The sequence below is a fragment of the Beta vulgaris genome, chromosome 3 (assembly GCF_026745355.1).
Source record: "Beta vulgaris subsp. vulgaris cultivar EL10 chromosome 3, EL10.2, whole genome shotgun sequence".
NCBI classification, from domain to species: domain Eukaryota; kingdom Viridiplantae; phylum Streptophyta; class Magnoliopsida; order Caryophyllales; family Amaranthaceae; genus Beta; species Beta vulgaris.
Genome location: NC_079204.1, coordinates 54,567,960 through 54,632,516, shown reverse-complemented (window position 1 = coordinate 54,632,516; position 64,557 = coordinate 54,567,960). Strand labels below are relative to the sequence as shown.

The following is a 64,557-nucleotide window of genomic DNA, read 5'->3' as shown; positions in this document are numbered from 1 at the left end:
ATGGACGCCTCCACCGGTGGTGGAGCGTCCATGGTGGACGCCTACCTATTTTTTTTAAAAAAAAAAATCAGAAAAGGAATAAAACAGAGGAGAAGAGGGTGTGGGGCTACGGCGTAGTGTTGGTGGTGGTGGGGGTGGTGGAAGGGGCATGAAGGTGATTGGTATAATGAAACAACAACTTTAAATGGTGGTCGACCAGTCGATTTTGATGGTTACATGAGGGTTGAGGTGGATACAGAGGTTTGTTTCAGGGCAAAAACACCGGTGGAGACATTCTACAATTTGACCAGCGACTGCAAGGATGGCATCAATTCATGTTGATCAGGTCTGGACAACATTCACTAAGTGACGATTGTGATATTGCCTTTGGATACAACATGTGTATTTCTATGTTCTGTTTGTACCATATTATTCCATCTTGTGCAGTTCTTGATGATTATTGTTTTTGTACTGAAAAATAGATAATACCTTAGCACATTATGAAAGGTGGTAGTGTTGGTGGTGGTGGTGGAGGGGGCATGAAGGTGATGGTGGTGTGTGGAAGAAGAAGGAGAAGGAGAAGTGAGGAAAGAGGAGAAAATGAAAAATACAAAAATACAGTATTTTATACAAATACAGGGCGTTACCAATAAATTTTAGGGCGTGATTTAGCAAATGAGTTTTTTTATTGGCTTTGGGACGCGTTTAAAAAATAGGACATTGTCGGAAACTATTTTATAAAGATTAGAACACTTTTTATATAAGCAAGTCGGAAAGCAACAATTTATCTCCCTCCGCCCTTTATAGAAGTAACACATCAACTTTGGATATTTTTCATCCAACTTTTTCTTTTTTTTTATCATTGATCGATATTTATATATAAGGAAAAAAATATTGTCATATAGGATCTTGTTGGATTTGCCTTGAAATACACTTTCCAAATATATTTTTCTCATAATTTTTAAATTTATAATATTAGAGATATTATAGGTTGAAGTTGTGTCTCAATAAGTCTGAAAAGTCAAATGTTGTATCTATTAAAAAAAACGGATGGAGTATTAAAGACGTTGTGGAAGCCTATCTTTTGAATAAAGAATGTTTTTAGAAGCTATGTTTAGCGGAATTATGGCCCAGTTTGGCACTAACATTTTAGGTGGCGAGTAGCGGTTGGACAACAATAAAACGGTAACGTACAAAGTTTATTAGTGTATGATAAGGTAGTGGTTGTAGTAGCGGGTAGCGGTTGGAGTAAATTATTGAAAGCGGTTGTAAGTTTGAGAGTTAATTTATAGGTAGCGCTCTAGCAAATAAAAATTATATAACAACATAAGGTAGAATTATTAACCAATGTTTTAATTTTTTTTTCTTTTTTGTTTATTAATTGCTTTAGTTTACGCGATTCATTGTTTTTCCTTTACAATAGCAAGATTTGATTCAAATATTTATTTTAAGATAAAGATACAACTAATTATTTCACATTATGTTATAGTCCAAATTCGACAAGCATTTTAGTTAAAACATGTAATAATTTTTTTTCGGAGGTTGAAATTTATCTTAAATTTATACATTTCTTTGAGTAGTTAAAAAGTTGTATACTCCTTTTGTGCGTAATACTTTGAAAAATAAATATTGAATTTAACTATTGAACTAACTAATGAAATTGTTGTGTTCAATTTATATTTGAATAAATGTCACTAGCTACTTTTGCCAAACAATTAATTAAATAACTAATTTAAACACTAATTGTTAACAACTACTAGTAGACAGCTAGCAGCTACCCCCAACATTTCCAACTATAATTACCGTGACAATTAACAGGTACAACTATTACAACAACTGACAGTTACTAAAACAACTAATTTTGCCAAATAGACCCTATGACGGTTGGCAATCTTTTTTAGATGTTGATCTTATCTTTTTTACCTTCACCTTTTTCCCTTTTTACTTTCATTTTTATTGAAATTTGCCAAACAACAACCACATTTTAATACCAATTTTCAACAATAATGAAAATTTAAAGTGAGAATCGCATTTCTCCATATAAGTACCACATTTGTTCATAAGAGGAAACTAATTAGTAATTTTCTTTTGTTATGAAAGTAACCCCATTTGTTTATAAGTTAATAGTAACCTCATCCGTCATGAATAGCCAAATTTAATCATATGAATAACCCACTTAATTATATATACGATAATCCCATTTGATCATATAAGTAACCCCAATAATAATAGAATAGTCACCTCACTTAATTTATTTATACGAGTTACCTCCATCACTCATTCATAAGAGTAAATTAATTAATATTCATTTTCCTATAGAAGTAACCCCATTCTTTTATAAGAGTATTGTCTTTTTATTGTTATGAGTGATCTCATTCATCAGTATAACCACATATATTCGTAGAAGTAACTTTATTGGTTCATAAAAATAACCCGTTTTTCATAGTATTTTAGCTATTTTTATTAACTTAGTAAATGCACCGTTTTGTGTTTTTATGTATTAGGTGTTGCCACCAAAGTCATCATCTCACACACCGGGCATAGGAGGGTTTATCGGGGTAAAATAAGATGTTCTGGAATAGTTTGTGCACAAGGAAAAGGTTTTTATACAAGGTTCAACTTCATATATATGGAGATCTATCATAATACCCTCAACATGCACTTTGGAAATATTTAAGTTGGAGATAAAAATTTGGCTCGGAACCTTTCTAATATATTGTCAAAAGCTCACTTTCTATGAAAAAAAATAGTGGGATATATGACCTTATGAAATGAGCTAACAAAGTTGATGAGCGCACGAGCAGGTGTGGCCGACTACATAGAAACGTTGCTTAGTCATTTGCTTGGCCAAGATGGTCTTGGCCAACACTTTACCCAACATTAAGGCTCTATTCTTTCGAGTCCTATTTCACTTCAGACGATCAGCTCAACTACCTTGAGTTTAGTTTAGTTAAACTCACTTGATTTCAGTTTGATTTAGTTCAGCTCACTTAAATTCAATTCCGTCTAGTTTAACTCAGTATTATTAGTGGAATTATTTCAGTTGATCCTAACATTATTCAGTTTTATTTTGGTGAGATTTGTCATTTCTTCTGCCTCTGTTCTAAACATCAGAATCATTTAGCGGGTTGTTTTTGTTTGTGATTGGTTTTTAAGTTACAAAGTGATGGATTGAATAACATGCGCGAGAGGATGAAGAACAATAGAAATAAGATAGATAACATGAGATAACACGGGGTTTCTTTTAAAAAATTTCAAGAATATCATTATCATTTTGAAAATGTTAGATACTTAAAGTCGCACAATTCTGTTCAAGTTTACTGATGTTTTACAAGTTTCAAGTTACGAGAGACAAGCATGGAGCCATGAGGGTCATCTCGAAAAAAAAGTCAAAACATCATGGTCATATGAGATTGTTGTTGCTTGCTACAGCTAATACTACTAGTAGTGTTGTTCTTTTTTTTTAAAAAAAGTAAAATTCCATTAATTGAAATCCAAATGACATGTACAATAGATATTAAAGAAAAATGAGATACAATTAAACAAGGTCAAATCAAATTCGTCTTTGAAGAAACTACAATGAACCAGATCGAGCAATACAATGCAGCTTCCTTGTAATTTTTGAATCAAGCAGCTATTAATGAGGAAGTATATATCATTCTGACATAGTTTTGGAAGAGCATTTTTGATCGAGCTATGTAACCGCATCCGAGATTCCAATACCTTTATGTTGAGTCTCAAACTTCAACCAATGAGAATAATTTCTCATACCTAAAAAAAAAAATAATAATAATAATAATAACAATAATAATAAACTACTCACAACTCTCATAGGGGAGAAGGAGATCTCCACAACAGAGACTAAAAATCCCATAACAGGATTTGAATAAATTTCATAAAAATATACTAATTTATTCAACAAAACAAGGAAAGGAACTAAAAACTGAAAAAAAAAGGAAAAAGGGGCTTTAGATCTCTAAATATATCAAGCCGGACAAAAAAGTGCTTAGGACCTCAAAAACTAGGTGTGTGGAAAAACAGACTCTGTCGACCGCTCTTATATGTTCGGAATCACGAGAATTCAATCGAAACAAGTACTCCATCCGTCTTTTTTTATTTGCTACATTTTGTCATTTAGGGGTGTTTCAATTTATTTGCTACATTTGCAAATGTTTCCATATATAGTACATAGGTCCCACACTTTATTTACAAATTTGCCATCACTCCCTTCTTGATTTTGTAAATGTTTCCATATATAATACATAGGTCCCACAATTTACCTATTTGTTTTTATGTTAATTCCATTTATGTCAATGATCCCCACTCCCTCCTTGGTCTTTGTGAAAAAGTGCTTGTAGCAAATAAAAAAAGACGGAGGGAGTATCAATATGCCAACCAAAGCATGGATGGTGGCACCTATCACAAGATTTCGTTAGAAACAAGTACCAATATGTCAGCTTCCACAGTAAGCTTCCCGAGCCGAATGCTTTTGACCTTGAAAACAATGGTTTTTTTTTTTAAAAAAAAAGGGACTCAGCATAAAAAATTTATTTTAATCTTTTTATATTTTAATTTTAATTTTTCTTTATCTTAGTTTTAATTTTTAATTTTTGTTCTTTTTGAAAGGAACCCATTATTCATTATGTGTATCAATTTACTTTTTTTTTTCAACTTGTACATGGATGGAGGTCCTAGAGAAATCCGTATCTCGAGGAGATAACACTAGGAACAATAACTACTGGAATCCCTAATCCCTATATCAAGGAGAAACCACTAAGAAATAAAAGTATGAGAAACAGAAAATAAAAATAAGTAGAACCTAGATCTAGCTTCACTAGCTAGGAAGCAATACAATAAGCTTTTAGGATAAGCTAACTACATAACACAAGATCTAAATCCTAAAGAAGCAACATGGCAGTTAGATCGCCCCACCAACGTAGAGAGAGGAAAATTTTCAGATCTGAGAGAGTCGAGTGGAGCAGCGGTGGAAAAGGCGAAGGAAGAGGCGTCGGGAGAGTCATTGGGAGGGTTTTTGAGAGAATGGGTGGGAGGGTCTTTAAGGGAGGCGGTGAGAGGGGACTTGGAGAATCCTAGAGAGAAGGAATAGCCCTTCCCTCGAGAATTCTCCCTCTTCTCTTCCAACGAAGACTAGGTTGAATATGAGTGGAAGGCAAGTCCGAAGACTAAAATTTTGGCTCAAAATCTTATCCTATGTCATGTGTACCAATTTACTTGTTTCTCAAGTGCATTCGATTTTTACTTACTCTAGTAAAAGTAGGTCTAAAAGTTCGTTTACTTTGGGAGAACCACCGAAAGGTTGTATAATTCTAGTTAAATTTTCCACTGCTTTTGGTGATGAAAAGACAAGTTTTGGCCACAAACAATCATGGTCTGGGATATTCTGGACATTCTCCTCTCTTTCGTATGTATCTTCGCCAATAACGAAATTCACTCTACTCTTTAGGAGTAAAAGAAAAATTAATTATTCCTTACTAGGCAGCAAGCCACAACTTGAAATGACTCATTGATCACCTTGATATGTGACCATTCACATGTCAACTTGTCAAGTAGTCATTTTGCAATAAACTCAAACAAATGTAATATCCCATTGATTAAATGTATTAACGTACTACCTCAGTTTTTAATCGACATACTTTACTATTAGGTCATTTCTTTTTAATGTGCACATCTTGAGTCTCGGTATCTAAAAATTGTAATTTTTCCCCACCTTTCCAACATATTTGCAGAACGATTATATTCGAATACTCTCTCTCCTCCAACATTCTTTTATAGCTTTCCAACTTACAATAAGCTTTTAGACACTCTATATATCTCATACTTTTGCAACTTGGTTCTCCTCCAAAAAAATCATGTAGATCTTTTGAAAACGGTGGAGATAGTATAATTCAGTATTTTGTCTTTTTGAAAAAAAAAGTCTTTTTTCAAAGCAGGATCAGCTAATAGCATGTGCAGTTTGTGCGGCCGCACAGGGCCTTTGTATTTTGGGACCTAAATACAGGAAAAGATTGGTCATATACTAAATTAAGAACAATGTAAATGTATTTCTGTTGTAGCCTTGTGGTCAAAGGCGTGAGTGGGAAAGTATTCCTCTGACGACGCGAGTTCGACTTTAGTCGTGCTTTCTTTATCTGCATGTTATTTATCCCTTTATTTTTCATTCTCTATTTTTTTTACTTGCTTATGTTTCCCTTTCTAAGTTTCTATGTAAATTGAAGTAGTTGCTACTTACTAGTTCTTTCCTTTGTTTCCATTCTTCTTTTAATCTTTTTTTTTTTTTGCTTTGGCTTGCAATGACTTTGTTGGTTTCTTTTCTTCTCCCCATCTTGGTCCAATATAACTTATTGATTATCATGGTCTTTTTTTATATCCTTTATTAATCACATTGTTTCCATTATGAAATTTTCTAAAACAAATTAACATAAACCAATTTCTCTTAGTAATAAAATCATACTCCCTCTACCTCAACAAGTAGTCCCCATTTTATTAAAATACAAATACTATATACTAATTTGAAAATGGAGTTATCAGAACATGTTGAGACAAAATACGAGTAACATATTGTATATTTTTCTCAACAAGCGTAGGTATCCATTCTTTCATACACTCTTTATAACTTCTCGCTTCGAAAACAAAGTCTTCTATTTTGAAATATTTTGACATATTAGAATTGTAAAAAAAAAATCTTCCAACCATAAAAATATGAATATTGTTTTCACCATTTATTTTTTAAAAAAAAAACCAAGGGCCTCATCTAGAATTGTGTATAGGACCTCAAAAATGTGCAAGACGACCCTGTTTCAAAGTATTAGATTATGATTAATCAATACAATAGTATCTTTAATAGTATTACTAGATATGTGAAGAGTCACATATTTCCGAGATGAAGAATTAAAGTTGGCCTAGACACTTAGGGGTCATTTGGTTCATTATTTTTGGGTTTCAAGAAACGGAATCGATTATCAATTCCCTTTCTTCTTGTTTGGTTCAACCCCACATCAATCCCTTACCATTACTTGATGGTAATGGATTCCCCTAATTTGTTAACTTCCCCTCCCCTCAAGTAACAAAATCCATTACTTGAAGGTAATGGTTATCCTTCATTTTCATTACTTGGCTTGAACCAAACACTTAATAAAGGTAACCATTTTTGTTACCATTCTCCTCCTCTATTTGTATCCATTCCCTTTCCATTTTATATATTGAACCAAATGACCCCATAGTTGGTTAGAGACTATCATTGCACCTTCGTGACAAAGGTTTGATTCTTTCCCCTAGTAAAACGGGATTTCCAATTCCCTCTATTTGTGCAAATGAAATTATTCTTACCTTAAAAAAATGTTTTCGAGATGAGTAAGTAACATTTCAAGCCACCACATTTTCTATTTCTTATTAGCAATACATTTTTTTTGACAAAGTATTATGATCTTAACAAACAGAAAGAAATACTTCATCTGTTTTGTTAGATGTAATATCAGAGAGAGAGAAAGAGAGAGAGAAAGAGGGGCAAAATCACATGAGAATGCTATTTAGATGAGAAATGAGAACGAGTCTACACCGTTAGATTAGATAGAATGGGCGGACAAGATGTCAATATATGAGTACTTCAACTCTTTTCTTCTTCTTGTTTTCTCGCACAATATTATACAGAAACGATTTGATCAAAGCAAGAATTCGATCTTCATCCTGAATGCTAATGCAATAAAGTTGAAATCATGCCATGAAAGAAATAATTCGATCTTCATCCTAACAAAATAAAATTCATACGACTTTTGCTGCTATTATGTGTTCAATTTTTACAATTTAGGGGTCGTTTGGTTCAAGATATGAGATGGAAAGGGAATGGAAACAAATAAAGAAGGGAAATGGTAATAAAAATGATACATTTGTTGATCAAGTGTTTGGTTCAAGCCATGAAATGGAAATGGAATGGTAACCATTAATTACCACCAACTAATGGATTTTGTTATTTGAGGAGGAGGAGAGGTAACAAATTGGGAGAGTTCATTACCACCAAGTAATGGTTTGGATTGGATAGGGGTTGAACCAAACATGAAGAAAGGGAGTCGGTAATTGATTCCGTTTCTTGGATCCTAAAAATAGTGAACCAAACGAGCTCTTAGACAATTTCCTCATCAGTATGAAAGTAGCAAAGTATAACACATTTGTTTAGAGTTATGACTTATGAAGGTCCTAATTAGAGTTATAGCAAAGCTCATTTAAAGTTATACGAAATACTAATTAGAGTTACATTAATACTTATTTACAGTTATACCAAGTACAAGTTCAAGCTATAATAACATTTATCTAGAGTTATAGCAACAATTGTTTAGTGTTGTAGGGATGAGTAGTCAAGAGTTGTACAAATGCTAAAGTACTAATTAGAGCTCTACAAATACTTGTTTAGAGTTATAGGAACTAGTAATTTACGTTATAGGAATATTTGTCTACAGTCTCTCACATGAACTCATTCTTTTATATATATCTCTATTATACAAGGGAAGGGGGGAGCTATGGTGTCCTCCAATAAATTTACTTAATTACTCCTTAGTAAATCAACTACTCTACCAAAAAAAGATGAAAGAAAATCAAACTCAAATATAGCATAAAAAAATTAACAAAGAAAATTATATCAATCAAATATTTGATCAATCAATACACATTCAAGTAGTAAATCAAAAAGGAAAATACAATTAATTAACAAAGTAAAATGATTTAATTAAAACAAAATTCTTTGTTGATAAAAATATAAGAAATTCTTAATAAATCTGTGTAGCATTCTTTTATCGCTCATCAGTTTTAATTTTAAAAATCTTAAAGAAAGTATAAATAAAATAAATAATAAAAGATGGGTTTGATTAAGTGATGTAGGCTTAATCAACAAAATTAACTAGTCCAAAAAACATGTTTAATGTTTAAATTTTACCTTTATTTATGCCCAAAAAAATTATAAATTATGTTCCAAAAAAATGAAGCACGCATCACGTGCATAAATTGCTAGTATATACTTCATATATGCTAGCCTTCTCAATCATCTCGGAGCAGTAACGTTGAAGTTGCAACTTGCAATAATGTATGTCTCATTGACTTTGGCCTTCTACGTACGCTGAGAAAAGGATTGAGATGGCGTGCTCGGCTGCTCGCTAGGAACTCACAGCTGTAATGCTGTATGAGACATTGACAAAGTCTAATTGCCGATATTTATGCAATTGTCAATGCTGCAACCATTCTTGAGTATTTTTAATTCACCATCTTCGGCCATGATCGCTTATTTTGTATTCTGTAATAGATAGTACGTATTACTTTTGTTTCACAAATATCTATTTACTTTTAATTTTTTAACTAGTTATTAGGCTCGGGTTATGCCACGGGTAAGAAAAAAATTTCATTTATTAATATATTACTTTATGATAATAACACTAAATACAAGTTAGCCTAGTGGTTAAAATTTTAGTATATGTATTTGAGGTCTCGGGATCAAACCCTATACTATGCACTTTCTTAATTTTTTTATTGTACATGGATTACATGAGCTAAACTTCCCTAGGGAGAGCGCCACGTGGCACATCTTCTTGTTTTCGCACGCCTTTTAATATATTTGTATAGATGTTTCTTTCTAAATATTAACTCACTCTGTTTATTTATTTATTTATTTTGGGACATAACGTCCACTATGACCTTCTATTTTATCATTTACATAAATTATCTAGATTCTCCTAACAAGTTCATTGCATCTCAATCTAACCTAGTAGTATTTCTGGACATCTCGAAACAAGCTAGTCGTCTCTTGTCCTCTCCTTCATTTGTTTCCCTTCATTTCAAACTAAAACAAACAATTAAAAGTACCCGACAATTTTACTGAATGGATTAAATTAGTCACTTAATGGATTAACTAGTCACTAAATAGATTAAATAATATCATTGTTTAATGGAGTAAATGGTCACTAAATAAATTAAATTGATCACCAAAAATATATTAAACTAGTCACTATATTCATAAAGATAATTCGTTCTCTCCATAGTATTAGGCTTTTGCTGTTGCCTAATTTCAAACTAAAAATAGGCAATCTCCTACAACACAAATTGTATTATTTATATTTTCTAACTTTATACTTTCCCATTTCTTTTAACTGCTACATTTATATAGTGACATTGTATTCATCAACTAAACTTGTCCCATATGCTATTTTTTTAATAAATATCTATCCATAATATCTAGTACTTTTTATGATATTTTTTTATGCATAATTACAGATATTATTAATTAAAGTAATATATTGGACGGCATGAAAAGAAAAAGTAGTGTAGCAATTACAAATATAGAGGAAGTAATTGTTTTCTCTCTTTAACACCACCGTTTTCGTTTCTCCCACCAACTTCTCCTATATTTTATTGGTTCTTGTGGAAAAAAGGTAAGTAAAAAATTTTCATATAAGAAGGGAGTATCTAATACCCATGCTATGACGTAAATAAAACTTCATAAATAAAATATTGAGTAACCTTTTATTATGCTTATAAGAAAAAGACCAATAAAATAAGGGAGAAAACATAAAAACTACCATAATAACTCGAGGTATATATATGCGATAGAGTAAAAAAAAATTAATCACATTACTTGGCGAAATTGGAAGAAATATAGAAAAAAAAAATATTCAAAAAAAGCCAAAAACATGAAAAGATGTTATGCAATGTAAAGTTGGTCTCAATAACACCAATTATGGAATCAAATGTAAGGAGCAACACCACCTTTGAATTGATAGCTGAAACATCACCAACACTTGTCATGGACGCAATACATAGCATAAAATGGCACCGATGTTCAAACAATCCGTCGGAGATTCCCCACCTCCGGTAGAATATTTCACCATCGATGTCATTTATGTATGTGTTGCACTCGTGCTAATAGTTGGTGTGTTATAAGTACTAGTCAAAATTGGCGCTGCTCCTCACACCTAAGCTATTGTTGGTGTTTTTGAAGTTAATATCGCCGTTATTATATTTTAAAGTTTTATGTATACATTTAATCTTAATTTTTTTAGCGTTGTCCATTATGCAAACTAACATTTTGAGTACCTAAAAATAAGTTCATCAAAATCAAACGTCCATAATTGGGGACAAAAATCAAGTTAATTGAAATATAGATTTGGTCTTAACTTTTTGAACTTTGTGTATTTGGTGAAACAGCATATATTTTAGCATTAATTATTATATTTGTTAGATTGTGTAAAACTCCGTAATCTGGAGAGATTATATTGATCACATATATATAGGGTTTACAATCCTAGTCCGAACATAATTAGGTATCTATACAAAATATTATCCTAATATAACGAGAAAATATTATCCTAATATTATTCTCTATCACACCCTCGCAGTCATAGCGGGAGGAGGAGGACGTACGCTAAGACTGGATTTGAAATCGATGAAGAGTTGGCGAGGAAGACCCTTTGTGAAAATATCGGCAAACTGATACCGAGTAGGCACATGTAAAACTCGAACTTGTCCTAAAGCAACCTTCTCCCGAACAAAATGAATATCCAACTCAATGTGTTTGGTACGTTGATGCTCAACAGGATTGCTAGACAAGTAGATAGCACTGATATTATCCCAATAAACAAGGGTAGCTTGTCGAAGTGGGCAATTCAACTCTAGTAATAAGTTGCGCAACAAACAAGATTCAGCGACAACATTAGAGACACCTCTATATTCTGCCTCTGCACTAAATCGAGAAAGAGTAGCCTGACGCTTAGAAGACCATGAAATAAGGTTGTCCCCTAAAAAACAACAATATCCGGAGGTGGAACGACAAGTGTCGGGACACCGACCCCAATCAGCATCAGTATAAGTGATCAGTCGCAGGGAGGACGTAGGATATAAATGTAACCCATGATCAATAGTGCCCTGAATGTAGCGCAGGATCCGTTTCAATGCATCATAATGAGAGACCCTGGGGTCGTGCATAAACAGACAGACCTGCTGAACAGCATATGAAATGTCAGGACGAGTAAAAGTGAGGTACTGAAGAGCACCGGCAAGACTGCGATACAAAGTAGGATCATGAAACTGTGGTCCGGCATCAGCACTAAGTTTGGACTTAGTGTCCACAGGGGTAGCAGCAGGCTTACAACTAGCCATGCCTGCACGCTCTAGAATCTCCTGTGTATATTTATGTTGAGATAATAACATATAAGATGGGGTGCGTGTGACAGCAATACCCAGAAAGTAGCTCAACGGACCGAGATCAGGCATTGGAAACTCAGTTTGTAGCTGAGCAATGATTTTGGCGCGTAACGCATCAGAAGAGGTGACCAACAAAATATCATCAACATAAAGAAGTAAATATGCAGTGTCTGAGCCACGATGAAAAGTAAAAAGAGAATTGTCACTCTCGGTAATAACAAAACCCATATGCAAGAGGTAGGTGGCAAATCGTTGATACCAGGCACGTGGGGGCCTGCTTGAGGCCATAAAGAGCCTTACGCAGGCGACAAACATAATGTGGAGTGCGAGAATAATCAACAAACCCTGGAGGTTGATGCATATATACTGTCTCACGAAGATCACCGTGGAGAAACGCATTTTTAACATCCAGCTGATGAATAGACCATTTACGAGCCATAGCTAAGCTTAATACAGTACGAATAGTTTGTGGTTTAACCACAGGGCTAAATGTCTCATCACAATCAACACCAACTTCTTGAGACCTGCCATCACAAACAAGACGAGCTTTGTGTCTTTCAAGATCACCATTAGATTTCAATTTATGTTTGAAAAGCCATATGCAATTAACAATGTTCACCCCCGTAGGCCTAGGTACCAATTCCCATGTCCCTGTGTTAATAAGAGCACCATATTCATCTTGCATTACCGCATTCCAATTCGGGTCATTTAAGGCTTGTTTGTGGTTTTTGGGCAAAGGAGATTTGTAGGTGCTGGAATGTTGGGTGAGGAGATTATATTTGGGGTTAGGCTTGACAATGTCTCGTTTGGACCGTGTAACAGGGAGGGAAGGAGGAGGCCTGGTGGGCTGAATGGGGGGTAGCCCACGCATTGGGGGAGGGGAGTAAGATAGGGTCCGCGTGTGGGTTGGGGTTAAATCAGATGGGGCGATCTGCTGGTCTTGGGAAGGAGCGTAGGTTCTGGCGCGAGGAGGAGGGGTATTTTGGGCCTGGGAGGGGGCGTTGGGGCCGACAGGCATAGAATGGGGAGTGGGCTGGGCCGGGTGATGGGAAGAGTGGGTAGTAGTAGTAGGCTGGTGCATAAGAGTGTGGGTGAGCAAGGGGGAAGTGTCATCAAACCCAAGGAAATCATAATGGGATAGAGGTAATTTTTGCCTATTTGCAAAAGGGAAAGTGGATTCATCAAAAGTCACATGACGGGAGACGATAATTTTGTTTGTTGAAAGATCAAGACACCTATACCCACGATGATTACGAGGATAGCCCAAGAAAACACATGGTGTGGAGCGAGGAGCAAGCTTATGTTTAGAAGTAGCTACAAGATTGGGAAAAGATAGACAACAAAAAATGCGGAGATGGTCATAGAATGGTATGACAAAAAATAAAGCTTCAGACGAGGTTTTATGTTTGATGGCTTTTGTGGGCAAAATATTAAGAAGATATGTAGCAGTCTCTAAGGCATAAACCCACTGAAGTGAGGGGATGGAAGCATGAAATAAGAGTGTGTGAAGGACATTGTTAATGGTGCCTATCATACGTTCAGCTTTGCCATTTTGGGAGGATGTATGGGGGCATGAGTATCTGAAAACAATACCATGTTGAATGCAAAATAATTTAAAGGGGTCATTAACAAATTCCCTTCCATGATCACTTTGAAAGACTTTAATAGGGCGTTCAAATTGTGTCTGAATATATTGTTGAAAATTGACTATGCATTAGTAGGTTTCAGATTTATATTTGAGAGGAATAGTCCACACATAATGAGTAAAATCATCAAGTAAAACTAATTAATATTTGTATCCATCACTACTCCGTATAGGAGAATTCCACAAATCAGCATGAATAATGGCGCACAATATGTAATAGTATTAGATTTAGCAAAAGGAAGTCTAGTGTATTTCCCAATAGGGAAAGTATTACAAAATGTGGAGCCATGCTCCTTATTATAGTCTATTAAATTACTATGCCTAAGAAAGCGTAAAGATGGGTCGCTAGGGTGACTAAGACGGTTGTGCCAGGTTGTGTGAGGAAGAACCGTGAGGGCGGTGGCAAGACAGGTGGATGTTGGTGCGGTGGTGACTGGATACAGATCTCCTGAGCTAGTGCATCTAGTGAGAAGATTCCCCGTTTTGAGATCCTTCACAGAAAAACCAAAATGGTCAAATTCAATGGAGACTAAATTATCAGATGTGAATTGGCGGACAGAAATTAGATTTTTAATGATTTGGGGGGCTACGAGGACATCACGAAGGGCAAGTTTTGGGGAAGCGAGGGAAGTGTGACCATAACCCGTTATTGGAATGCGGCCCCCGTTGCCAACTAAAATATGATTATTAGTGCTCAAATTAAATAAGGGCATGAGAGTACCTGAGTTATGAGTCATGTGAGATGTAGCACCGCAATCCATGTACCATCCATCATCAGGTTGCTGCAATGTCATGGTGGAAAGAGCATGGCCTAACTCAGTAGGGGTCATAAGGGGGCCGTGTTGGGCCCATGCAAGAGGGTTGTTGTTGAGCCATATAAGCCTGGGGAGCAGGGGCTGGGTATCCGCGGTATGTAGGCTGGGCTGCGACAGGCCCGGTAGGTGGCCCGCGCTGAGGATATGGTTAGGGCGCTGGAGCCCATACTGGAGCTGCTGCCTGGGGAGTCCAGTAACCAGTGGGCTGAGATGGTGCGGAGGCCCATTGCGGGGAAGGTTGCCCTGGCCATGTTGAGGCCTGTTGGGAATTGAAGTTAGGGCCCGACCCCTGCCCCTGCCTCTGCCGCGACTGCTGTTTTTGCGACCCCTGCCACGACCACCAGACCGACCACCACCGCCGCCACGTGTGGGCGGGTGAGACTGTTGATGGGCCGGCGGTTGTGATGGGTTGGGTTGTGTAGTGTTTTGAGCGACAAAGGTTTGGCCGTTTGGGCCGTGGTGGGTGCTTCTTGGGCTCGACGAGATTCTTCAAGAAGAAGTCGAGATCGGGCCGTTTCAAAAGAAGGTAACGGGTCGGTTTGTTGGTACATAGAAGCAACAGTGTCATAGTCTGTGTGAACAAGCCCAGAAACCATGCGCAAGACTAATTTTTGCTCAGAATCGATTTCATCAACATTAGCTAATTGATCTTTGAGATGCTTGAGTTGTTTACAGTAGGCAGATAATATCAAGGAAGTTGGACAAGTGTAGGGAATTAAATTGGTTTTCCAAGTATACAGCTCGTGTGTGTTTATTATCCTGAAAAATTGCTTGAAGACGATTCCATGTTTCTTGTGCGGTGGCTCCCCGATATAAAACAGTTTGAAGGAGGTCAGAAGAGATGGTACCATAAATCCAGTTTTTTACAATCGAATCTAAACGATTCCATAAATCTTGCGGAATATCGGGGCGCGGAGTTTTAGGATCAATATGGTCCAATACATTGCAAGCATGGCAGTGGATTTCAAACAGTTCGACCCAATTAGAATATTGGGCCTTTTCCCGATCAAGGATGATGGGTGTTTCGTTCCTAATAATACTGACAGCCTGGGCAGGGGCGGACCTATTAAGGGTCCTGAGTGGCACGTGCCCCATCAAAAAAAAATCGGATTCTTTTTACTTTTAACGATCAAACAGATTTTTACAATAGGTTACCATTATAAGGCGCGCAAAATATAACATATAATGCAAATTGGTCCAGTGGTTCTCTTAGTTACCTAAAAGATTGTAATTGTTGCCGCCCCAGGTTCGACTCCATCTACCTTCACTTTTTGTTTTTTTTTTTTCCTTTTTTTTCTTTTCTTTCTTATTTGCTTTTGTTTTGTTTTGTTTTTTTTTTCCTTTTTTACTTCTTACTCTTTCTCTTCTCTATTACCTTCACTTTTTGTTTGTTTTTTTTCCTTTTTTTCTTTCTTTCTTATTTGCTTTGTTTTTTTTTTTTTTTTCCTTTTTTACTTCTTACTCTTTCTCTTCTCTATTACCTTCACTTTTTGTTTGTTTTTTTTTCTTTTCTTTCTTATTTGCTTTTGTTTTTTTTTTTTTTTCCTTTTTTACTTCTTACTCTTTCTCTTCTCTATTATAGTATTTTTTCCTTCTCCATTTCGAATCTTCATTTCATATTTTAAATAGTATCCATCTCCCTGAATTCTACCTCTAATTTTAACCATTTTTTTGTTTGTGATATAACGATTACTTCTTCTTTCATTTACAAATAAATGCAATCATTTAACTTTCGATATTATTCAAATATATTAATTATGACCAAGATTTATTTGCAAATACTTAAAAATTAATTTTACTATTTAAAATTTTGTTTTGATCTCTATTTACATTATAAATTTATATTAGCTTTTTATAAATTTTAGTAACAAATTGAAATAAAAGTTGCGTGAAAGACAATATGTTAAATATACTAAAAATGGAGATACTTAATATTATTTATTAAGGTTGTGAAAATTAAAGTGTTGCATTTTTTAAAATATGATATTATGATTTTTCTTTTGTAATTTGGTGCGCCACCAAATTCGAAATCCTGGATCCGCCCCTGAGCCTGGGCAGGGTGAGACACCACAGAAGGTGCAGGTGGTGGTGATGGAGTGTTGGAGGCGTCACTTTCACCCGTCATGAGGAAATAACAGAATAGGAAGAAACTAAGGAGAGTAATTTAATGGGCTGCAAACAATTAAAGAGGAATTAAGAAGTGTAGATTTGGTCTGCAAGTGGACGAGAAAGGAAAAAAATTAATGGAAGGTGATGGACGTGAGGTCCGAGGAGAAAAAAAAAAGAAATTAGGGATCTAAACTATGCTCTTGATACCATGTTAGATTGTGTAAAACTCCGTAATCTGTAGAGATTATATTGATCACATATATTTAGGGTTTACAATCCTAGTCCGAACATAATTAGGTATCTATACAAAATATTATCCTAATATAACGAGAAAAAATTATCCTAATATTATTCTCTATCAATATTGTTAAAGTCTAAATTTACATTTGATCTTACTTTTCAACACTTTTTTTTACGCAAATGAATATTTTTGAAGACTTAGACATAAGATTAGATTTGCATTGGGTTCTATTATGGAAAATCAATTGTCGATAAAGTGGAGTAAAACGAAAGTGCGAAAGAATATCGAGTTCCTTAAAACATACACTGAGCCGTCTTAGTTTTTGAATATTGTATCTTTGATAGAAAAGAATACTACCCCTGTTTTTTTTTCTATTGCAACAATAGAGTTTTCACGTTTACCAATGCACAATACAACTTTAGCAAATAATATTTTTAATTATTTTTTGTGAAAGTATTGGGTCAGACCGTCTGACCAATGCTTACTGTCAGACGGACTGAGCCCAAAACAAGTTCTCGTCACTGATGCTGCCAACTCTCTTTCCCTCGCTCTTCAGGATGGCAAATTTCGCGTAGAAACATTCAGTTAATGCTTATAACTTTATTCTCTCTCTTCCTAATTTCTTCAATCTCCTCCTCCAATCTCATCAATTTCCCTCTTGAAACCCTCAATTTGCAGCTTACAATCCCTTAAATTTTCTTCTAAACTCTGGTTCTCCTCACTCAAATGCACATTTTGCTTCTTCAAAATCTTAATTTCGCTCGTAAAATCCCTAATGTTCTCCTCACGCTCATTCTTCATCCTCTCAAACTCTTGATTCGACAGATTTAGCTTTTTTTTAAACTTCGCACTCGTTCACTAACTCAGTGAGTTGAAACTGAGCTTCCTTGTTGTTGAGTAGCAACTCGCCGTGATCTTTGTTCAATTGATCCAATTGTTTCGTTAAAATGTTGTTTCCATAATTGCTTTGTCGAATTTCAGAGTAATTTAGTCTTTCTCACTCTTCCGCAACTATGATTTTTTTTCCAGTTAATGTTTATAATGTTTCAGTTGATGTCTTTTTTATTTCAGTTGATGTCTTTTACTTGTTTTTTTACAGTTGCAGTTAATTGATTTATTATTTCAGTTCATTGGTCTATTCTTTCAGTTGGTTGGTTTATCCTTTCATTTGATGTTGATTTTCTTTCATTTAGACATTTCTACCTTTCATTTGGTATTTTTGATTTTGTTTTTCTTTGATTTTTTGATGTTTTCAGTTGATTATTGTATTTTTTCAGTTGAAACTAACTGAACAAAAATTGAAACCAACTGAAAAAAAATTGAAACCAACTGAACAAAAATTGAAACCAACTGGAAAAAATTGAAACCAACTGAAAGTCGTCCGACCAAATATTATGGTCAGACATGTCTGACCCAATATCTTCTCTTATTTTTTAGTAAAAAAAATATACAAATTAGATATTTTGAAAGTATAAATCAAGATGAATCTAAGAAGATCCCACATGACTATATTTTTCCTTACATAAAAATCACAACAAACAGTGAAAGAGTGGTAAATAAATAGTGTAAAAATCTCATTATTGCAATAGAATAAGAATGGAGAAAGTATATATTTTTGGGTTAGATCCTCTTATTAAAGATCAAAGAAGTACTTTTATTTATTCAATAGTTTATTTATTAAATTAGATGTTCATTTGCGCTTCAGTCTTAAATACACGTGCATGCTATTGCTAGGTGTGGGATAAACTAAGTGCTTGTTTGGTTGACATTATATAACATAGGAAGTTTAAATTCTTAGGAATTGGACTTCTTTGATGTGTTTGGTTGATAAATTTATGGGAAGTAGAAATTCCTAGGAAGTTCCACTTTCTACAAAATGGAGGAAATTACTTAATTACCTAGGGGGACCTACGTAAGTGTAAATTCGCATGAAAATTTTCATTTCCCATGAATAACCAAACAACATTTAGCAATTCCTACGAAACTAAATACAATTACAAAGGAAAATAAAGTTCCGTAGATGGAATTTGCACTTCCTATATTCAACCAAATGAGCACTAAGAATGACAATCGTAAAAGATGAATTATATAGTCCTCTACCAATTTCTTTTTAATGGTTACACATTGAATTTAGATTATTTACATTAGCAAGCGTGAAAAGATATAATGTAACTATTAACAAGAAATGGAGTAAGTATTCCGCTAATCAGAAAGTTATTCCCATCAATTATTTGAATAAAATAGTGCTATATATCAACCTCTGATAGATCACTGGTAAAAAAGAATGATTTTGTTTTTATTCGCATGTTCGTGGACCGTGGTTGCCTTGTCAGGCTGATGAGGCTACAGCCTACAAGGGGGAATATAGAAATATTGTACTACAGTTGTATTTCTCCCAAGCCACATCCTCCCCAGATTTTCTTGTTCAATTACTTTTGTGTCATTATTTTTTTTTTCTCGTTCTCTCGTCCTGATGAGAGACTCCAAGATCCTGGACAGTCCCTTTCTCTATGCTGCTCTCACATCTCTCCTCCAAAAATTGCACCCCGATCACCTTGAAAAAAATTATATTACTACTATATCTGATGCAATAGATGTGAAGAAGTTACAGGATATACTGACATCTCTGTCTAATGCTCTTTCATCACAGCAATTTGATGATTCTTTTCTGAACAGTATCCTAATTGCCCTGTATGATGTCCATGACTCACTCGATGAGTATGTTTATTTAACATCTGCAGAAGGTAAAGACAAGTGTTTGCGGGCTATATCTAGTATAAGCATGTGTGAGATTTGTACTCGACCACCAACCAAGAATTTTCCCCTCAAAGATAAAGAAAAATACTTGCAGTCATTCTCTATCCCATCCGTGTCTTCAGAATTGAATGTTGAAGAACTTCCACCTCATCTTGTTCCATGCTTGGCCTATTGCTCTTTTTACCCCAAAAATACTACATTTGTCAGAGAAATTTTAGTCAATCAGTGGATAGCTCAGGGGTTCATCTCTTCTACAAAGGGCGATGAAGAGCTGGAACAAATAGGGAACCGCTACTTCGATGAGCTGTGCGTCAGAGGTGTGTTCCAAGCACCCATATACGCTTTTGGTGAAAATACGGATGCCCAGACTCTACGACTACAAGAACCTTCGAGAGTATTCGGCTGCGTGATGCATCCTCTAGCTCATGAGTTCGCGTGCAATATCTCCCTTCAAGATGTTTGTATCTTTGACCGTCGTTATATGAAACGTAAGGGGGTTTCGAACCCTAGGGGGACTGGGGAAGGGAGTTCATTTGTAACATTTCAGAAAAATGGTTTATCAAAAGTCAACCTTGAGATAGCTGAAATGGAATGTCGAGAGGCAAGAACTTTCATTTCCTTCAGTCCTCACTGGGACGTCTTTGCGCCGGATAAATTCTCAAAGTTCTTCCATAAGTTACTTGTGTTAGACTTATCCGGCTCTTATTTTGAGGTACTTCCGAGCTTGTTTAACAACTCGTACAGCTTAAAGTATCTGCGTTTATCTAGGAATAAGCAGCTGAAAAGGCTAAATGTAAGACAAATGAAGCATCTACAAACACTGGTTGTTGATGGTTGTATCCGCTTGGATCAGATTCATATGGCTTTTCGCACGAGACATTTATACCTGACATCAAAGCAGATAAACGTAGATCTGCGGAGGTTGATGTCGCTACAAGTGCTAGAACTCTTTCAGTGCCTTGAGTTGAGGTCCTTAGGAGCAATTGGAAGCTCTACTCTCAAGATACTGCGAATCTTCGAGTGTCCCATGCTTGACTTAAATCCCAATATCTTTGAGGCACAAACTTGTATAGAGGAATTGGTTTTCCACAACTGTGCCTCTCTGGATTTGGGAAGAGTAGAGAAAGTGAAGTTGCCAAGGCTTAAGTATCTTGAACTTATAGGCCTCCCTAAGTTGCTTGAATTGCCTGGTTGGCTTCAATATGCCACTGCTCTACAATATATTCTAATATCTGAATGTGAAGAATTACATGGGTTAACAAATGTGCTGCAACACCTCAAATCTCTTAAAAAACTATGTATTTACAGTTGTCCAAACTTGCATTCTCTGCCGGAGGTGATTTACTGGCTTCCTAACCTGCAGTTGATAGATATTAGAAAATGCCCGTGCTTAACTCAACTTCCCACAATTCATGACTGGGTTTCCAGATCCAATCTTTTGCAAGTTTCTCATGACGGTCGACTCCTCCAAAATCAGGTACGAACAGTCAATTTTTCGTTTCCTGGGCTGTTTCCGCATTGCAAATGTTCTTCCTTGTTTCCTCCAAATATATACTTCCTCTGTTTCTAAATAAGTGCAACATTTGCATAGTGTATACTATTCACAGTTTAAACTTTAATTAGCTTTGGTGATTTACATTTTAGGAAATACATAGTCATGTGAGATCTTGTTAGATTCATCTAAATGTGAATTTTTTCAATATCAACTTTTTATAATTTTTACTTATTGATAATTGAATATATTAATGGTTAAAATAATGCATTGGCAAACGTGAAAACAAGAAGTGTTGCACTTATTTAGAAACGGAGGAAGTATTTTTTTGTTCAACTTGCTCAAAGTTTACACAAATACTCCTTCTGTCTCAACATATAGGTCTTATTTCATTTTTCACGGTCAAACTTTAAAACTTTTAACCAAATATTCTCATTGATATATAATATAAAAAAAATACTAATATGCGATCTTGTTAGATTCGTTTCAACGTGTAGTTCCATAATTAACTTTTTATAATTCTATTGAAGGTCGTACAAGAATAAGAAACATAACTATATTTTGGGACGGGTGAAGTATTTACCTAAATCCAACATCATGCATCTATTGGTATTCTTCAATTTCCACGATATAGGGAGTTAAACTAGTATTTGGGCTCGGACGTTGCCCCGAGTGGTATATTTTTCCCGAAATTGATATGCATTATTTTCCATTTATATTAAAATATAATGAACCAGGCCCGGTTCTGAGGGTAGGCGAGGAGTGCCACCGCCCAAGGCCCACGATCGTGCGTGTGGAGACCAAAAAAAGAAATTAACTATGACCAGTTAAATAAAAATTGATACGCTTTTTGAATATTGTGCTATTTTTGTGCAATTTATAATAATATTATGTGCTTATTTTTTATTGGTGTCATTAACAAAATATAGATTATAGTTTTAGGTACGAAGGCTTTAATTATATGACCTATAAAATATTAGGATCGACTCATATAGGGGCCTTTATTTTTAGGTCCGCCTAGGACCCAAAAATTATCAGGAACGGCCCTGTAATGAACACAACTCAATATTTAAAAGGTACAAATATAATTATGTGGACATTCAAAGTAGGGGTGTGCAAAAATACCCGATCCGAAAATCCGCCGATCCGATCCGAAATTTTGGATATCCTATCCGATTTTAAGATTTCGGATATTTCGGATCGGGTATCTGGAAAAAAATTCGGGTTCTCGGATCAGATACGGATCGGGATTTTTCAAAAATTTCAACGGACCCGATCCGAAAACCCGGTGATCCGATCCGAAAAGTTCGGATATTCGAAAATTTCGGATCGGATTCGGATCGCAATTTCCCCGATCCGAAATTTTCGGATATCCGAATTTTCGAATCGGATCTGATCCGATATCCGACATTGAACACCCCTAATTCAAAGCATGAATAAAAGTTGGTTGAGATGGTTATTGTAGTATGTACAATAACATGATGTTATGTGTTCGAATCTTGTTGCAAGCCAATTTAATTTTTTTAGTGGACATGATATATGTACATATGTATTAGACACTTCTAGTGGAGTAATTTTGGGTGAAGCCAATTTACTTTCATCGCAAGCCAAATTATTTTTGTTAGTGAAGCCTTAATTCTTCATATAGAGGTTGACAACTCAACCTAGTAGAGCATTTTGGGTAAGACTTCGATTTTGCATCAAAAGAAATTCTTGTAAGCCAGGGTTAAAAAAGGATAATATATATTAATGGGTTCCTACACACCTAGGGGTGTTACACCTAATTTCTCACTTTGATTACAACTTTCATTTAAATCACCTATGAGTAACCAAGGTAGATCAATACCACCGGTCATATCCTTAGCAGCCCAAGTAACTTTCCTATGTTTAAACTTTGTGCTAGCGTAAATACTAGAAAAAAACAAAAAAAAAGCATTATTAGAAAATACCTGAACCCACCCCGTGCGCAGGGTATGAAGATCTTTTCCAATAAGTGAGATATTTTCCTTTGTAAGATCCCATAACAGCAGAAGTCCGCCGGATAACCCCACAGGTTGATAATCTCACTCGTCAAAGGGAGTGGAGGAGACAATATATTGGATATTTAGGCTAGAATTGTGGGCTCAACCTCCATTCACTCGCATCCCAAACAACTTGTGCCAGAGTACAATCATACAAAGCATGGAAAGCACAATCCACAAATCATGGAAACCCGACTCAATTATAGCTCCCCATAAGCCACACATAGCTGGAAATTCAGGTATTCTTCGGCTAATACACCGCCGTGTTGGAAGTGATTCTTGAGCAACTCGCTACGCAAAGATCTCAACTTTAGAGAGAACATCAACTCGTCAAATTTTGCTGCCATAGTGCATTTGCACCCGAAGGAGCTTCCTCATTGGCACTCCATACATCACCTACCAATGCTTTGTAAGTGGATCGAATAGAGTAAATCCCATCCTTCTCCAAATCCCAGCACATTATATCCTCAGGCAAGTGACTACTAAGAGGGATACTCATTACACGGTCTACTTCAAAAGGCGAAAAAAGCTGAGAAATAAGATCAACTTTCCATTCCTTTCGAATAGGATCTCATTATACACTCTACTACTTCAAAAGGAAAAAGAAGTTGAGAAATGAGATCAACTTTCCATCCCTTTCGAATAGGATCAATCAATACACCAACTTTCACATCCTCATTTGCTTCACCTCTAGGGGAGAGAATTTTCCTAGTTTGAGTATCCGAAATCCAAGGATCCTTCCACATATGAATTTTCTCTCCATTGCCCACGCTCCATCTCATGCCCGTCTCAAAACCCACTTAGCCTCTCAAATGCCTCTTCACGTATAGCTCAGTCTACTTCCAACTCCGACTCCAAGAAAGAAAAATTGGGGTAATATCGAGCCTTATAAATCTTATCAATCTTATTAGTTATAGCCAACCTCCAAGCCTGTTTTCCAAGTAGTACGCAATTAAATAACTTCATGTCCCTAAAACCAATGCCACCTTCATCTTTCGATCGACAAAGTTTCTTTCATGCAATTCAGTGAATTTTTCTTTCACCATTCTTTTATCCCCGGCAGATATATAAGTGATCTAATTTCATCACAGAAAGAAGATGGAAATGTAAACACGTTCATTGCATAGGTAAGGAGAGATTGGGCTACAACCTTTATCATAATTTCCCTACCAGCTTTGGACGACGCCATCCCCTTCCACCCTTGAAGCTTTTTTCACACTTTCTCCTTCACACCTCTTGTAATCACCTTTTTAGAATGCCCCACTACTGAAGGGAGCCCAAGATACCTATCATGAATATCCACCTCCCGCACACTCAGAATTTGGGCAATGCTTCTCCGTCTATCATCAGGAACTCTCTTACTAAATGACACATTAGTCTTCTCAAAATTCAATTTTTGCCCAGACGCACTAGTAAAATAAATGCTTATTGCTGCAGTCACTAGGTGGCCTATTGCGGCGGTTTTGACCACGCAGCAATTAAGGGGGCAGCAATAGGTAAATATATTGCTGCAAAAACCGCAGCAATATTGCAACATATTGCTGCGGTTTCTAACGTGAACCGCAACAATATTATTATTTTATATCAGAAAAATCCATAATATTGTTGCGGTTCTAGTCAAAACCGCAGCAATATTATTATTTTATATCAGAAAAATTCAGTATATTGCTGCGGTTTCTAGCCAAAACCGCAGCAATATGTCCTGGTACAGATAATTTTTTTTTTTTTGCATTTGCCAAAGAAATTTGAAATATTAAAACCAACAACTAACCCATTCACTATCTATCAAATTCGCAGACAAACTGACGTGAATCTCATTAATATATAAAGATGAAAATCTAATTACATCAATAATACAAAAGAATAAAATGAAAAATGAAAAATCAACGAAAAATAATCTAGAAAAACAATAAATAGATCTAAAAAAGGAAAAAAAAAACAGCAACAAACAAATTAAAGAAAACGAAAAAAATAATCTATCTAAAACAAAAAAATGAAAAAAGAATAAAAAAGCAACCAAAAACGATCTACAAGAAACGCTCGATTCCATCAACCAAAAAACGATCTACATACTACAAGGAACGCTCCCCGCCATGGCTTGTCTCACTGTCGCTGGAATCTTGTCAGCACCGACAACTCTTCACCGTCGCCATAATCCAACATCATGATTTCTTAGTTTCCTTTTTCTTTTCTAATTTTTAAAACGTGAGATCTAAAAGTGAAATGTGCTCAACCTCAGAAAACACGAACGAGTGTTGGTTTTTTTTTTGGAATGAATCTTGAAACGACGACGTTGCGTTGATGCGGTGCTTTGTTGTGCGAAGAAAGGTAGGCATTGATGGAGCGTACCATGGATTGTTTGTCGGTGTGGTGGCGAGAGTTGGTGGTGGTGGTGAGGCCGAAGGAGGAGCAGGAGGAAGGATGGCTGCTGCAGAGACTGGGGTCGGAGTCGCGCCCGAATTGAGGTGTTGATGGTGGTCGGAGAGATTCTCTCTCCGTTGACTGAAGTCGTGATGCGGCTTCTCGAGGTTTCATATTTCTTCAAGGAGTTCGAAAATGGAGGTGAGAAGGGAGAGGATGAGAGGATGAGAGAACGACTGAGAGTGAGAGGAAAGAGAAGGAGTGATAGGAAAGCCAGAGCGTGAGATCTGAATTGGAAAGAGGCGCACGAGAGAGAAAAGGAAGAAAAATAAACCCTAAGTGATACGCCTTATATACTTTTTTAAAAAAAAAATTTTAATGATATTGTTGTAGTTTTTGTTAAAAACCGCAGCAATATATTAAAATAATATTTTTTTGATATTATTTTCATATATTGTTGCAGTTTTTGTCAAGAACCGCAGCAATATATCTGGTCAAATAGTCAACTTTTTTCAAAAAAATTTCTATTAACACTATATTGCTGCTGTTTTATTATCATTATTTTATATTTTACCTTTTCTTTTTACGTGGTATATTGTTGCGTATGTAAAACCGCAGCAATACCACCACAACAATAAGCAATTATTCTACTAGTGACGACAACTCATACAAATTCAGGACTTGTTGTAAGGAATCAACATCGTGCATAGAAGCTCTAGAGAATATAATACAATCGTCAGCAAATAGAGATGATTTATAGACGGAGCAGTAGGCGCCAACTTAATTCCTTTCAAAGAATTATTATCTTCAGCTATGCGTAAGAAGTGAGAAAAAATTTCTGCACACAAAATGAATAGATAAGGAGATAGTGGGTCTCCATGTCGAACCCCTCTATGTGGGGGAAATCCTTCGTAGTGTGCGCATTCACCAACACAGCAAACTTCAGAGATCTCACACACTCCATCACCCTACTTCACCTCCCCATATCAAAGCAAATCTCGTCAAAGCAGTATCCAAGAAATCCTACTCCACTCTGTCATAATATGCTTTAGACATACCTAGCTTCATAGCCATAAGACCCTCCTGGCTATTAAGATGGTTCATATGATGAAACAACTCAAAAGCCACAAGAATATTATTAGTTAAAGCGTCCAGGAGTAAAAGCATTTTGGTTAACTGATACTATTCTATCCAAGAAAAGCTTTAGACGGTCATCTAAGACTTTCGAAACCATCTTGTACACCACATTACACAGAGTGACAGGTCTAAAGTCACACATATACTCAAAATTACTTTTTTTGGATAAGAGTAATAAAACTACGATTTCGGTAGGAGGGAATGGGTTTACCTTTAAGAATATCCAACACCATCTCAGTCACTAAAGGGACCCATAATATATGCCAGTAAGACTGAATAAACGTGGGATACATACCATCTAGCTCCGGTGCTTTTATTGGATGCATTTTCCCAAGAGCACATCGAACTTCCTCACCTGTATAAACGGCCTAAAGAACAACATTGATCTCACCATCAACACGCTCATGAAAACCATTGAAAGCTTTGTGAATATGCGAAGGGTGGGAGGACTAAAATATATATTCAAAGTACTACACCGCTACCCTACCCACCATTTTCTACCAGAGGATGGAAAAAAATTTGGGTTTCGATCTCCCTCTTCTAGCCACAATAATCTCGACCTCTTTCTCCAATAGCTCTCCTCGAGTAAAACAAGTGAAGCATTTATTTCTTGTGTCGAGAGACCACCCTTATTCAGTTGGCTAGCGCTTTTGCTTTTTCTTCAACTCCTTAAATGTTGGTCTGAATTATCTCCTACTCCTTCAAATCTCTCGCACACAAGAGAGCTTAGACTCCAGCGTCGCCCCACCCAACCACGCATTTTCTACCACACCGACACACTCATCCTCCGAATCCCAATATTGTTCAAACCTGAATGGGCGAGGCCCCAGCTGCACCCCAATTTCGCTACTCTACAGCATGAGTTTGGTGGGAGAGTGGTCGGACCATTCCCTCTCCAAGTGCCACAGAAGACTCTCTGGGAAAAGAGCTATACATTCCCCCAGCTAGTGCTCTATCTAATCGAAATTGTATCTTCTCATCTAGCTCTCTACCATTGTCATATGCAAACTCATATCCCGAAAATGGAATATCTTTAAACCCACACACATCCACAACTTCCTAAAGTTTGTCATTCACCATTTTTCTCTTTCATTACCTCCCTTCTTCTCACCAGCGAACAAGATCTCATTAAAATCCCCCACACACAGCCGCCGCAAGTGGGACTGAGCAAGATTCTCCAAAAGCTTCCAAGAGACATGCCTATTGTGAATTTCCGACCAACATAAAAACTCGAGAATCTCAATTCCTCATCACCAAGCCCCTCAGTATTCACAACATCCATATGATGGTAGGACATTGATTGCAGACTAATACTCACATCCTTCCCCCACAAGAGAGCAAGACCTCCCGATCGACCCATAGAGTCAACCACAAGACTATAGAATTCTCCAAGCCGCTCCCGAATCCTACTAAACTCCGATCCGTACTACTTAGCTTCGTGTCAGAAAGAAAAAATAAAGTTGGGGCCTCTCTCCAAATCAAATCTCAAAGGCTAGTAACTGCAGAAGGATTGCCCAACCCTCTCAAAATACTCATTGAGCTCAGCGAGTCTGCTCATCGACAGACCTCGCCTCACGTCATCTAGAGAAATCAACATTAGCACAATTTTTTTTTTGTTTCCACCCAGTCCCCAACATCCACACCCCGACCCTCTCGACCCCTATTACCACATTCACCTCCATCCTCCCCATCTGTCTCGATCCCCTCCATAAGGTCACCTTGAGCCCTCACAATCTTTTTCCATTTCTTCATCACAACGATACTCCCACTTATTTTGTTCATGTAACATGGTCGTACCGTGCAAATGGACTCCTCCACATATGAGCTCCTCCTCCTTTTCTCTCTTACCCGAGGAAACCATAGTGGCAGCTGCATCATGGCTACTCTACCCCTCCTGTCCCAACTCTTCCCTCACGTTGCAGTTCATCCTCTCTTCCTCCAGTTCAACATTCACCATTCTTACTAGCACACCTTCCTCCCTCCCCATACTCCCCACAATCGCCTCCACATCTTCATCTCTACTTCCAGGTGTTTCCTTAATCAAACTAGCACTAGAATCATCTTGGCTAGCCTTAATACTACCATCGCTCATCTCCAGCTTTTCATCCAGTTAACTTATATCTTCTTTATATGTTGTTTTAGGCACAAATAATATCTTCCTGCAGGCCTTGATGTCCTCAACCTCATTCATCAATTTATGAGCCCTTTTACGAGGTGTGGCTCTATGAGCCTTACTCCACCCCAATGTTGTCAATTGCTCGTCGTCATTAACATTGTAGCAAGCTTTTTTACTATGTATGATAACACCACAAAGGAAGCATAATAAAGGCAATCTCTCACAGGCAAAAGTGACTTTCACCACCCTACCATCCCTTCCCTTAATGTTCTGAAATCTGCAAAGAGGTTTTGTGATGTCTAGGATCACCCTAACCCTACGATAGTTATCGATTCAAAATAGATCATCCTCTATCTCCATAACATAGCCAAGGTTTGAGGCAATAACCTGACAAATTGATGTCGAACGACAATTAAAAGGCAATTCTTTGATTCATATCTAGATGGAGAGTGATTTAGAATTACCTTCGATGGTTGATCATGGCCATTAACTTCCTCCAGCACAAGTAATTGGTTGTCGCATGACCATGGGTGTCGTGCCAACACTCTCTCCTTATCCTTCCAATGAATACTGAAAAGATTAGGGCTGGATCACGACTCGCTTCGTCACCGCCCAGGCTTGTGTCATGGTTTTTTTTAATGCTTATTCATTGAAGCTTTGCTAAATCACAACACGTCCCACTAGTAAGAGTGAGACATGTTCATTATTTTCCTCGTCATATAACGCACCAACGTCCACGGTCTCGTATTCAGCGTCATTAATTTTGAGTTTTGACATTGGTAAATTGAATCCCCCTTATAACTAAAAGAAGTAAATTGAATCCCCCTTATAACTAAAAGAAGTAAATTGAATCCCCCTTATAACTAAAAGAAGATAAAGCCCCTAGGGTGTAATTCGCCTATCTCTCGAGAAAACTCACACCCTTTCTCTTAAGATAACTTTCTTTTCGCCTTTACAACTTTTCTACTCTTGTAAGTTGTGACAAGTGTTTAAACTATAGTAGAAAGGAAGAAGTATACTAATACTCTTTTTTTTACATGGTACACTTTCACTTTTCACGCATGTCAATACAAAGCTTTGAGGACATATATCTCTAATTTGTATTTGTAAAGTTTATAGAAAATACATATTAAAAAAGATACATATTAAGAAGAATCTACCAAGATCTCATGTGAATATATTTTTATTCACGCATAAATCACAAACGATGTTCAAAGTGAAATATGTGAATAGTGTAAAATGTCAAAGCGTAACATGTAAAAATACGGAGGAAGTAGTAAATATTGCATAAGACCTCCTTACAATAAATTCACTGTAAAACTACCCTTTCGCTATTTACCGTCCGTATATACTAAAAATCGCCCGTATTTTTTTCAAAATTTTCCTAAACTACCCCTTATGTATATTATCTCTCTCTCTCTCTTTCCTCATCTCACTCCCATTCTCACTTTCTCTCACCTCACTTCAACCAGTACCACCAGTGAAACCACCACCAGCGAAACCACCACCATCAAAATCACCACCACACCGGAACCACCACCATCGAAATCACCACCACATCGGAACCACCACCGAAACCACCACCACACCCAAACCACCATCACGATTTTTTTTTTCATTTCCTACACCAGTGAAACGAAATGAATTTTCGTTTCCTCCATGGAGGAAACAAAACAGATCTTTGTTTCCTCCACAGAGGAAACGAAGCGGAAATTCGTTTCCTTGGTGTAGGATACGAAAAAAAAATTGCGGTAGTTCCGGTGTTGGTGGTGGTCGCCGTTGTGGTGGTTCTAGAGGTGGTGGTTCCGGTAGTGGCAGTTTCGGTGGTGGTGGTTCCGGTGTGGTGATGGTTTCAATGGTGGTCGCCGCTGTTGTGGTGGTTGCGGTGTGGTGGTGGTTCCGATGGTGGTGGTTCCGGTGTGGTGGTGGTTGAAGTGGTGGTGGTTGGGTGAGGTGAGAAAAAGTGAGAATGAGAGTGAGAGGAGGAGAGAGAGAGTGTGAGTGAGTATATATAGGTTTAGTTTAGGAAAATCTTGAAAAAAATACGGACGATTTTAAGTAAATACGGGCGGTAAATAGTAATGCCCAACTACCTCAACCCCCCCCCCTAAAAAGATTACTTTAATTTTTTAAATAGAAGGGTAATTTTTACATGATTGGTCACTATTTACTTTAAAGGGTTTTTTTTAATGGAAACTTATATGAGTTTACCGTAAATCGGTCTTATAATACTCTCTTCGTTTCAAAATATAGTACTTATTCATCTTTCATGGTTAAACTTTAAAACTTTTGACCAAATATTTTCATTGTTATATACAAAAAAACATAACTATGTGGAATCTTGTTAGATATGTATTAATTTGTTGTTTTATGATATCAACTTTCTATGATTTTTATTAATACATAAATAAAGTATTAAGATATTGATGGTCAAAGATACATTTGGAGGCTACACAAAAAGTAAACAAACACTATCTTTTGGGACGGACTTACGAATATAGTATATACTTTGTCTTATAATAAATTATAGTGATACACTTTCGGTACTCATTGAATTTACCTTATTCCTTGCTCAAGTGAACCCCTTTCTTCATCTTACCTTAAAAAAATTAAATGAGTATATACTTTCTTTTTCCGTTACATGGCCTTTAACATATCTGTCATATACTGTATAATGTGTTCAGCAGAAACCTAGCTTGTCCAGAGAAAATTATGCTAAAGTGGACACATTCTTGCCGCAAAGTGTCCCATATTTCAGCTTGAAATTACAAACACTTGAAGGTAAACTTCAATTTCATTGAATACGAGCATCTTTCCTGTTTAGTCCAAGATGAGTAAGAAAATAATTTATTTGAGAAACAAGAGAGAATTAGCTTTGAAGCTTTATAAACTAGAGCAACCTATTATGTACTTAGAGTTGCAAGACTGATTATACATATAAAACCAATCTTAGAGCTCCGACAAAAAGTAACCAAAATTTTTAAACTTTTGGTTGAGTTGGTCCTTTTACATGATATTGAAGCCAGCATCACAAGAAGATCATTGATACGAATCTCATCCACTTCAGAAGTTAATGTCAAAATTAATTGTTAGCAACTTCTTTCTCGCCAATATACTTATAGTGGTAATAACGATTGATTGATAAGTATTTGTGGAAAAGATTATCCGGACGTTCATCCTCATATACCTCTTTTTCTACATCAAAACAATTTGAGTGATAATAAATGTTTGCATGGACGAAGTTCCACTATCATATTTTACAATTACATTAATTAATCATCAATTTCTTCAGATTATTAATTTTCGCTATCATATAGTCGTTTATGGTATACGTTTATTAGTTTCGATGTACAAATATTGGACCGAAAGAAAGACAATATCAAAGATTTTCTTGGGTTCAAGCAATCGAAAGAAAAAGAGGAGAGAAGTGTCTGGGTGGGATGTCAGTATGATTGCCCGAGCGGCAAGCTCAAGTGACCCAGGCAGGCGCAATTTTTGTGAACATGGGTAGGTGGCCTTGACTAAAATTCATGCCTGTTTTTCGTTTTGTTCAGGCGGGTGATTCATGAGTTCAGTACTTATGTCCACACATTTTGTGTACCGTGCCATTAACTTTTGTTGATTGATTAAAAAGTGTTTCTAGAATTCTACTGTTAAGTGGTGGGTGGTAATAATAGAAACAAGAAACAGTGCAAACAAATGGTACACCAAAACTCGGATCGAATATATTTGATTCGTGATATTCATGCCCGAGCTGATGTTTGGCTTTGTTCACTATTTCTTCTGAATCGTGGCCCTTGGGTTGTATTAATATTTTTAGGACTACATACCCTCTTATTATGTTTTATGAAGAGTAGCATGCATTCTCCCTTGTTGAAACTAGGTTTCTCGATTTTAGAGGAGAAAGCGAGTTTGTGAGAGTTTGCATGAAAATCTCAATTTATTTGTTCTTTTGTTTTTCCTCTTTCTGGGTTCGTCTCTTGTTGGTCCCGTTTCTTGCTTCTTTGATCATATCGTTAATTGCCACAATTAGTTTGCACTTGTTTCCTTAATCGCAACAAGATCGTGACTGTTGGGCATGAATAGCGTTTGAGCAAACGACACAAGCAATGAGAAGGAGCAGAATTCCTCAGAGGTGCTCGGGGTTGGCTGACCCGAGCGGGGGGACCGACCTTTGTAGGAATTGCAACATCCCAAAGGTGACGCAGACTGATGGAGACATTTATGCCCCGGGTGGGCACCTCTCTATCTCAAGCGAACAGCTTGGCCCAGGCGGGTGGCTCGACCTCGCGGTCTGGTCGTTTGGCCCGGGCAGGCAGTTATTCGTGCCTCTTCAGGAGGTCCAGATCTGTCGGAATTTTTTTACGGGTTTAAGTTTTCTCAACCCTTGGTTGTGTTTAACCCCTTTGACTATATAAATTCCCCTTTTCTAGTTTTATACTACTATTCACAAAAAGTGTGATCTTCCTAAGGTTTAGTGAAAAAGGAGATATAAAAGAGCATTAACTCATCTATTAGTGCTTTTAATAATCATCCATTGTTGTCTTTAATAAAGTTGCTTACTTAGTGAATTTTTCTTCTGGCGCTCGGATTTTTCCATGTTATTCGATGTGCTCTTCATGATTTCCTTATTATTCTTAGTTTCCTTCATCTTCCTCATTAATTTTTGATTAGTGGTAATTGAAAGTAATTAGTTTTTTTTAGTCTAATTCCCAACAAATGATATCAGAGCCAAGGTAAATTTTGGTGTGGTTGAGTTAGATCTGTGTACAAACTAGTTATTTATTAATCGGAGTTCAATTTTATTTTTTTTGCTTTGTGGTGATAACGTTGTGATTTTGAACTTGAATTATTGTTCAACAATGGAGGAAGGAAACGTGAGGCTTGAGTAGTTTGATTGAAAGGATTTTGACTTCTGGAAGATGCAAGTAGAGGACTACTTATACCAAAAGAACCTCTTGCTACCTCTTGAAGGCAAAACGCCAAGTGGTATGAAGGAGGAAAAATGGAGAGTGCTTGACTGTCAAGCTCTTGGTGTGTTAAGGTTTACATTGGCCCATAGTGTGGCTTCCAATGCCAAGGAGAAGAAAATAACGGAGGAGCTGATGCAAACTCTATCAAAAATTTTATGAGAAACCCTCGACAATAAACAAGGTATATTTTATGCATCAGTTGTTAAATCATGAGACGGTTGATGGAAGTTCGGCCTCCAAACACATATATGATTTCAATTTGATTATTAGCCAATTGTCTTCAGTTGATATTAAGTTTGATGGTTAAGTGAGAGTATGGTTTTGGATGTCTTCCTTCCCTTTATCATGGGATGCGGTTGTTCTGCCACTAGCAACTATTCCAGGAAGGATAAGTTGGCTTGTCATGATGTGATGGTTAATATTGAGTCAGAGCATTCGGAGTAAAGATTCCGATGAATCACTGGGTGGAACTTACCATAGTGGTAATAGGGGAAAGGGAAGACGACAAAAGGGCAATATAAAACATGAAAGATCGAAGTCTAGGGGGCAAATTAAGCTAAAGGGTGATGCTTGTCTTGTGTGTTGGGGTTGCGGTGCGAAGGAATGCACTAAAAGAGAGCATCCCATTTCCAAGAAAAAGGGAGGCCGGTGTGAATCATAAGAATTAGGATGATACAAGTTCATCTAGTGTTGAATGCAATGAACTTGGTGATACTTTGATCTTGAGTGTTGATAGCCCAATTGAGTCTTGGAAGGTGGAAGTTGAGAATCAATCGAGCAAGAAGATAAAGAGTAAGAAGTCTGGTAATGAAGGTGCGTATGAGTTGGAAGCGTACAAGAAACTTTGTCAAGAGCATGTCATTGTTTTGATGATAACCATTCCGGGAAAATCTCACCAAAATGGGGTAGCGAAGCAGGATGAATAGAACAATACTTGAGAGGGCAAGGAGCATGAATATCCGTGTGGGTTATCTTAAGTGCTTTTGGACTGATGCCGTGAGCACTACGACATACTTGATCAATCGGGGACCTGATGTCCCATTGGAATTCAAGATTTCGGAGGAAGATTGGAGTGGTAAAGAGGTATGTCTTTCGCACTTGAGAATTTTGGGTTGTGTTATCTATGTTCAATCTGAAAAGTGTGATAAGGTTGACTCAAAGGCCCTCAAAAGCTACTTCATAGGGTATGGTTGTGAAAAACATGGGTATCGTATTTTGGATACTAATAATCGCGTGGTGGTTAGGCATTATGCTGTGACATTTGAGGTGAAGTTTTAAGGATAACTTTAGTGGAGAGTCAATTGAGAGAGGATGGATTAGGAAGAGCGAGGAGTTGTTGAGATGGAAAATGTTGAAGCTCCTCAACACCATGAAGTTCAAGCTTCCTAATTAATGTTGATGAATCTAGTGATTTGGAGGACGATTCTCATGATGACATAGATGGTGAGGTTCAAGGTGAACCAAACACTCCATAGCAAGCTAGCTCCACTCCTCAAGTGAGGAGATCTTCAAGGTCTATCAAGTCATCGAATCGATAGGCTCCATCACAACACTATTTGTTGTTGACCAATGCCGGTGAACCTGAGCACCATGGTGAAGCAATGAAGTCTACTAAACCGTTTAAGTGGTGGAAAGCCATGAAAGATGAGATGGACTCATTGGAGAAGAACAAGACTTAGGTGATGTGTAAATTAACCAAAGGAAAGATAGCACTATAGAAGAAGTGGATCGATCTTTAGAAAGAAGGATGAACCTGGTGGCACTATCCATTTCAAGACAAGGCTTGAGGTAAAAGGGTTTTTATAAAAGGAATGATTTTATAATCAAAGTATCTTTTCTCCGGTTGTTAAGATAACCCTATTACGATCTTGTTGGCAATATTGGCTTCCGAAAATATTTTCTTGAGCAAATGGACGTAGGCGTATGGGATTTGGAAGAGGATCTCTACATGAAGCAACCGAAAGGGTTTCAAGTTTCGGATAAGGAGAACTTGGTATGCAAGCTCATGAGGAGCTTATATGGGTTGAAGTAAGCTGAAAGGTAATGGTGCAAGAAGTTTGACATGTTCATGCCAGAAAATGGTTTTGTGAGATCGGATGGAGATCATTTTTGCTACTCTCAAAGGTATGTTGATACACTACAAAAATATGTGGTTTTAACGATTGCACAAGACAATCAGTAATGAATGAAAAATGGTCGGTAATTCGATACCAACTGCTAAGCAGTCGACAACGTTCGGTCGGTATATCACTGGTTGGTAATTCAAGAATACCGACCGACTAGTGGTCGGTAAAACTACCTACCGTCGAGAAGTGGGTAATATTGAATTTACCTACCACTAGGCGGTCAGTAACTTTAAGGCAAAATGAAGAAAAAAAATTAACTAGTTAATGAAATTGCCAATAACTGATTTCAAAATTCAAATTTTTTAAATTTCAAATCTAGAACAAGATACGAAGAATATCGTCAATATATTCCAAGTCCCTAACTTCCAAAATAATAAGATTTATAGTTGTTCATGATTTAGCATGAGCACGTACATGGTTACACCAAAAAAGTGAAGAAAATCAAGATGAAATGCAACTAATACAATTGCTAAATGTAAAGTTCATACTAAAAAAAGGTAAAAATCTTCAATAATAATAACATAAAAGTACGGATCTGTAGTTACAAATAATATTAAGATCAACAAAATTAAATCAAAGCAAGATCACTTCAGGGTTTGTCGATACCGATTTTGGAGGATTTGTTGATTCAAGCAATAGTATTCATGGTATGTTTTTACGATTAGTGGTGCAACCATTAAATGGATGTCCAAGCTCCAAAAGTATGTCTCCATGTCAAATAGGAAGTCCGAGTATGTGGTTATATCGGAGGTGGGAAAGGAGATGTAATGGTTGAAGAACTTCCTTGAAGAAATGGGATGAAGCAACAGCAATGTGTGTTGTATAGTGAAAGCTAAAGTGCGATTCAATTGGCTAAGAATCCTATGTTCCAATATCGAACCAATCACATCAAACGGCACTATCACTACACTAAGAGTCTAGTAAATGATGGTTTCAGAAAGATTGTCGATTCGAAGAATCCGGCAGATATATTGATTAAGGTGGTACCTAGTGAGAAACTCAGGTTTTGTAAGTCAATTGGTCTAGTTCATGTTGTTAATTAGATGGAGGGAGTAAGATGTTTGGTGATAATGGTTATGATATGGATAGTAATGGTTTAGGGTTATATATGGTGTTGCATTGGAGGTTTGTGCTCCTGTTTGCCCGAACTTCAAGTGAGAGATTGTTGGGAATGAGTGAAGTTAGTTTGAGCTAGCAAAAGACACAAGCAAGGACATGGAGGAGAATTCCTTGGAGCCCCCCCCCCCCGAGCGGGCAGACCAATGGTCTTGGCGGCGATCTGACCTGGGTGGGGGACGCAACCTCTGTAAGAAATTGCAACTTTCTAGAAGTCTGTCCTCGACGGGGAGCTCGGACGCCTGGTCGGGCTGTTTAGCCTAGCACTAGTGGAAAAAACCTTATATGTCACTTAATAACATATGCGATTTTTATAAAACCGCATCCGAAAGTGGACATTAGAAATGGGAGGGAAAGTTGGGAGTACAATCTGATGCGGTCTTCTTATGGACCGCATCAGATTATATAAACCGATGCGGTTTTTCGAAAACTTGATGCGGTTTGGTGGACTGCATCAGATTGTAGCCCAATCCCTCATGGCCCAGTTCTTCATGGCCCAGTTCCCGACTCCCCGTAGCCCCAATAAGACACACGCCCTCCTCACATTCATTAACCCTAAACTTCAAGCGACAAACCCTCCTTTCTCCCTCCTCCCTCCTCCCTCAGTCCGGTTCACCATCTCCACAATCCTCCGCCCTCCTTTCTCCTTGCAATGACGAACAACGAACAACACCATCTCCACAATCTTCCTCCCTCCTTTCTCCTCCCAACGACGAAGACGCGCCACCAATGAGCAAGCGCCACCAACGAACACGATCAATGCATCGCTCTTTTTCTCCGCCGCTTTGTGTCTTCGCCAGTCAACGAACTCACTCTTCTCCGCCACTTCGAAAATCGCGCTCAACCAGAACTGAACTCCCTCTTCTCCGCCGCTTCGACGTAGCGTTCGTTGTAGTTTTTTTTTTCATTTCTTTTTTCTAATTCCTGGAGTTCTGTTCAATTTCTAACGACCACGACCTAGCGTTTGTAATACTCGGATATTTCAGATGTCTGTTCAATTTCTTTAGTTTTTGTTTCGTTTAGTTGGTGTTGTTTTTTGTAATTATTTTGGAATTTTGTTTGTATTTTTATTGTTTTTTTGTAATTATAATGTAATCTAGTTGTCATTTTCTGTTAATTTTTGGTTTGGTGATTTTGTAAATCCCTTTCTACTAATTTATAGTTTCGTTATATACTAATTTTGTATATTCAGATTTCTGTTCAATTTCCCTACAAATTTTAGCTTCCATTACTTTAGTTTTGGTTTCGTTTTCGTTCGTTGGTTATAGTGCGGAACTTTTTTATTTTTCAAACACACAAAATCTGATGAGGGTTATTCTGGAAAATCGCATCAGATTCTTACTATACTGATGCAATCTTTAACCGCATCAGTTTTTTTGTTAGCTGTTGTGGGCCCATCTGATGCGGACCAAAATCGCATCAATAAGCCCGTTTTGACCGCATCAGATGGGCTTTTTTTCACTAGTGCAGGCAGGCGGTTGTTCGAACATGTCAAGGCTGTTCAGATATGTCGAGATGTTTTAACGGGTTTGGGCTTTAATCTCAACCCCTGGATTGTATTTGTCCCCCTCTACTATATAAACTCCCCTTTTCTGGTTTTAGACTACTATTCGCGAAAAGTGGGATGATCTTCCTAGAATTTAGTGAAAGAGAGAAAAAAAAAAGCATTAACTCATCCACTAGTGCTTGTAATCGTCATCCATTGGTACCATTAATTAATCAAAGTTGCTTGTTACTTGGTGGTTTTTTCTCTAGAGTGCTCGGTTATTATTCACTTATTCGATGTGTTCTTCATTACTTTCTTTATTATTCTTAGTTTCCTTTATCTTCCTCATTTTTCGTTGATTAGTGTTAATTCCAAGTAATTAGTGTTTTGCTTAGTCTAATTCCCAACACTAACCAATTTTGCCTATATGTAGGCATTAAGTCACCAGGTCGTAGATGGCGCATTTTAGCATCCGTAATGGAAACAGTGATGTGGCTAAGAGTAATGCTCAAAGAATTGAACAAGTACCGTATGAAATTGAAGCTTTTTTGTCGTCTCTTCCCGAGTGATTATGATTTTGAGAGAGACACACTAGTTGAGCTATGGATGGCCATGGGATTTTTGAGGGAGGAGCACATGGAAGATGTTGGTAGCAGGTATTTTGACAATTTACTAGAAGAACAGTACATCCTACCCTCCAGAATTGATTCTGTTAATCGGAAAACCAAGTATAAAGTTAACTTGGACAAGGTTGCAGCTCTTTCAAATGGGGAGCAAGCCACAAATGAAGATCTTAATATCATTATCGATGATGAGAATGAGATAACAGCTGATAAAACTAAGGCCTGGAATATCTCTGTAGTGTCCACAAATGTCAATCAAAACATGCTTAAGACATTGATGAGCTTCCATAAATTGAGGACACTACTATTTATGCGCAATTATGGATCTTCTCTTAAAGAAATACCATCTGCCATGTTTCTAGACCTGCAGTCCATAGAAGCACTTGATCTGAGTGGTAGTCATCTTACTGAGTTGCCAAGTTCTATAGGAAATTTGAGGCGATTACGTTACCTGGATCTTTCATTTACATTGCTTGAAAGCTTACCTGAGTCTATGGATCGTCTTGGAGAACTGCAGACCTTGAAACTTAGAGGATGCAAGAATCTATACGAGTTACCTAAAAATTTCAAAGAGCTTACACACCTTCGCCATTTAGATTTTGATATTCTTGGCCAACTAACATTCATGCCCAAAGGAATACGGGCCCTTACTGAGCTTCGTACCTTATCAGCATTCATTGTGGATCCTGAAGGAATTTGTAGTCTCAGGGAACTGCGGAATATAAATAACCTCAGTGGTAGTTGTTGCATCTCTGGGTTAGAAAATGTCTCTGACGCAGGAGATGCTTGGGAGGCTCATTTGCAGGATAAAGTGAATTTGACTCAATTACATTTAAGATGGAACAACTTCAAACGATATGATGATAGTGATAGGAAATTTGCTATCAGAATCATTCATTGTCTAAAGCCAAATTCTGAATCTTTACAAGAGTTGCAGATCTCGTATTACCCTGGCTCAGAATTCCCAAGCTGGAATAGTTACTGCAAGTTTAAGAAACTTACCCTCCTTAACTGTGAAAATACTCAATTTTGTATGTCTCTAGGATTGTCTTCAACCACCAAAAATCTTAGTATTGTTCACATGGATAGACTGACAATGATTGGTTACCAACGTCGTGGGATTCCCTCTGAGTGTGCATTTCCCGAATTGCAAGAGTTTGTGGTTGATGGAATGTTGAGTTTGGAAACATGGACAGTGAATGATGGTGATTTCCCACTCCTTTCTAAGTTTATCATCAAGCAGTGTCCCAAGTTAACTACACTTCCTTTTCTTGCATGGCTACCTTCCTTGCAGCATTTGGAAATAACCCAGTGCACTACGTTTGAATCTCTACCTGAGGAAACATTGTCAACTTTGGTACAGACACTGATTATAGATGATTGTCCATTGCTAAAAAAGAGGTACTCAAAGGGAGCTAAAGATTGGCACAAGATAAAGCATGTACTAAATGTATGGATTGATCTAGAGGATATGCACTCAGCTACTGAAGATAACAACTCCACATCAGGTAATTTTCTGAACTCTTATCATACTAATACACTATCACTCATCTATATTCGACTCCAATAGGCAGCATTAATGTCCTCAAATGTTAAACTTGTTAATGACAAATCGACAAAAGCAAGTGTTGAGCTTATTAACAACTAAATATAAATTTTTAAAAACGTTTATCATGCAGGATTTTTGTTATGTATTTTTAGTGTGTCTCACAAAACCAATTGAAGCAATTAGAACAAAAGAGTTCAACTCTTTTTCAAATTATGCTAGACTTTCCTTTGATTTTTAATAGATGATTGATTGGAATATTTTCAATTATATATTGTTGAAAATTTAATAAAAAATTAAAAATATATATTGAGATCGATCCATCAACAATTACAATTATACCATTTATTCTTATGATTTAGTAATTAAAAATGTTTAAAATTATACGAAACAAATAAGATCTCACATGCTATACTCTTCTTTACCCATGAATTACAAATGATAGTCAAATTTAAATTTGCGAATAGTATCAAAAGTGAAAGTATCGCCAATAAATAGAAATGGAGGTAGTATTCCGTTAGAAAGATTTTGAATGATTTCTTATTTCACAGGTTCTCCCTCATATAATGATTTTGATTACAAAGAAACTTTTGATATAGATGATATCCAGACACCTTGGAGAGAGGTACGCTTATACACATTGCCTGGTTCTTTGTTGATTCGAGTTGATTTTGTCTCCCTTAATGATGCTGATGTTTTTAAAATGATGCTTCTTAGGATCACTTTTAGGATGATGCCAATGCCAATTTATTGGGGAACGACGCACCACCAACGGAAAGTCAAGAGTTAAGAACTTAAGACCCAAGAAATGGCTCTACGCGCAATTTTGGAGCTGTTGAAAAATAGTGTGCCAAAGAATCCAACGTCAAACTTGACTATCTGATGTACTTCAATTTAATTTGAAGCATAAGTAATAGAGAAACTTTTAGTTCTTTTATGGAAAGTTGAAGATGTACATCTAAAATTTGTGGTGTATTACAATATTAAGTTCTAATTTGTTTATTAGTGACGAATAATCTAGTGACTTGTGACTTGTTTAGTAGGTAAATAAAGGAATGTTGTAATTTTGCAAGTTGCAATTAATGTGAACTGTTATAACGGACGTGAGAAAGAAACAAATAATGAACTCAAAAGCAATAAAATCAGACAACAGATTTACGTGGTTCACCAATTTGGCTACGTCCACGGCAGAGAGATAATATTTTATTATATGAAGAGAATAGAGTGTTTTTCGTAGTCTAAAACCTAGAATATAAATAAACTATTTATATTCCCGTCAGAAAACGCGTTTCCGCGTTTACCGGCCAGCCGCCCAATCAGGTCGGGCGACATCCGCTCGATCGGGCGGTTTTTACTTCTCCTAGATTGGTTGCGCGCCCGATCGGCCGAGACTCGCCCGAGTCGTAGTTCGGTAGTTCGTCCGATCGGCCGACCAAGCCCGATGGCGTCGGGCGCTTTCCCTTTAACTCCATTCTTCAGCTCGTCCCGGCCCCCATCGGGCGGCCTCGCCCGACCCGATCGGGCGGTACTCCAAAGCTTGCTTTCGACGCATTTCGTCGAACACATTCAAGGCATAAACTCTTACAAATCTCCACCTTGACTTGAATCCTCTCACAATAACCAGAAAACCAGATACATTAATCACAACGCCCAGAATCTCCCAAACACCAGATTTGTCCCAAAAGACAACCAGAACAGATTTGGTCCCTAAGGACCCCAGATTTGGTCCCTAAGGACCCCAGAATTGGCCAAGGAGGGCAACTAACAATCACGAACATTGAGTAAGTCCGGACAATGTGAATTACTCTGCGGAACCGGCTTGGTGAACATATCAGCAGGATTATCAGCAGTTCCTACCTTTTCACCTTAATCTAGTCTCACTCCTCAGAAAATGGTATCTCACATCAATATGTTAGTCCTCTCATGATGGACTTGATCCTTAGCTAAGCATATTGCACTCAGACTGTCACAATACACAGTAGCCTGATCGTGATGTAACCCAAGATCACTAACTAGTCCCTTTAGCCATATTTCCTCTTTAGCAGTGTGTCAACGCCATGTACTCTGCTTCAGTAGTAGACAAAGTAACTGTAGCCTGCAAAGTTGCCTTCCAACTAACGACAGAACCACCAAGAGTAAATACATAACCAGTCATTGACCTCCTACTGTCAACATCTCCAGCATAATTAGAATCCGAATAACCATTGACTAAACACTGAGTATCATTCCCATAGATGAGACCAACGTCAGATGTACCTCTTAGGTACCGAAAAATCCTCTTCACTACCTGCTAGTGCTCCTTACCAGGGTCACCCATGAACCTACTAACAACGCTGACTGCATGTGCAAGATCCGGCCTAGTGCAAACCATAGCGTACATCAAACTCCCTACTACACTAGCATAAGGAACCCGACTCATGTACTCCTTCTCCTCAACAGTCTTGGGTGCAAAAGCAATAGACAAATGATTATTGGGAACACTTGGAGTGTCTATAGGCTTAGCTGTTGTCATGCCAAACCTTGACAGAATCTTCTGAATATAACCTTTCTGTGACAAGAAAAGTTTCTTCTGACCTCTTTCCCTGTAGATCTCCATCCCCAAAATCTACTCAATCATGTAGTTGTTAAACCGCTTATACCACTGCCTAGGAGACTGCTTTAGTCCATACAAGGACTTCTTCAATCTGCAAACATAGTCTTCTTTTCTCGAAACTTGAAACCCATCTGGTTGTGTCATATAAATCTCCTCTTCCAGCTCCCCATGTAGGAAAGCTTTTTTTTCATCTAGTTGCTCAAGTTCAAGATCTTGATGTGCTATCATTGCTAGAAGCACCCTGATGGAAGTATGTCTGACTACAGGTGAGAAAATCTCATTATAATCTACTCCTTCCCTTTGTGTGAACCCTCTTGAAACAACCCGAGCTTTATACTTGACTCTCTCAGTAGGTGAAGACCCTTCCTTCTTCTTGAAAACCCATTTGCATGTTACAATTTTCCTCTCCTTAGGACGTTTGACTAACTCCCAAGTCTGATTCTTATTTAGGGACTCCATCTCATCTCCCATTGCAGCAAGCCATAAAGTAGACTCACTTCAAGAAACAGCTTCTTTATAGGTTGATGGCTCATTATTTTCAACATCCACCTCCTCAACAACCGAAAGTGCATAGGCCACCATGTCTTCAAAACATACCTCTTTGGGGGGCCCCACACCAACTCTTCTAGCTCTATCAAGTGCTATGCTTGATTGATGTATCTCAGATGACTGATAGCTAGAAGACTCTTCTTCAGTAGCACCATGTTGATCTTCTCCACCTTGGTGTTGTGATTCACTCTCAGCCTGAGTGACTTGGAGCTCCACCTGTCTATCAACATCACTACTGACGGACACCACAGTAGACTTCACAGGAGAGAGTTAAGCATACAATTTTCATCGAATATTACATTTCTACTAAGTATGACACGATTTTCAGAAGGTGACCATACTCTATAGCCCTTAACTCCACTTCCAAAACCCACAAATACACCCTTCTTAGCTCTAGGTTCTAATTTTCCCTCATTTACATGATAATAGACAATAGAACCAAAAACTCTCAGCAAAGAATAATCTGCATGCTTACCTGACCACACCTCATAAGGTGTTTTGCAGTCAATATCTGTATGGGGTTCCCAATTGATCAGATAGCAAGATGTACTTACAGCCTCTGCCCAAAACCTCCTAGCCATCCCAGCATTTGAGAGCATGCACCTTGCTCTCTCCAATAGTGTCTGGTTCATGCGTTCTGCAACTCCATTCTGTTGTGGCGTATTTCTAACAGTATGATGGCGAGCAATCCCTTCATTTTTTATGAACTCATCGAACTCAGACCAACAGAACTCCAGACCATTATCAGTTCGCAACCTTTTGACCTTCCTTTCAACTTGATTTTCCACTAAAGCGTTCCACTGTTTGAAATTCTTGAAAGCATCACTTTTATGCTTCATGATAATCACCCAAGTCATTCTTGAATAATCATCAATCATTGACAAAAAATACCTGTGACCTCCAATAGATGCAACTCGAGAAGGTCCCCAACAATCAGAGTGGATATAATCAAGAGTATCTTTAGTTGTATGAACTGCCTTTGGGAACTTGCTGCGATGAAGCTTCCCAAACACACAATGTTCGCAAAACTCTAGATTCTACACCTTGTGCCCACATAGAAGATCCCTTTTTGACAGAATTTGCATTCCTCTTTCACCCATGTGCCCAAGTCTCATATGCCACAACTTGGTCAACTCCTCCTTGTGAATCTCAGATGATGCAACAGCAACAGAACCTATCACAGGAGACCCATGCCTAACTTCATAACCACCTTTGAACCCTTGTAGACACTCATAGCTCCACCTTCACCTTGAAAACTGAAACCCTTGCTATCTAGGAGACTCAAAGATATCAGATTCTTTGTCATTAATGGAACATGCCTAACTTCGTTCAAGGTACATAATGTACCATCATGAGTCATCACCCTGATAGAGCTTATTCCAACTACTTTGCAGGCAGCACTGTTGGCCATAGAAACATTGCCTCCATCTATCTGCTTGTAAGTTGAAAACCACACCCCTGCATGGACTAATATGATACGATGCCCCAGAATCAAGAACCCACACATCCCTACAATGTGACTGGCTATTAACTACTAGGGCCAGATCTTCCTCAGAATCACCTCCAGTTTCTGCCAGAGCAGCAGAACCTTCATTCTTGTCCTGCTGCTTCTTTTTTCTTAGGACATTCATTTTTCCAGTGTCCCTTCTCCTTACAGTAATTACAGATATCCGTAGTTTTAGGACCCTTAGAATTCGAATTTTTAAAGTTTGTCTTCTTTTTACCAGATTTTTTTTGTCCCTTTCCTCCAGTAACTACTAATCCAGATGCCTAATTCTTTGTACTAGACCTAGAAGCCTGATGACGGACCTCTCTAGTATGGAGAGCAGATCTCACTTCTTCTAACGACAGACTATCTTTCCCAACAATAAAAGAATCCCCAAAATTCTCATATGATACAGGCAAAGATACCAACAATATCAAAGCAACATCCTCATCATCTACTTTAACATCAGTATTTCGCAGATCTAGCAAGATAGTGTTTAACTTATCTAAGTGATCTCTTAGAGAGTTACCTTCCTGCATACGCAGGCTGAACAGACGTTGCTTCAAAAGCAACTTGTTGGTTAGAGATTTCGTCATGTACAAACTCTCTAACTGCAACCACAGACCAGCTGTAGTGTCCTGCTCCGCAACTTCAGTAATTATGTCGTCAGACAGACACAACAAAATTGTTGAATGCGCCTTTTCCTCCAGAATTTCCATCTCAGCGATAACTGAATCCGTTACCTTCTTTGCCAACGGTGCCCACAACCCCCGTTGCTTCAGTAAAGCCCGCATCTTGATTTGCCATAGACTAAAACTATTCCTCCCAGTAAATTTATCAATTTTGACATTCATCCTAGACATCTTTCTCACACAGATCGAACACCAAAGCTCTGATACCAATTTGTTATAACGGACGTGAGAAAGAAACAAATAATGAACTCAAAAGCAATAAAATCAGACAACAAATTTACGTGGTTCACCAATTTGGCTACGTCCACGGCAAAGAGAGAGAGAATATTTTATTATGAGAAGAGAACAGATTACAGAGAGAATAGAGTGTTATTCGTAGTCTAAAACCTAGAATATAAATAAACTATTTATATTCCCGTCAGAAAACGCATTTACCGGCCAGCCGCCTGATCGGGTGGTTTTTACTTCTTCCAGATTGGTTGCGCGTCCGATCGGGCGAGACTTGCCCGAGTCGTAGTTCGGTAGTTCGCCCGATCGGGCGACCAAGCCTGATGGTGTCGGGCGCTTTCCCTTTAACTCCATTCTTCAGCTCGTCCCGGGCCCGATTGGCCGGCCTCGCTCGATCCGATCGGGCGGTACTCCAAAGCTTGCTTTCGACGCATTTCGTCGAACACATTCAAGGCATAAACTCTTACATGAACTTTTTTTATACGGAAAATTTTGCAATTAATACGAAAATGGCAAACTAAAGGAAAATACATGTTATAATATATATATTTTCATAATATCAACTTATTGATATACTTATAGAGATATAATCATGTCTCCCCTTTTAGCAACCAATGATGAGACATACTATCCTCTTAATTGGTACGATCCAAAGAAAGAGCAATTCAACAAGCTAAGTCTGATAATAATATAAAGTCGATTTTTTTAGGGGGATATAAATCTATTTATTTATTCCAATCCTGATTTTAAAAATCTAATTGATCATTCATGATAATTAATTATATTTTGGTTTATTCTTGATAATTAATAAATATTTTTCAAATCAAAAGATATTATGAAAAACAGATATTATTTTTTAAGATAACTTATTTTGGAATCTAAAATATATTACTTAATCAAAGATAATATGAAATCTTTTAGCAACAAATTTGAGCAAATCTGCGATTGCGCGACATGCAACCAGATGTGCACCAGCAGGATGCATGGGTGCAACATCGACACACTCTATGAAAAACAAAAATGCAGAAGCAACTGCACTGACGCAGGAAGGTGGCACCAGGGATCATGTGCGAAGTACAGGCTTTGTGCGTGCGCACATCACCAATTTTATCTTTTTTCTTGCAGTTTTCGAAATTGTTTTCCTATAAATAGATCTTGTATTTTACCAGGTTTCACGCTTTCCTACGAAATCTACATACAGTCTCATGCTACTAAAACACTCTCAAACACTTCAAACATATAATTAACACATTGAAGTTCCATTCAGCCTCCATTCAAGCTTCCAAATTGCTCCTCCTACAAATCTTCATACAAGACTCGGGTGACAAAGATATAATTTTTGAAGGTTTTATTTCATATTTTACTAAACAATATACTTTTCATGATGTAAATCCTTAAGAATTCATGCTCTTATATATTCTAACCTCCAATCTTTCCTTTCTTTTATTTGTTTACATTATATTATTCATATGCATGTTATATGTTTATCGTTTTCACCACACATGCTTATTTTTGCTAATTACAAGACCTAAATAAATATCCTAATGCGAAATTCGAGTAATTTGGACAATTAGATTACGTTTTCAATAATTTGATTGCATAATGATATATCACCAAAAATTAGTTTGTTGTTTGTATAATGAATCAACCTAAGTAAACATGAGCAATGTAATTGTGGCAAGTAAAGTGCTAAGGAGTTTGAATCCAAATTGGAATCATATTGTTCCTACAATTGAAGAATCAAATGATTTGACCCCTTATACCTTTGATGAATTAATGAGCACTTTGTTAGCTCATGAAGGTAGGGTAATGAAAAATGAGGTTAAGGTTGAAGAGAAGGCCTCTCAAGTGAAGGAGGAATCATCCAATAAGAATTCTACGAAAATTCAGCAGGTCAAGGACATGGCAAAGGTGGTTTATGTGGCAGAGGTAGCTTCTGTGGTCGACATTGCGGTGGAAGAGCAAGGTTGAGGACGTTTTAATGAACGGCGTCGACACAAAAGCACAACGCCAATATTGCAAAAAATTTGGGAAGACACAAAGTGTTGGAGCAAGCAGAAGGATGATCAAAATGCAAAGAAGAGGAAAGTATGTTATTCATGGCACAAACTCATGATCATGATGCTGCTAGTGATGTGTGGTTCATTGATAACGGATGCTCGAATCATATGTCCGGATCAAAGTGTTTGTTCAGAGATCAGATCTTGATGTGTCTCGGAAGAGTGAAGTGAGGCTCGGAGATGATAATCAGGTGCAAGTAAAAGGAGAAAGGTATAATTGCCATCAAAGTTATTCAAGGTGATGTTAAACTTCTTCAAAATATTTAATTATGTGCCTAGTTTAGCTCATGATCTGCTGAGTGTTGGTTAATCGATAAAGAGTGGATATTTTGTGTTCTTTGACAGTGAATCTTTTACTATTTGTGATAGAAAATCTGGGCAACAAATTGTTAATATCAAAATGACACAGAATAAACTGTTTCCACTAGATGTTTCAAATGACTTAAATAGAGTCTTGGTTGCTAAAGAGAGTATTAAGGCTACGCTATGGCATTTACGTTATGGTCATCTTAACGTGAAGGGGTTAAAACTCCTAGCAATAGGGAGATGGTGATTGGTCTGCCAAAGATTGGTGTATTTTGTGAAAGGTGTGTTTATGGAAAGCATCATAGAGCACCATTTGGAAAGTCATGGAGGGCTTATCTAATTCTCTTGATCTTGTGCATGTCGATCTATGTGGTCCACTCAGAGCAGAGTCGATTGGTGGTAGTCGCTATTTCTTATTCGTAAGAGTTGGGTTTATGTCTTGAAGTTCAAATCTGAAATAACGTTTGAATGCTTCAAGAAATTTAAAGTTTTGGTAGAAAATGATAGTGGCACACGTATCAAGGCACTTCGAACAGACTGTGGTGGTAAATTTTTATTTGAAATGTTCACCAATTTCTCTGAAGAGCATGGCACTCGCAAAGAACTCAAAGCATCAGCATTACACCCCAACAAAATGGTGTCACCGAGCGGAAATATAGAGCGGTGGTGAAAATGGCTAAAAGTATGTTGAAGGCAAAAGAGTCGTCAAATTAGTTTTGGGGACAAGTAGTTTCCACAACAGTGTACATTCTGAATACTTTTCCAACAAGGGAAGTTATGCATCACACAACCTATGAAGCATGGAGAGGTGAAAGACCTCAAGTAAATCACTATCTGGTCGAGTGGGAAAGACCCTGTAAAATGTAGGTAACAGCACGATACTCTATCTCAATGGAAGAGAAATCATGGGTTACTTTTTAGAGCGCTAGGAATATGATAGTGACCTAGAAAAATAGCTTAAGAGATAGTAGATCGAAAATCTTTCGATATAATGGAGACATCCTTGCTGGTTGGAAGCTAGAGACCATGAACCTTGCAAATATATGTAGATATGCTTGTCAACCAACATGTGAGAAAGGTGGATGCATAGATTAAGAAACTAAATATTTAACATAAGTAATATCTGGTCGAGTTATACCAAGTATTGCAAAAAAAACTACCATATTGTCTAATGTCCATGCGGCTGTATTCAGTCGAATCGATCGTTAGCACGAATATGCATGATAGGAAGGTGATATTTATTTAGCAAATTATGAATATATTTATTGTAACACATAAAAAGATCTCGCAAAGTGTATACCTTCTGAATACCAAGAAAACAATGAAGGTCTTCCAAATCCTTTATAGCAAACTGGCTAGCAACAATAGTTATAAGCTTGAAAATCCGGGAGTAGAATTACCAAGGACAATAATATCATATACATAGAGTAAAAGAGTCATAATGTGAGAACCGTGTGAAAAACAAACATGGAAGTGTCATACTTACAGACAAAGCAAATGGAAATGTAACAAGCAAAATGACAAAAGGAGCGAAATATTTATAAGCTTTTTCTCCATCTTCTCTCTACCCCCTCACCAACAACCACCCCAAGCCAACTCTCACACACTTTACCCAATTGCCAAATCCCCCCCCCCCCATTTTCAACCAACCACCACTTATAATTAAACACTCAACTTTTCAGATACCCTTCCATACAAGCTTTCAAACATGCGACCTCGCACTTTGTAATGTCATTATCTTACCACTAACTATAAGATTTGTACTTGTGACAAGATAACAACCCGAAATTATACATCATCTTTATCTCATTAAATTATCTAGGTAATATCTTGTTATACTTCTCATGATTGCTTCAAAGCGATTAAGCAGACTACTCATTCTAACAAGATGAATATTTCTTTTTATAAATTAAAGTTCATTTCCTTAGTTATTTCACTGTTAAACATGATTCGGTTAGAGTACTCTAGAAATAAGTAACTTCGTAGGAAGTTTTGGTTTTTATAGGCCTATTATTACATCTTTAGGGCCCATCCACTAGTTTAATACTAATATCAAGATGTGCAATATGCCAATAAGTCAATAACAAGTAACCACAACTCATTAACACACAATACAAACAATTCGATGGCCTAGTGATGGCCATTGGTGCGGGTTAGGCGAACCGAACCGTGAGCCGTAGCGGGCTGGGCTGAGATTCAGGACCGGACCGTGAAATTCATGGGTTGGCGGGCTGGTTCGTGGGCTGAAAAATCTTGGCCCACACCGGTCTGTTACCCGTTTTCACGGTTCAGGGAGTGGTTCTGGCAGTTTTTGGGTCTAGTGGGCTGGACCGGGATGGCGGGCCGGCATGAGAATTTTTTTCCAAAATTATTTAATTATTGAAATAATTCATTATTATTACATAAAATCTTTAAAATGAATTAAAATATATACTCCCTCTGTATTTTTTTTATCTTTTCTACTTTAACTTTGCACGTTTGTCAATACACTTATTCTACGTTAAACATCTTTAATTACATATTAGTAAAAATTATAATAATTGAATATTAATAAATTAATCATTGAGACAAATCAAACTAGGCCCCACATGACTATATTTTTTCTTATATATTGAGAAAAATCTAAAAGATTCTCTCTAGTTGTGAATAGTGTCAAGATTCTAAGTGAGAAAGATAAAAAATACAGAGGGAGTACAATTATTAATATTAATGAATAATTTCATTATATTAATATTTGATTAAATTATAATACATGCAATTTGATTAAAACATATACAATTTGATTAAAATATACATAATTTGGTTCAATATTTAGTTGGACTGGGCTGGTCCGGTTCATGGTCCGGGCTAGACTGGTTACGTGGTCCGGACTAAGCGGTTTTAGTAGCAGGCTTTAGTGGGCTGAGCTCAATAAAACTGGCCCACAATCCACCCACCAATTTCACGGTTCAAACGAGATTAGACCGGATTTTTTACGGACCCATCCCACATGGCCTACGAGATGGGCTGGGCTAGATTGGCCTGCACTGTTGGCCATCTCTAGATGAGCCTTTTTCTGCTAACATAATTTATTTTCTTCTAAATTATAATCCTCCATGAGAAGCTATCACAGTGCTCAATCCAAACCCGCGACAGTAAGAACTGAGAAGGCGTCGGTACCAGAGGCGTCAGAAAAATCACCTTCGTAAGTACTTTTTTTTTCCCATTTCTTTTCCGTTTAAGAAAGCATTCAATCTGAAATTTGACGAGTTTTCAATTAAATTCTCTTTTCAAAGTTAAGGTTTTTACTTCCCCTCAAAAAAAAAAAGTTAAGGTTTTTACTTGGGCTCTAATCTGTAAGTATTTTTAATTGGTTCACATGTTAATTTAAGGTCAAAAATTAACTTCTAAAATTCGTCATTTTGGATTAGCATTAATCTTCAAGTTGATGCTTTTGTTACCAAATGCAATTTGCAAATCAATTTCATTTTCTGATTTATATTTGTTCTTTGTTTTCCACTTTCTTGGCTAAAATTATAGAATTGCTCAAGAAACCCAGTAATGTGACAATTATAATGAAATGAAGAAGTTATGTTGGAGTTAATGCTGTACTTGCTTTATATGATGTCTTGCATCATGTCCCACAATTTTCAAATTGCTGAGACAATTGAGCTTGTTTTTTTTGCTTAGGTTATCTATAGTTGCTTTTACCTTCATAGTAATTCTTGGCGCGAGCTATGTTGTACTTTCTGTATTTAGGAATGAGAAAATCCAATTAGGGCGTGGTTGGATTGAGGGTAATGTATTAAGGGGATGATGGACGGAGATAAGATGAAGAAAATGAATGTGAAGATAGGTGGAAGAGATGGTGTAGATAATGCGAGGAGGGAGAGATGAAAGGGAAATGGTATTGTTATTACCCTCATATTGAGGGTAATGCGTCACCCTTGGGTGGTGGTGGGTAATTGTTATCCTAGAATGAGGGTGATGGATCGCTCCTCTTTATACCATCAATACTTCGTCTCATTCGCACCTCCTTCATCTGCCTTCAGTCTTTTTCTTATCTTCTATCACCGTCCACCCCCTGTTAAAACGTCACTCCTAATCCAAGCATGCCCTAGAATTTACTGTAGGAGGTGAATTATCATGTAGAATAGCTGGGGAGGGTAATATTTCACTTCCATATAGGGCTCATAGATTCTTGTTTTCATCTAGAATAATACCCCACCACCCTCCTTTCCTCGGCTTTTCTCTGTTGTGGTGTTCTTATCATATCCACCATCACTTATTTACCATGGCACTATTTACTTCTAGCTTTATTTATTTTCTATTACCCTGAGAAAGGAGGAGAATGTAGAAGGTTAGAACTTTGAAGTTGGCGATGACATGTGAACCTAGAAATATATCGTTGTTCGGTTGTAACATAATATTACGAGGTTGCATAGGCCTTCTTAATTGGATTATGTTGTATTTGTGCATGCAGATCAGCTCCAACAATATCTTTGGTAACTAGTTTGGAGCAAAATCTATAAGGTTGACAACTTCTCTGTAATTTAGAAGATCACACAACCTGATATCTCTTGTTTAATATTTTAGAAGGATCAATAAGTATATATCTACATACTCCATGGACAACTTTCAAGGGATTCCTCCCCCGCCTGGTATGGAGTCCTCACCAAACTTTGCTTCCCCAACTTCAACTGTACATTCTTCGCAGCACTTTGGCAATATTCCAAGGCCTCATGATCAATTCATTCAACATCATGCGACCCATCCATTCCCTGTACCTCCACATGCAACTCATCCTCCACATGGCCAAGCTTTTTTCCCACATGTTGGTCCGCCACCCCAATTTAGTGTTTCTCCATATACTCAATTTCCTGCCCAAGTGCCTAATAATTATCAGTACAGTAATGGGTTTGCCCATCCAGTGCCAACCTATCAACCTCCGCAACAATTGGTCCCAGGTATTAGTAACTTTAGTGGGGCTCCATACAGCATGAATCAATCTCCTCATTCAGGAACAGGAACTGGTGGTGTTGGTGCTCGCGAACCATTGCTCGTGAAAGATTTAGGCATTTCAGAAAATGTCACGCAGACAAATGAGCATGAGAAGGTCCATGAGGATAAAATTAATGGTGCTCAATCTGGAACAGTGTTGTCTGAACCATCTAAATCACAAGTTGAAGCTGTGCAGGGAACTCCTTTAGTGGACTGTGGGCAGAACTCTGTAGATGACCAAGCTTCTTTGCACTATCGTGCACGGCCAGATGATGAGATTGAGACTGCTGTTCAGGCTGCTGTCTTACATGAGCAAGTATGCCCATTTGACATCTGGTTTCGTGTCTTTTTTTTGAGTTCATGTAGTGTTCTATGGAGTGTGATTTATTTTCCTTTGACTTAATTGATCAGGAAGTTGCTACCCAGAAGATTATACAGAGCCAAAGGTTTGCCTGTAGTCTTTTAGATTTTACTGTATCATAACAAACTGCAGAATGTTCAACTAAAAGATGGCTCTCACATATTTTAGTTTTGCTACATCAGACAAGCCAGAGGAACTAGCACGCTTCCCGAAGATAGTAAAGACTTCTTATCAGAACAGTGTGATCCAAATGCTATAAAGGTCAACTGCTTGATGATGTTAAATATTTGTTTTTTTTCTTCTATCTTATAGCTGACAAACCTTCAACATGTATTTAATTCTTTTTCTTTTGATTTTAACAGGGACATTTACTAAAATTTACAGCAGAACACAGAGCAGAAATGGCTGTAAAGCGAGGGAAGCCCCCTGATACTGGAAAAGGTTTGTTTATGACTTTCTTCTTATATTGACGTCAAATTTTTCCTTAACGCCGTTAGTCATTAAGGGCATTTGGTGCATTTTAATGAAAAAATAAGGGTACCTTGTGCAATTTTTTAAAACCAGGGGTACCCCATGAATTTTGAAAAACCACAGGGGTACCTGGTGAAAAAACCGATTTTTTTTATCAACTTTACAACCACGCACTGTAATTGAATGAAATTGCAAGCTTTATTTATAATATGGTTGCATGATTGATAGTCTAAGATGTCTATTATATATGTAAATCAAAGCATGTAGTTTCTAATGACAACTCAACTCTATCCTCTTCCTTCTGCTAGTTGTTCTTCGTTTGTTTTTAGTCTTGAAGATGAAAATTTCTAAATCTTTGTGCATGTAAAGCTGTGCGTGTGTGTGTGTGTGCGTGCTTACACGCATGCTCATGTGTGCATAATAGGCACCTGGCTTGTAAATGAACTTTTTCTCTTATATGAATGTATCGCTTCCTCAGTCATTTCTCATTCATCGTCTCTATTAAATCACTGTGTAATTGACTGATTTAATATCTCTATTAATTTTAGAACTTTTGACATCTTTTTTTATTTGTGATGTGATTGGACCACTATTAGCATGCTGTAATGAATTAGTCATATACTGGTGATCCAGTCTTCACCCACATATTTGATGCTTTTCTTATTTTACTGTTGTTTTGGTGTTGTCAGATAACTTGGAAATAGGTAATGGCTATGGTGTGCCAGGTGGAGGTGCTTATTCCAATACCACAGTGCCAAGTAAGACTGTTTCTGAATATTTCTTCCTATGTTTTGATCTTTAAAGCTGTTCATATTATTGATAAACTGATCTTGATGAATCAGAAACATCAGGTTTTGGTGGTGTTGAAGTGAGCCAAAAGAAAGCTGACTTGGCTGGAGAATCAAATCACAAGCATGGGGGAAAGGAGTTGCCAGAGTTTCTCAAGAAGAGGTTGAGAGCAAGAGGAGTTTTGAAAGATGATGCTGCTAAAGATGATTGTGTTGCAAATTATTCTGTATGTTCAGCACTTGCAGATGGTTTTTAGCTGAGTATAATTGGTTAAATTGAGTTAGCGTCCCTTGGAACATGATAACAGGATATGTTCTTCTTCAAAAGTTTTATTTATAAACTAAACCATGTTGTGTGGTTGACTTGCATTATGCAACAAGCTCTGAATATAGGGCATCTAAATTGATATCTTAGAATACTATTGTTTAACGTTTTGTTATTGGATGAGTGCACGCAGTCCATTGAAGCCGTTAACTAAGTTTCTTTCTTTGATTGTTACATTGACTCGGTCTCAGAAGCTAGAGGTTCAACCAATCCAATCATCAGGGAATCTCAACTTGGCTCCCGAATGGGTGAGCTATTATTATTGCTACTTCTGTTGCATCGTTTTTCTATGAAAGTGATTTATCACTGACGCAGAACTTTGACTAGTGCACGTCACATCTAATTTTGCTGGAATGAATGTTCCACGAGTATGTTTTGTTTATTTTGTTATTTCATATTGATTATGGATGAACATGTTTGGAGTGGTGTGTACTTTTACTTTACATTTGGAAAAAAGTTCTCTTCAGAGACTTAATTGTCGTGGTAAAACTAGGTTGAAGCTAAGGACCCTGAAAGTGGTGTTTCATATTATTACAATCAAAGCACCGGAAAGAGTCAGTGGGAAAAACCAGTGGAAACAAATCTGAGTTCTCAAAGCCCTTCGACTTTAAGCATAACCGAAGATTGGGAGGAAGCACTTGATGAAACATCTGGTATGCTATGACCATATTTTTATCCTATCATGTTCACAAGATGCAGGCTTCATGATGAGCGGAAATATATCTCTAAGATCCATATATATTAATAAGAATTAGCATGCTTGCCATTTTAGTTAACACCTATTACTAACTATTGTTTTGATTAACTCAATGCTAACCTTCATTGCGATCAAAGACTGGACTGACTTTTTCTGCACAGGTCAAAAGTACTACTATAATAAGAAAACCCAAGTATCACAATGGGAACCTCCTCAAGTGATGCAGCCAGCTTCTAAAGTGCTTGTGCCAGATGGTACTTCCAGAAATGTTCATGATGGTATTTGGTTGGATCAGTCTTCCATGCCGGAGAGATGCTTGGGTTGTGGTGGTTGGGGTGTAGGACTTGTACAGGCTTGGGGATACTGTAACCACTGCACAAGGTATGTTGGTTTCTGCTGCCAGCAATTCCCTTTGCCTGTCATGCATATGGTTTTCCCTGTATTTAATTAAAACAAGTTTTTTCATGATATTGATCGATTTGCACAAGCAAACTACTTTAGAAAGGGATATTCTTTTTGATGTGAACTCGTGAGTTTGACCTCTGCATGAAGTTGATGCAATGCATGTGGTAAACTGTAATATGTCACAGCTGTGGCTGGTGTGACCCAACCACATTGTATGTGAGAGGCTATTGTGCTTCACTTTTTTGTTATTACAACATTTAGTCCGAGAAACCTAATTTGTGTTATGTGGACCCAGGATTAAACTTCCTCAAAGCCAACACTTAGGGCAAGGTGGAAACAGGCTGCAGAATAAGAGTGACATGAACGGCAGACAAGATCCAGACAAACAATCTTTTAATCAAAGGTATGGAGTTTGTTCCCATCAGCAGTTATCAATATTCATAGAGGCTGTAGAGCTGTCTCATAATGCTGTGGCAGATAGAAAATTATCGCTTCTATATTATTTTAAAGAACCTTTTCCACTTCTCGATGAATTAAGATACAGGCCTGAGGACTTGAAGCATAAAACATCAAAATTAAGATATACTGTTAAGTGGAAGAGGGACATTTTTGGGGAAAGGGGGTGATACAGCATTGTGATAGGGCGGAAGAAGTTCTATAAAGGTTCAAGATTAGTTGTCCCAGATTCTCAATCCCCATTATTGTTAGCTTACCACCTTCACTCCCCGACTCCTATGATTGTGAAGAACCTAAGTTCCATGGCCCACTTGAATGGGAGTCTCATTCACTGGCTTGTGGCTTCTCCTCTAAACATAAATAATTTTTAATTAATTGCTAGTAACACCTATAGTTATTGATCCTTGGGCAGTTCTACCTACAAGTAAATCCTTGCAATTGCTATGTGTAGCTGAATCAGAATTACTGCATAAGAGGGTGGGGGTTCTGACTTCTCTTTTCCTCTGTGCTTATTGTTATATCTGTAAGAAGTGAACGGTGTGACTTTGGGATGGAAATTCCTTATACTCAATTAATGTTGTTCTTTGTATCACAGGTCCAGTTCACGACCTCCAATTAGTAGAGGAGGTGGAAGACACCATAAAAAGCGGACTTATAGTGAGGATGATGAGTTGGACCCTATGGACCCAAGCTCTTATTCTGATGCTCCCCGTGGTGGCTGGTAAATTTACCTTCTTAAATATTTTCTTTGCCCTGTATCTGCTTGATTGAGCAGGTGCGGAGTAAACAATGAGAGAGTGCAGTACTTTATTGTCTTTTCAAAAAAGAGAAGAGGTTCATTAGTTATATGCTGCATGTTTACAGGGTTGTAGGTCTTAAGGGAGTACAGCCACGAGCAGCAGATACTACAGCAACGGTATGGTCACTTTCTGTTTCTTCTCATTTTTTGAATTGGTTTTTTTTTTTCATCCAATAATGTGTGCCTAGTATCAGCCAAGTTCTGTATGTCTCAAAGCACCCTTAATATTTAAAAAAGTAAAAACTATTGGTTATAACTTAAAGTGTGCAGTCTACATGGTGAAGTGGACCTTTTTTGTAGCCTCTGTCAAGATTGTGTCCATAATTTGTTATGCAGGAAAGAAGTGTACGAATATTTTTCAGTAATTTGCCATGGACACTGCAAAAATATGATTACGAGTTTAGGCTTTAGCAATTGAGAATTGGGATTGTCTCAAGAAGACAATATTGGAAATTTCATTCGGTTCTAGATGCCTTTACCATGAAGTATTAAGAGAAGTTGTTTCATTGGGCCTTTTTGGACTATATTTTTTTCAATATAATAGAGGAAAATGCTATGTTTGCAAAATTACATAAATGAAGGGAGAAGGATAGTATCGTTTTAGTTGGTGGACCCAACCATAAAGGAAATGAGCAATGTAATTGGGAGTTTGGGACAAAGAAATATTATAAAATGAGTAAGACTTGATGGAGGGAGTGATGGAGAGTCAAGATTTGTCTTCACTCTTGAGCTGGATGTGTAAGAGGGAGGTGTGGACCATTCTTCAAAAGTTATCACTTCTGTGAAGGGCTGGCCGTTTGATTCATGAGAACTCGATTCATGCCTTGTTAGTTATTTAGGCTATTATTGCTGGCTGCTGCCCCTTCTCCCTGCCCTGTTGAAGAGTCCATTAGAGTCTGGTGGCACATTATATACGCCTCGCATATTGTATCCATATTAGTGTAGACTTTGGCAAAATGGCACGAAGCTTAAGATGAAAGAAAATAAGTAATCGATTGGTTGTGGGGCCCAACTGTAGAGTAGAATCGAAGAGGAAAAACTTGATAAAAGTTGAATGTATCCTTGTATATGGGACAATGGACATCCATTTTTGCAAATGTGATGACATCAACTAAAAGTTGCTACTTACATTGAAGCATAGACAATTCAGATACGGAAGTTAATGTTGAAATTGTAGGATTCTAATTCATAGATGGTGTATTGTTTCAGGGGCCTCTTTTCCAGCAGCGGCCATACCCTTCTCCGGGAGCTGTGTTGCGAAAGAACGCAGAAGTTGCTACACTTAAGAAGAAACCTGGGTCTAATTATACACCAATCTCTAAGCGAGGCGATGGAAGTGATGGACTGGGTGATGCTGACTAAATTGTCAAAAGTGATTTTAGCACCACATTGGGTCTTACAACGCTCTTCTCCTGAAGGGTTGTGTCCAGAAAATTTGGGGCTTTAGGCTAGTCATTGTGTTTGTAATATTTTGTTTCTAAAAGGTGGACCCATAAGGATAGCAAACATCTATGTTTACTACTGATGACCAAAGACTAATCAAGTAATCAACATAAGAAAAACGTCCTTTCCAAGGAAATTGTTCCTATATTTGACCATTTTGAACGTGCGGCATTCAATCTCAATGTTTGTTTTATTTGCCTTTTGAAAATTCAACTTATGAAAGATATTTGATCTCACAAATTATTAAAATAGACGATTTAATTATATTAGTTACTAAGACCCTGTTTTTTTGAACTTATTTTCAGTTAAATTCAGTTTAGTCAAAATAAATTCACTTCAGTTTGATTCAGCCAAAATAAGTTCACTTTAATTCAGCCAAAATACGTTCAGTTCAGTTTTGTCTAATGTTGTAATTGTTATTTTTGTTTTCAATATTACTATTAATTTTGTTATTATTATTAATATTATGATTATAATAATGATGCATTTGTATCTTTTTGGTTGATTTTCAATATATTTTATTATTATTATTAATTAATTATTATTAATATCCATATAATTATTTATTATTATTATTTATTTATATTATTATTAATATTATGATTTTTCCACCAAATACCCTTGACAAATCGGGAAATTCACCATATACCTCAATGTTTCAGATATTCACCATATACCCCTGACTTTTCAAAATTGTGCACCATATACCCTTTTTCTAACGAACATTAAGTCGTCGTTAACTTTATTTACGATATTGCCACTATTAACCTTCAACCTAAAATCTTAATATCCTAAACCCTAACCCTAACCCTAACCCACCCCTAACACTAACCCCTTGCCACCCCCACCCCTACCCCCTCTTCCTCGACCACTGATTTCCACCCACCCCCTCTTCCTATACCGTAGATTTCGCCCTCTCCCACCACTGTTGTTTTCCCCAGCCCCCACCCCTCTCTTTCGAATTCCCCAGTCCCCACCCCCTCTCTTTTTGTATTTTCGTCTGCCCAAAATTGAACCACTGTGCTGCCACCCAACCTCCGACCACCTTGCGCGCTCCCCAAACGCGCTCCCCTGCTCTCGCACCTTCACTCTCCTCTCATACACACTCCCTGAGATCTGAGCTACAAAAATTCAAGGGGGGGAAGTTTTCGAAATTCAAAGAGGGGGGAGTTTTCGAATTTTTGGGCTACAAGGGTATATGGGCTGTGGCGGTGAGGAGAGGGTGGGGAGGGGGCTGCGGCGATGGAGGGGAATGGGAGGAGGGATGTGGTAGTGGAGTGGAGTGGAGGGGAGGGGGTGGGGCGTGAGGGTGGAGGGGATGGGGAGGAGTGGTGAGCTGGGTGGGTTAGGGTTTGGGGGAGGGGAGGGTAGGTTGGGGTTAGAATTGGAGTTATGATTAGGGTTAGAATCAGGGGTTAGGAATTAATGATGGCAATATTGTAAAAAAAGTTAACGACAACCTAACGTCCGTTATAAAAAGAGTGCTTGGTGAACATTTTCGGAAACTTAGGGGTATATGCTGAATATTTGAAACATTGAGAGTATATGATGAATTTCGCAATTTGTCGGGAGTATTTGGTGAAAAAAGCGTTTATATTATTAATATTATTATTTATTATTTATTATTATTGTTTATCATTATTTATTTTTGTTGTTTTATTATTATTTATTATTTACTATTTATTATTTATTATTTACTATTTATTATTTATCATTTATTATTTATTATTGTTGTTTTATTATTTATTATTTACTATTTATTATTTATCATTTATTATTTATTATTGTTGTTTTATTATTTATTATTTACTATTTATTATTTATCATTTATTATTTATTATTGTTGTTTTATTATTTTTTATTATTTATTATTTACTATTTATTATTTATCATTTATTATTTATTATTTATTATTTACTACTTACTACTTACTACTTACTATTTACTATTTACTATATACTATTTACTATTTACTGTTTATTATTTATTATTTATTATTTATTATTTATTATTTATTATTTATTATTTATTATTTATTATATATTATTTATTATTTATTATATATTATTTATTATTTATTATTTATTATTTATTATTTATTATTTATTATTTATTATTTATTATTTATTATTTATTATTTATTATTTATTATTTATTATTTATATTTATTATTTATTATTTATTATTTATTATTTATTATTTATTATTTATTATTTATTATTTATTATTTATTATTTATTATTTATTATTTTATTTATTATTTATTATTTATTATTTTATTTATTATTTATTATTTATTATTTATTATTTATTATTATTATTATTATTATTTTATTTATTATTTATTATTTATTATTATTTATTATTTATTATTTATTATTTATTATTTATTATTTATTATTTATTATTTATTATTTATTATTTATTATTTATTATTATTATTTATTATTTATTATTATTATTTATTATTTATTATTTATTATTTATTATTTATTATTTATTATTTATTATTTATTATTTATTATTTATTATTTATTATTTATTATTTATTATTTATTATTTATTACTCCCTCTGTTTTTTTTATCCTTCCTACTTAGAATATTGCACAAATATTAAGGAAAGGGAAGATTCTTGCACATGGGTTGGAATCTGTTTTATATTAAATAATTTTAAAAGAAAAAAGTACAATGCAAGTGGGTCCTTTATAATTAAATATTATGAATCCAAAAAGGTTGAGTACTTTACAGAACAAGACAAAACAGCTGGAGTATTACACAACTTTAAAATTGAAACAACTAAAAATTCCCTCCAACAAAATTTCAGAAACTACAAATTTCAGAAATTTATACAACCAAATTTCAGAAACTAAAAATTCCCTTCAAACTGAGGCAACAAAAAAATTTCAGAAACTAAAATTTTCCTCCAAACTTGAAATTTCAGATATCTCAACTATATATACTCCACCCCTGGACTCATTCCAACCACTTGCTGACTTAGAAAAAAAAAACAGAAAGATTTGTTTTTAAAAAAATGGCATCATTGCCATTAGAGGCCTCAGGGCTTGATGATGAAAGTGTAGTAAATGAACAATCTGCCCTTGTAGTATCTGATCAACAGCCACATCACGGGCCTAGGCTCAGCAACGAAAAGCGCCAAATCATAGCTGAATGGCTTCTAAGTCAGATAGTGGTTGGAAATCTTCCATGGGGGGCGAAGAAGAAAGCTGCACAGAAGTTCAACATCACCACAAGGACCATTTACAGCATTTGGAAAAAAGCCATACATCAAGTAGCTCAAGGGCAGTCCATCAATGTCAGAAACAACAAACAAATGTGGAAGACGGAAGGCAAATGTCACTCTCCATCAGGTATCCTCTGTACCTTTATGCCAAAGGACAAGTTTAAGAGTATTAGCTCAAGCACTTGATTTGCATTACACAACATTATGGAGGATAGTTAAAAGGGGGGGATTAAGACCTCATACAAGTCCATTAAAACCAGATTTGGACATGAAGAAAAAACTAAGAAGGTGTATGTGGGTCATCAGTTTACTTCAAAGAAACACATTGTACACAAACCCCACTTACGTAGATATGAGAAATGTTGTTCACATAGATGAGAAATGGTTCTATATGACACAAAAAAGAGTCAGAGCATATCTACATCCAAAGGAAAAAACACCATGGAGGAAGATAAAAAACAAAAATTCATCCCAAAAGCCATGTTCATGGCTGCAGTAGCAAGACCAAGGTGGAACCAAGATGGTTCTTGTGCATTTGACGGGAAGATTGGCATATGGCCTTTCACAAAACAAGTTCCAGCACAAAGATCATCAGATAAACCTAGGGGAACTCTAGAAAAAAGCCCATTGATGCAATAACAAAAAGATGTTATTAGAGACATGTTGGTAAACAAAATCATGCCTGCCATCAGGGAGAAATGGCCAAATGACCTTAGCAAGGTCATATACATACAACAAGATAATGCACCATGTCACATAAACAATGATGATCCAGTTTTTCAACAACACAGACTACTACATGGATTTGATTTTAGGTTGATACAAAGCCACCAAACAGCCCAGACATGAATATTTTGGATTTAGGTTACTTTAGAGTACTTCAAACATTGCAATACAGAAAATCACCAAGGAAAATTGACCAACTAGTTGCTGAGTTAATGAATCATGGGAAGAACTACATCCAAAGACTCTAAGTAATGTATGGATGTCACTTCAATTCTATCTAAATGAAGTTATAAAAGTTTGTGGAAATAATGAATATGATGAACCCCATGCAAAGAAGTCACAACTTGAAGATTTAGGCTTGCTGCCAGAAGAAGTTGGACCAGCTGTGGAAGTGTTCACAAGGCAGTTCAATTTATTGCTGAACATATGAATGGCAATTGAACATCTTACAACAAGAAGATGAAGGATATCTACAAAGTTATTATGAAGAATAGGTAGAAAGCTTTTGTGAAGTTAGAAAGTTTTTGTGAAGAAAGAATTTTTTTTGTAAAGTTACAAAGTTATTGAGAAGATAGGAAGTTAAATGGAAACATACAAGTTTTTGTAAACATTTTGAAAGCTTATGCATATTATATATATTCTGTTTGGGCTGTCATATTATCAAATGTCTGTATTTATTGAAATGAAGTCATCATGTTACGTTGAAATGGAGCATATCAATGATAAATGAACCTCTGACATAATTTGATCATTGAGGTAGTCAAACGAGGTGGCAATAACACAAGCATAACCCACTTAGAATCAAGCTTCATGCTACTGTGGTGGCTACTATGAGCCGCATCACAGAGCTATCCATGATTCTAAGTAATGATACACTTAGTTAGCCGCACTACGTTTGACTAAAACAATGGCCATATGCAACTCATCATCATCACAGGCACCACTGACCCTAATCTAACACTAATAACACTAACACCAGCAGCAAAATCCAACATGAAGAAACAAAAACACTAACAGAGGAACAAACAGAATCATGAAAACCTAAGATCATAAAAACATGAAAACCCTAAAATCATAAAAACATGAAAACCCTAAGATCAAAAAAACATGAAAACCCTAATACTCTAAGATCATAAAAACATGAAAACTCTAAGATCATAAAAACATGAAAACACTTACATTAATAACACTAACACCAGCAGCAAAACAA

The 64,557-nt window shown here is 36.8% G+C and overlaps 3 protein-coding genes across 7 annotated transcripts; all 3 read left to right on the top strand.

Annotated features, from left to right (window-relative positions):
* Positions 1 to 19,460: 19,460 nt before the first annotated feature.
* LOC125495782 (putative disease resistance protein RGA3) lies at positions 19,461 to 21,314 on the top strand. Its single transcript, XM_048640606.1, has one exon. The coding sequence runs from the start codon at positions 19,461 to 19,463 to the stop codon at positions 21,312 to 21,314; it is 1,854 nt and encodes a 617-aa protein (XP_048496563.1).
* A 10,256-nt stretch (positions 21,315 to 31,570) lies between these two features.
* On the top strand, positions 31,571 to 41,859 carry LOC104889617 (hypothetical protein). The gene is made up of 4 exons (XM_010674874.4): positions 31,571 to 31,652; positions 39,006 to 40,703; positions 41,293 to 41,366; positions 41,459 to 41,859. Exons 2-4 carry the CDS (start codon positions 39,050 to 39,052, stop codon positions 41,468 to 41,470), a joined length of 1,740 nt encoding a protein of 579 aa, XP_010673176.3. The 5' UTR covers positions 31,571 to 31,652; positions 39,006 to 39,049; the 3' UTR covers positions 41,471 to 41,859.
* A 9,853-nt stretch (positions 41,860 to 51,712) lies between these two features.
* LOC104889567 (hypothetical protein) lies at positions 51,713 to 59,649 on the top strand. 5 transcript variants are annotated; one of them, XM_048639998.2, is made up of 15 exons: positions 51,726 to 51,839; positions 53,231 to 53,750; positions 53,832 to 53,951; positions 54,047 to 54,081; positions 54,179 to 54,257; positions 54,359 to 54,437; positions 55,157 to 55,225; positions 55,310 to 55,482; positions 55,772 to 55,828; positions 56,074 to 56,233; positions 56,439 to 56,658; positions 56,978 to 57,085; positions 57,734 to 57,859; positions 58,003 to 58,054; positions 59,147 to 59,649. In XM_048639998.2, exons 1-15 carry the CDS (start codon positions 51,751 to 51,753, stop codon positions 59,297 to 59,299), a joined length of 2,040 nt encoding a protein of 679 aa, XP_048495955.1. In that variant the 5' UTR covers positions 51,726 to 51,750; the 3' UTR covers positions 59,300 to 59,649. The 5 variants fall into 5 exon arrangements, with proteins under 5 accessions (XP_010673125.1, XP_048495955.1, XP_048495956.1 ...); XM_048639999.2 differs by adding an exon at positions 53,118 to 53,139 and having other exon boundaries at positions 53,231 to 53,951; XM_010674823.4 differs by having other exon boundaries at positions 51,713 to 51,839; positions 53,118 to 53,951.
* The last annotated feature ends 4,908 nt before the right edge of the window (positions 59,650 to 64,557 follow it).

What these genes read in the sequence shown, in the direction of transcription:
- LOC125495782 (XM_048640606.1), top strand. Translation starts at nt 19,461, where the DNA reads ATGAGAGACTCCAAGATCCTGGACAGTCCCTTTCTCTATGCTGCTCTC.
- LOC104889617 (XM_010674874.4), top strand. Translation starts at nt 39,050, where the DNA reads ATGGAAACAGTGATGTGGCTAAGAGTAATGCTCAAAGAATTGAACAAG. An exon ending in AGATAACAACTCCACATCAG is followed by an intron (nt 40,704 to 41,292) that starts GTAATTTTCTGA and finishes CTTATTTCACAG; the next exon opens with GTTCTCCCTCATATAATGAT.
- LOC104889567 (XM_048639996.2), top strand. Translation starts at nt 51,751, where the DNA reads ATGAGAAGCTATCACAGTGCTCAATCCAAACCCGCGACAGTAAGAACT. An exon ending in ATTGTGTTGCAAATTATTCT is followed by an intron (nt 55,483 to 55,771) that starts GTATGTTCAGCA and finishes ACTCGGTCTCAG; the next exon opens with AAGCTAGAGGTTCAACCAAT. An exon ending in CAGCAGATACTACAGCAACG is followed by an intron (nt 58,055 to 59,146) that starts GTATGGTCACTT and finishes GTATTGTTTCAG; the next exon opens with GGGCCTCTTTTCCAGCAGCG.